Here is a 72,089-nt window from a genome sequence, read left to right on the forward strand (position 1 = left end):
CTGAATTTTTATTAATTTAAAGAGAGAAATTACACAGCACTATTTGGACTGAGGCGTGGCACACGCTCTCTTTAAGGAGATTCAAGCCCTTGGTTGGCTAAACTTTGTAACCGGTGCAGACCGTCTCTGACTTGTCTCCCCCAGGATACAACAGCCCAACAAGTATCGTATGGCTAGAACAACCTCTGCACAAAGTGTTCAAGCCCAAAGCTCCACCAGAAAGAACACCCTTCCTTGCCAAGAATCTCTCTATTTTTTAGTGTATATTGCAATCTCATGGATTGTGTCTGAATGGGTCTATTTATAGGCTCAATGGGCCTCACGAAATTATTACCCAAATTAATCTGATTAATTAGGTCTATTATTCTGATATAGTGGGTGTTACAAGATTAATTGTTGGATATTATTCTGATGGGCTAGAGTTACACAATTAATGGTGAGATAAGGAGTTTTCTGAATAATGAAAAGGCCCAAACGGATAGTCCATAAATTTGACACCTCCACTCTTCACCTCCCTCTTGCGCACGTATCTGGCCCAATATTTGAGACAATTCATGTTAGCCCATTAATCACCACAATTAAAAAGAACAAAATAGTCTCTCTCCTTTTCAATGTGGGATTAAACATTTTCACTAACTCCTCATCTTCCACATTCACTCCCACATCTTTACATTTATTTTATCACATTTAATCATTTTAATTATTTAATATTAAAATGCTCCAACAGAATGTTTCTATAAATATATCCTTCAGTGAACCCTGTATTGGACCTACTGGTGGAGGAAGTTTTGTATGCTCGTTTGTGAATGAATGCAATGTGAGTATAGGTGGCTAACAAACACATAAAAAAGACTTTAAATTGATTTATGTTCTCTCTTTGATTCTTGCATTAGTATTGTTAGGGGGTGTTCACCAAACCGCACAAATTGTAAAAACTGCCTGCAAAATGGCATAACTGCACCACAATGCATTAACATGCGGTGCAGTGCAGTTTGCGGTTTTATAGTAAGAAAACCGTACAAACTGTACCACATCGCACCCTCTCTCTATATGTTAATATATTTAAATTTTTTAATATTAAATATATTATTAATAGTTTAATAACCCCAGTTTACTATATAAAAAAAAAAACTCTAGTAAGTGTTGACTAGGAAAGCCAACCCAAAATAAAGAAAAACTAGCTCAATAGTTTAAAACTTGACCCAAAACAAAAGAAAAAATTTGTTTTGGGTTGAGCAGGAAAAACCAAAAATTTGAAAAATATACTGGTTTCAAACCGTTTAAACCGCATCATATACACTGCACCGTACATGTGACTATAAAAATGAGGTGCGGTACATGGTTTTAACTAAACTCTAAACCGCACCGCACCGCACATGTGACCGCAAAAATAAAGTGCAGTGTGGTTATAATTTTGGCTTAACTGCACCACAAAGTGCGGTATTAAACATGGTCCAAAACTGCACCGCACCGCGAACACCCTAATTATAATGTTTCAGAATTGTGGTTTTTGGGTTGATTTGTTCTCAACCTTTCTATTTATTGAAGAATGGCTTTGGTTGATTTGAGAAAGATGAAATGGAGTTCTCTCTAGTGTAATGGAGTCCACATACAACAAGCAATAATGGTGGATTATCTCCCTAGTCAAGGATTTATTATCAGATCTTTTCCATAAGGATATTTTATAATAACACTGCTTGAAACACTTATCAATATATGATATAATAATCTTTTTAAAATGTTTGAATCACTGACAAATGGCTTGAAATTCCTCATATGGAACTGTCCACCTTGATAATTGAGTAGATGTGTAAATTGAATTCCATAATCTAGGTTCTCTGAGTAGTTATGCTGTCTAGACTAAATAATAAACCGAATTCTAATATTTTCATCACTTTTGGAAAGCTCTTTACAGCTTTTGGTCTATGGTGCTGGCCAAGTTATACCAAACTCGCTCAAAATTCTACAGCCAAACCTCCAATATTCTGTCCTTGTGGGTTTATCATCCACTGCTCAGTATGGGCTAGTGATTTTGGTAATGAGTAAGAATTTTTGTACTGACAGTGCAGGGAACAGATTTGAAAGAAACAAGAATTCTAATTTCTCTATGCTTTTCGGTGAGTCTAGTTTTTATTTCCGTAGGATTTTTTTTCCCAATAGACTATGTATCATTATTTTCAGGAAGAGTTATGAGTGACATGTCCTTTCATAGCTATTCTTGTTTATGTAACTGACCTTGTCTAATTTGATTTTTTGATTGATTGTTGTTGTCAATTTGTTCATTAATTCTACAGATAGACGAAGTATCAACTTAACTACTCACGTTCCTGAATGGCAACTTAAACTTAATGGTGAAACTAGACTGGTGCGAGCAACTAATAAGTGTATTAAACTAAGGATCTGTTTAACCTTTCCAGCACCTGTTCTGAACTCATCTTAGAAATTTTAAATTCTATCAAACCAAAAATTTTATATTCTTTTCCAATGAGTCAGGGCACACTTTTTCCTCTGGCTTTCCGTAAAGAAGATCCTTGGCATCACAGATTTGAATTCAAGGTCAGATGCTTCTCACAACCTTGTTTTATTTTTTCAGCAATGAGAATAGGTTAGAAGTTGGTTTATAGGTTAGGAGCCTCTTTAGTTGTCCTATGAATTTGGAATGGCTCATTTATATTTTGTATAACTAGCTGCAGACTCAGGCAAGGAATATAAATATTATATAATGAGGTGTAATATATAAAAAATAATCATTATTTCAAGTATTGTTTATTTAAAAAAAAAGATTTCTACAAGTATTTTTTTTTATATTTTTTATCTCTACAAATATATCATTTTATTATTATTATTATTATTTTTTTTTTTAAGTTGAACAATTTTCTTCTAACTTATATTGTAGTGTATTATATTTGCTTAATATACAACTAAACTTTATAAGTTTAAAATTTATTATTCAAATTTCTCATTTATTAAGGAATAAATAAATTATCATAATAATTAAAACTCATTACAAAATTACAATGTCATCTTAGCCAAAATTAAAATGAAACCAAATAAATAAATAACAGGCTTTATAATAATTTATTACTCAAATAATTGGTAGGTATATTCAAATTCTTGTTTCTAAAAAAATTAAGTATTAACCCAAACTAAAATTCAACCAAAGCTATAAAAGAGAAAGAGAAGACTTTCTGATATGATATTAAAAAAAAAAAAAAACAATACCAAAACACATACAAAAAAAAAACCATCAACCTTAATTAGAGTTATAAGAAAAAACAAAAATGCACCGAAAGAAAGTAGAGAGAGAGAGAGAGTACTTATAGTTTTGTGTGGAAAAAATATAGATTGAATGAGAAAACGATATCAAATTTCTATAAAATAAAATGGGAAGAAGAAGAGTCAAAATATAAAAAAGAGGATGGAAGTATAAAGAGGCAAAAAGGAAAGATAAAAGTTAGAAGAAGTGTAACAGTAGGTAAGTGAACTAATTAGAAAAAAAAGAGTTTTTTTTTTTTTTTTTTTTTGAAAATAGGGAGAAGAAAAGTTTAAATAGAGAAAAGAAAAGATAAAAAATAAATGAATGACATGGTTGCTGAAGCAACAATAAATGCTACATTTTAGTTTTTAGTAATATATAGATATAGATATGTAATACACATCATCATCTTGAATGGGGTCACTTAGAAACATTGGAGCCATTAATTGTATTGGGAAAGTAAAATCATTTAATTTTTTTTTACATGATTGCACATCTTGAACTTCCCCCTAATATAAAATGCAAACGGGTATTGATTATCACAGTGTCATTATTGTACATCATCTTTACATGCTACCAGCTTCACGTTTTAAATGTGGACATCCTTAAAAAATATGGATATTGCATGTGAAATTGTGGAGATAGTGTGTACAGAGTATACATTAATGTGTGTGTGAGAACATTTATTGATATTTATTTCTCTAGGACCTATTTTTATCATACCTTTTCTTGCTTACTGATTTTTGCTCTCTCCTTTCAGGTTAATGAATGTATATTTGGCATGGCTATAGTCACAATAAGAATTGATGAAAACTCTATAATAAGCAGACAAGGGACTCCATTTTCCCAAGTTGAACTAATTACTTTCCCATTTGGTACGATTGACAATAGTTTACAAGCCTTACAAAGAGAAAATAAATCATCTGTTTGTGGAATCAAAATTTTGTTTCAATATTTTGTAGAGTTTGTTTTCTACAGTTATATACAATTAGGAGTATGGAAAAAATGAAAAAGAAATTATATGCAATTAGGAAAGCTTTATATTTAAATGTCTATTTGTAAGTTGTTTCCTCCTGATAAATATAAATGTGACCTTCAAATTCTCTGAGGCCTACTGTAGAGTTGATTACACAACCTTCAAATTCTTTGGGGCCTGACCTAAGGTTAAGTATACCACCTTTAGATTCTCTGTCGCCTGATGTATATATGAGGACAAGAGAACCCTACATTTCTATAACGATAAGATTCATGGAGCCTGTATATGGCTTCATCAACTCTTCTAAAATGTTAATCGACGGAGGGATATTACTGAGGCAAGTCATTTCTGGTTACCTTTGTGTTTGTATCTATGCAATTTAACTAGTACATGAACACATACGTATCACATACATAATGCACCCACACACAAATGAGAAAACATGATGATGACCATTTTACGCACCATTTGGGTTCTTGATGGAAAATAATATTTTAATTAGTATGGCATATTTACTCAACATATTTTCATTTTTGTTCCTTTCCAATGATAATCATTACCATTTTCAGCGTTCAAGAAAAAAATGAAAGAGAATATGCTGTGGTGATAGAAGCAAAAAATGATAGTGTATCTGTCATTGTTCCCGAAAACGTAGCTAGGGATGTTGCTGGAAACAAAAATTCACGTTCCAATTTTCTACTAGTAAGGCACTGTAAGTATTCTCACTCTTGTCTCTTGTTGTCAGCTCAATTGTAGTCCAACAACTCAGCCCTAGATGACATTTTTAAGCTCTTTTCTTATTTATTTACTGATGTAAGGTTAAAAAAATATACACATATTCTGTGCCCATAATATCTACTGTAATTTCTACGCTTGCAACTGCTTCATTTGTGGCGACATCTATTGCTGCCGGGCTGCTTACAGTTTCAATTGCAAGCCTTTCCTCCATCAGGACATTTTCAACATCATTTTCTTCTTTTTCTGATCCTGCGAGTAATCTTTTTGTATGATATCTAACTCATTTGAACAGTTGGCTCTTTAATTAAATATTTAGTTATACCATGATAATATTCTACACAAGGGCTTTTACATCTCGTTAGAAACACAAAAAGTAAATAAATTGACATTAATTCTGAGGTTTAATGTTATGAAAGGGGTAGATTAAAATCTTACAACTCTTTGGGGTTGAAACAAATTTCTTTAAATGACATTCTTGACAAACAATCATGGCCCCAAAAAACGTTCTGATAGCATGTTGATGTGCACCAATTTTTTTTTTTGGGATCACCTTGAATAAGAACGCCACACACATTACTGGTGATCTCTTCATTCTAAAGTATGTTTATTGTCTATGCAAAGCATTTCACTTATGGCAAAACAAAATCGTTCTGATGTACAGAACATATTTGCTTTTTATTTTTTTTCCTGGCTGATCCAGTATTTTCCAAGGTTTGACTAGAGAAGTTAATCAAACTGTACCTAGCAGGTTATTGCACTATGATCATATGTAACCTCTTGACAATCAGGTGAAATAATTAGAAATACTGTGGATCAAATTAAGCCTTTTCCTCCTGTAAATATAATACACTCCCAGAATAATTTTCCTTGATTTTTATACATAAACTTTAATATATAATTGATCTCTTTAAATATTTTCATTGGTTTAGAGACTTTTGAACATATTGTATGACTTATTGCGCCCAACTAAAGTCTGTGGAGCCTATTGGTACTTCTTCCAAAGATGGAAAGCTAGGATTGACCACTTTAGAGTGGGATTTTGTGGGCTGGGTGTTATTCTAATATTGGCAATTTGGCATAAAGATAAGAGAGAGAGAGAGAGAGAGAGAGAGAGAGAGAGAGAGAGAGAGAGAGGGGGGGGGGGGGGGAGGGGGTGAGGAACAAATAACAGCAGACCCTCAAGAACTGCATCATTCTTGTAGACATATCAAACATTATATATGGTTTTTGGTGGGTAGATTAGTGTAACTGTTATTTAAAGTATCTGATAAAAAAAAACTTATCAAACCTTATGAATTGCATCATTCTTCTAGAACTAAGTAGCATTTTTCCCTTTTCTCTTTCATACAGAGAATGGCAGGCCATATTCAGGTTTTTGCATTATCTAGATGGTTGGCAGTGACATTGCCAGTGGAGTACTATGAATTTGCAAGGGCTTTGCGGTGGAGCATTCCCTACTTCAATCTTCCATGGAAAACTGGGCGCACTCACTCAGGTGCTCCTGCCAACTCAAATTCCTACGGGTCGAAAATTCATGATTCAGGAATTTTTCCGAGTGTGCAGCATGGGACTACTTCTACATTCAAGAAGTTGCTGCCAGAAGAATATAAAAATAACTTTGAGGTCGGAAAATTCTACTTTTTCTGTGATTTGCTTTTGGCTTCTTTAATGATACAAGGAATAAAATTTGCGATAGAATGCATTGTACAGTACTTGCAGAACAATAGCGGACCAGACCCTGTTTCGGATGGGTAAGTTATGAGCTATGAAGCACGGGTGCGTTTCGGGATTCGGGTGCGGGTGCGGGAGCGGGTGCGGGACTCGGCAATTTTTGAAAAAGTAGGGTGCGGGTGCGGCGGGGTGCGGCGATTAAAAAATTATTAAAAATATTTTTATTTATATTTTTAATATATTGCTAAACATACTTTTTTCACATTATATAAATATATACCAAATTTAAGAGCAATAGTAAATAATAACTAGAATACAAAGAATAGGAGAGAGCCTAGCTGAAGAGTGAAGGTAGAGAGTGGGAGAGAGGCTCAAGAAAAATGAAGAGGGAGAGGGTTGGGTCTTGGTTTTTTTCCAAACGGTGCGTTTGCACCTTTTTTTTTTTTTTTCAGCCATACGCACCTGTTGTTGTTGTTGTTGTTTTTTTTTTTTTTGAATTTCGGCCGGTATCGGCCGATTTCGGCATATTTCGGCCGATATCGGAAGATTTCGGCCGGTATCGGCCGATTTCGGCCGGACCGATTTCACCCGATTCGGGCCGAATCGGCGCGATTTCGCGCGCGTCGGCCCGAATCGGCGCGAATCGCGCCGAATCGCGCCGAAAAATTTGATTTTTTATTGCCGGACGCGGCACGGACGCGCAGGCAGCGGCGTCGCCGCGTCCGGCCGCGTCCGACGCGGGTGCGGCGGCCCAAACGCCGCACCCGTGCTTCATAGGTTATGAGGCCTCTTATTTCTATCTATTACATGCACTTGCATATGGATTTTAGAGACAAAAAAATGAAAATAATCAATTAAGATTTTTTTTTCCCTAAAAAAATATTCAACATAAATAAGTAAAACTATGAAAGCGATAAAGGAATCTTTCGTCAATTTTATTTATTATTATTTTTAAAAGAACTGTTGGAACGGAAATAGAAGAGTTCTGGGAATGGACCATTGGGTATGCTAGTTATTTAGATGTAGAATTTGTTGTAGATTCTATGAAAAATTAAAACTATTCATGCTTTGAATTATTTCAAATTATTGATCAAACCAAAAGGACAAACTTGATACTTAATTCCCTATTATTCATTTCTGTTTAATTTTGTGAATTCATCATTTGGATTTTGAAGTACCAGATAGACTCGTTTTATTTATCAGTGTAATATCTAACTAGATTTTGTCTTGTGTAGGTGGGAGGATTTTAGTAGAAGCATGTTCTGGTTAGCCATAATTGGTGGCAGTTTAATACTGCTGCATGCTTTAATCCTTGCCATCCTAAAATCCAGGAAGCAAAAGCAGAGGGGTTATGGAGTACTTGCATTCCCACAATTTGAAATATTCCTCGTAAATCTTGCAATGCCTAATATTTGTGAGGCCTCTGTTGCTCTAATTAGAGGTAACTTGACAACTTATTTCCTCCCCCACATATGAATCCTTATATATGCATTTATCATGCAAAATCTGAGTTTTAGAAGATAATTATGCTGCTTGCCTTTTTTTTCATTAGCATCTTTAAACTCTCTACTTATATTGAATTCTTTAATCAAGGAATTGCCTATTTCTCATTATGATATGCCATAGAATGAGCAAGGTTTTTTAATTTTTTGTTTGTTTATCAAGTAATCTTCTATACACTATTTTCCAAATATGTGATGGACTTGTGGCCATGTTCCTGTCTTGTTCATATAAGTCTTATGGACTTAATAATTATCATTTTGGTTGGCACCAAAACTGGTCTAGGGAATCTCCTCACATATTTAAGAATTGCAATGCAGCTGATGTTTCACACTTTTTGGACATTAACTCAAATCACTTCTCTGTGCATGACAACCATCATAGCATAGTTATCTGATAGCATCATATCAGAGTTACGCAAATGTGTATCTAGAACACCAAGATTCACATTTTTTGCACATTTACATGCTCTTTTTCATTGGTTAATGCTAAGAACTCCAAGTTCTACATAACTATGTGGCTTAAGCTTTTCTCACTTTTGTGAATTAAGGAGGAACAACATCAGCGATTGTAGTTGGCACTCTAATTCTGGTTGCTGTGTCTTTTCTGCTGCTGGACTTGCTTTGGTTCCTTACTACCAGTATTACATTTTCAAAGCTAGTTCGATACAATGAAGATAATCAAGTGATTCAAGTAGGTCGGAGAAATCCCAGAATAGCCCGAGTAACTTTGGGTCCTGGTAATAAAGGCCAATGGACATGGAATAACGAAAAGAACTCTGATTGCTTAACCATTTTAGGGCCTCTATTTGAAGATTTAAGAGGCCCTATTTTTTGGGGCAGCGTTGATACACATGCTGATGCCCCTTATGACGAAGCTGAAGAGGTTTCTGGTGGCTCTGAAGTGGCTCCACCGAGTTCAGCACAAAGTATGTCCCGTTCAACTAGGCCGAGTCGTATTCCCCTGACAAGATCAAGTACCGTAGCAACTCCAACAGTCCCATTGACGTCCAACACAAGTGCTGGGACACATGGTGATTATCAGATCATTGCCCCTGATGACAAAACTGAAGAGGTAGAGGTTTCTGGGGGCAGTGTTCATACACATGCAGAAGCACCTTCTATCCAAAATTTGTTTATGAAACTCAGAGTATACTACACATTGCTTGAGTCTGTGAGACGCGTTTTGGTAGGGGCTATGGGTGGTGCCTATGTGGTGCCTATAAGAATACCTGGTCTTCTAAGATTCCCGTTATAATCTTGTTATGCATCACTTCTTTGCAACTCTTCTTCCTTGTTCTCGAGAAGCCATTTATTAAGAAAAGAGTTCAGTTGGTTGAGATCATCTCAGTTTCCAGTGAAGTATGTTTATTTGCTCTCTTTTTGGTTCTCTTGGACAAGGTATTGTCACCCAAGCAAGCGACTATATTTGGAGTGTCCATGCTTATACTTTTCCTGATGGGATTTTTACCACAGATTGTGAATGAATGGTATGCTTTGCGTAGACAGATAAAGCAACTGGACGCTGCTGAGAAGTGTTTTCGAACCGGTTTGAGGATAGCTTTATCTGGAATTCTTCTGCTTATCTCACAGGAACTCTCGGAAAACTGTTTCCCAGAATCTTTTGGGGATAATAACACTGGTGACCAAGAGGATGAAGAGCCTAATGACACTGGTAACCAAGGGAATGAAGAGACTAATGCAAATGAATGGGACAAAAACTCTGGGAGTAGGGACAAGAACTCTAGGAACAGCAACAGGAACGGGAAAAGGAACAGAAAATTGGAAACTACTGTGCCATAAAAATCATGGCTGTTACGAATTGCATGGGGATTTCCTGAGATAGTTTGAAGATGGCATCCAGCAACGGGACTGACCTATTACAATTGTTATTTGATTTATTAGGTGCTATCTTAGTTGCTTAGTTGTTATTTGATAAGCATGTAAGGCTTTTATAAAAGCCTATGATCATAATATATATTGGATTGTATCAGAATGATTGTGAGAATAATCAAACTTATTATATACATGTGCTTGAATTGTTAGGAGGTCCCGGTAACCCCTCAACGCATAGACATAAAATTTCTTTGACATTTACTTTCTATATTTCTCTCTTCTGTCACCATAACCCCACAATCTATATTTCTCTCTTCTGTCACCATAACCCCACAATCAAGGCCGGCTCAACACATTTGGGGGTCTTAGGCAAAAAGTTTAGGCGATGCATTTTTAAATTATTTAAATATTAATTAAATAATATTTATTTAACTTTTGAATTTTTTATTATTTAGAATCTATTTATCATCCTCTTTGAGATACAAAATTATTAATTAAATTTTTACATTCAAGTTTCATTAACATATCCTTTTACTATCACTTAATCTTTTAGTAAACATTTATAATTAAAATAAAACATGATCTTTAATAGAAAAATTATAAATTATCTAGAATAAAACAAAAATTAAAGTATAGAACAATAGAACCCCATGATGGGAAAAGAAAAGGTGCAGCTCACGGCCGAGGGGGCCGTAGCAAAGGAGCCAAAAATATGACCAGCCTCTCCCCTTTTGGTTCAAGGACGTTTGATCGCTCTACTTTTCCGGGTTTCCATTTTTACTCTAAGAAATGAAAAACTCAAAATGTATTAAATTGAAAATGCATGTCATGAAACTCAAAAAAGTGCCAAACATCTCAATGTTTTGCTAATTCCATTCCACTTCCTATAAGCTATGAAATGCATGAGTAGAGATACCAAACATGAGTCAACTGACCTTAAATAGAAAAGAGAATTTGTATATTTAATGTAGAATCTTAAATATAGTTAGATTTCTTATATGCCCAGTGTCATATCTCTTACATTAACATTATTTCTCTCCTTTTCTCCCTAAGCTTTGCACGTATATCCAATTGTTTTGTATCTAGGGCTCGTCCTTTACAATTTGTTTGAAAGTTTGGAGATAGATGAGACTTAAGGGTATGAAAACTAAAAGAAGGAGAGCGGAGTGAAATAGTAATCCCTTCAACTTATTTGGATGTTTTTAAATTTAAGTAGGACAAGAGGAATAGATTACTCCTTCATTAAGTTTGGTTGTTTTAGAAAATTAAATGGTAATGGGAGAAAATGATAAAACATCATATAAATTGACAATTATAATTTTTTGTTCAATTTAAAGAAATATATAAATTGACATCAACAAAATAAATTTGACAATTTATTTTTATCTCCAGGTCTCATTTATCTCCAAACTTTCAAACAAATCATAAAAGATGAGCTCTGGACACTATTAGATAAACGTGCAAAAGTTAAGGAGAAAAAAGGGAATAATTCTAATGTAAGACATATTGCTCTAGGCATATAAGAAATCTGAATGTGATGCCCTGTATTTGATTAGATATTGACCAAGTTTGTGTTGTGTGGGTGTGTGATGAGTCCCGCATCAGGCATATACTGGGTTGATATGAGATTTTATTAACAACCATAAGAAATCTCAATTGTAACTAGTCATTTTAAGGTATAGCATAAATGTGACTAGCGTAGACTTATGTTTGGCATCTCTACTAAAAATGCATTTCATAGATTATTAGGAAGTGAAATGCAGTTTGCAAAAGATTAAGATGTTTGGCACTTTTTTCGAGTTCAATGACATGCATTTTCAATTCTCATTTTTCATTCACATCTTATTCTTATCTTCTATTAACAGATCAACTCTCTCTCTCTCTCTCTCTCTCTCTCTCTCTCTCTCTCTCTTTGAGTTCCTATGCAAAATTTTGTTTGTCATTAGGCAACGAGTTTATAGAATGTGGCATTATCAACAAGCTCAGATCAATGTCAATTGAGAGTTAAGCTTAGAGAAGGCAAAATAGAGCGATCAATGTACCTGTTGTTAGGTTCTAAGACCTTAGGGACTAATGTATTAGAACTTCAATATGTAATGTGTTGGCAAACCATGATGAAAACATTTAGTCTAGGTTTAGACTTGCTCAAAGTTTGGTTTAATGTAATTTTGGAATCGAGTAATTGCAGGAAGTTACTGTTCCATTTCTGCAAGGCTCGATCGAGCCTATCTTTCGATCGAGCCTTGCAGAATTTTTAGTCGGCCTAAACAGTAGTTCAAGCCCATTAAGGATTAGGATTTCAGATTTACTTCTTCTAGTATATAAAGAAAACCCTAAGCACGTTTTTAAGAGAGAGAAGAGTGTGCCTCTTTTGTAGATCTAGGGTTTTGTACCCAAAAGCTCTCTAGAGTTTTTTTGTTTATGTTGTGTGTTGAATCTCTTGTGAGATCTACAGGTGTTTACCTTCATATACACTTAGGGTTATCAAGATCCAGATTTATGTTAAGAACTTGGTGATCATTTCAGTTGCTGCATAAAGAACATTTAGAAAAATCAAGATTCACAAGTAGGAGAACTTGTGGTTGTTGCAGATTAATGAAAGAAGTAGTTCGTGAACTCAGAGCTATCATGGGGTCGTGGTAGTAAGTTTTTTACTCGAGGTAGTAATAGAATGTTAGTAGTCTAAGTTCTATTGTACAAACTTCAATTCTTTCATAGTAGATTTGCTTTTTACCTTGAGGATAGCTAGGTTAAATCCTCCCCAGGTTTTTTACCAGTTTGGTTTTCCTGGGTCATCATATTATTGTGTTTTCTATTTTTCGCACTTTACAATGATATGATTTATATATGTTAACCTAGATTTTCATAATTTACCTAAGTCAATTATTTGACTAAATAACTAGGTTAATCTGGTTGTATTTAAAGGGTCTAAAAATGTACACCTATCACACCCAGAACCCAACTATAAAGATAGGCATGTGACAACTACCGCATGCTTATAAAGTAAGCACCTTACAAGTGTGTAATGCCTTCTTAGCAACTAAAATTTATCCTAAAAAATTAAATCAAATAAATTCAAAATACCTCAACAATTTCTTTATGAATAATTTAATAGGAACAAAATAATGCCAATTGGCCAATAAATACCTCAAATAAATCCAATAATTTAATAGGAATAAAATCCAAACCTCATGTACATAATGCCAATTGGCCAACAAATATAAAAACTATTAGAAGACCATCTAATTCCAAAATCACTAAGCTTCTTTTCCCGCTCACAACACAACATCAAAGCTCTCAAAACTTGCTATTCTTCACAATTTGAAACTGGAGGGGAAAAATGGGTGAGCTGACAACTCAATAAGTAACCAAAATCCTAATAAGTTCTATCAAGTAATAGATTTGTAAAGTAATAAGATGTAATATGAGTCTTCAAAAGTTATGATATACTATGGGCTTTCAAAAATAATTAAAGAAGTTTCATAGTCTTAAAATAATAAATTGCAAATAGATCACATACTTTAATCTTACAAATATATCATAAATGGTTTAGAAAGTAGTCAGTTTTCCATATATCAAAGCCATAACTTACAATATGTTCCAAAAAATACATAAGCAGTTTTAATGACTCAAAATAGTTCAAATACTCAAATATTTCCAAAATCACATATATAGTTTTAAGGACTCAAAATAGTTCAAATATTCAAACATTTCCAAAATCACATATGTAGTTTTAAGGGCTCAAAATAGTTCAAATAGATCACATAATTTAATCTTACAAATATATCATAGATAATTTAGAAAGTAGTCAGTTTTTCATATATCAAAGCTATAACTTACAATATGTTTCAAAAAATACATAAGTAGTTTTTATTACTCCAATTAGTTCAAATACTCAAAAGTAATTCATATTCTTAACAATCTTATGACTATAGTCATGCTATAACCCCGTGACTAGGTATCAGAGTACTAATAAATAACCCCCATTGGCTGGGTATCAGAGTACCAATGAATAATGCCCATTAGTTTGGGTATCAGAGTACCAATGAATAAACTCCATTAGTTTGGGTATCAGAATCAATTCATAGTCAAATTGTCCATAATCATATATATGAAATCATAGTTTCTAACAAAAATATATCTTATTCAAGCATGTATATAAAAATCATATACTCAATATTAAAATATATATGTAATAATCCTTTACTTGAAATCAGTGATACTATAGAAATAAAAATTCTAACAATTATAAAACAATTTCCAGTAGTTTGAAAATACATTAATATAAGCAAAATAAAACTCAATTAGGATAAGGTTACTTACCTCCAAAAGCCATATTAAAAGGAACTTCTCCCTAACACTTATTCTAAAATCCTTAGATATCACTTTAATTGTGCAGTCAAACATTCTCTACTTGAGTATCCTTGGTAGTTTCCTCCCTCAAAACATTTGTCATTATACGCTGACTTAAATTAGACTACATATAACTAAGGTTTCAACCTTATTTTCTAAAAACCCCCTTAGTAAAATTAATTATAAAATTGACCCTATAAACAAATTTACTTAAATACCCCTTTCTTTTTTTCAAGTATTACAGTACCAAAGGTGGAGAGGTCATGACAGAGCAGACTAGTCCAATGCTTAGGAAGCCGCAAAAGGGCTGTATGATGATTTTGGGTTATGCTGCAATTACAGTGGGAGGGGGGGGGGGGAGGGGTTGCGATTGGGTCTTGAGATTGCAATTGAAGCTCAAAACATTTCTTTCCTATTGTTATGAGAATTTGTTGTTGTTGTTGTTGTTGTTGTTGTTTAAGAATGAGAGATTTGTGGCGTCATTGCAATAGAGTGGTCAATAAGTCATTTTAGAAGGTGAATTAGGTCTTGAGATTGCAATTGAAACTCAAAACATTTCTTTCCTATTGTTATGGGAATTTGTTGTTGTTGTTGTTGTTTAAGAATGAGAGATTTGTGGCGTCATTGCAATAGAGTGGACAATAAGTCATTTTAGAAGGTGAATTATTCTTTTTCTTTTTTTTATAATAAATTTATTTGTGCATAGATTTGGAAATTGTAGAAACTGTGGATAATTGTAGAGAATTACAAGGAACTTGTCAAATTTTTGTATAGAAATTGTTACTCGAACATGTTTTTTCGTTTTTGTTTATATAGAATTATTTGATTAAAAAATAAGAATTTGGGCTCCTTTTGGATAGCCATGAAAGTAAGAATTCACACTCCCTTCAGTGTTTTGCATTAATTAACTAGTTTTAAAGACTTCACTAGTTTCCCTTAGTGCAGTCACTAGCTTCCCTTTGTTGTCACTGTATCTAGTCTAATATTTGCTAACATGTCAGCACACTAACCATACAAGGCAAGGGACATGGAGCTTGATCCCTTATTGCAACTTAACTACTTACGTTAGTTGAAAGCTTCACCAACGGTATTTCATTTTTCTGTACCACATACTAACATTTACAATATCTGCATCAATTCGTGCAAAAATTTCTATTTATTTTAGCATAAAATTTACTTTTTCTATTTTATATACTCGTTTTTCAAAATACCTCATATTAGATTATCTATTTTACACTACATTTTAATAAAATATCAATTTTTCTAACATTTTTTTCTTTCTTCACACACGACAATCACCATTCACTCTCTTCTTTCAACCTTAAGATATGTAAAGAAAGAATAAACAACTAAATACAAAATGAATAGTGTCAATGTAAATTTACACAATTACTATAGTAAACTTGTAAATTTACACAATTCTACACAAACTATTGTGGGTCATTTTTAGGAAAAATTTTGTAAATTCTACACATTTTTCTATTATGCAAAGACTGATGTAAATGCTTTTAGGCGTTGAATTTATATTTTAGATGGCAAACGTTCTTTTGTATCCACTTTGAATGGTAGAAGCAAATCTAAAAAGAGCAAATAAAAAATATGCTAGGTCATCAAAGGGGCATTGATTATTGTCTTCCCTGAAAAGGAAAAAGAAAAAGTAATAACTCTACCAAAGTCTCAATTGTGCCATCTATCTTAGTACTCTCCCAAGATGTATGAATCTTTTATGTTAGGTTAAGATAGATAGACTCCAGTTAATTAATTCATTTACCCAAATTGATTAATTAGGTCAAATTACATGCAAATCATGGAGGCACCAATAAATCACCAAATAAACTAAGTGCAGTGGAAATTAAATTGACATGGTGATTTATTGACAAATGGGGAAAACCTCTCGCAAGGCAAAAACTCTACCGGGTGAATTTAAGATCATCACTCCCAAGAATCCACTAATCTATAATCAAGCGGTTACAAGTATAAAGAATCTTATCACTACTTTAGTCTATCCCAAAATACCAACCTACAGTTGAACCTTCGCTTTAATACCCAGTGGGACTTGATCTTGTAGTAGACTTCTTTCCTTTGTTGCATAAATCTCCGATTTGTGACTAACTCCTTTGCACAAATCTCAATACGTAACTAACTCCAGTAGCTTGAACGATTGTTATTGGCTGCAAAGTTCTTCACTTCATCAATAATGAAGATCAAGAATCAATTGGTTATAAAACCCTAAGGCGCACAAACACAGTTGCTTCACACAGAGTATATGAGTTTTGGGCCTCTGTATCTGTATATAACGGTTTTTAAAATATTCCTTATATATGACTAGGGTTGTGAGAAAAGAAGTCCTAATAAAATAAGACAGCATGGGCCGAGTTTCAGATCTAGAAATTCTGAAATTGTAATTCTCGATAGATTGAGCTTGTGTCAAGCTTCTTCCTTTAACCTCGATAGCGGTATCTGTCGAGCTTTTGTCGAGCTTTTGTCGAGACTTACTGAATTAGCTTTTCTTCACTTGTTTCTTAGATTAATCTTCATGTCTTTAAAGATACCACTTGATATGTTTGAGTAACATACTTCTTGATACATTATACTCAACTTAGATCTACCTAATTACGAGTAAATTGTGTTTTGTTAAAGGATTAACCAATTACATATAAAATATGACCCTAACATTTTCGGTCTAGTCTTTGGATAAAAATTACTACACATACTTTGTTGCACACACAATTTTAAAATTGAAATTGTGTTTTTAACTCTGCAGTTTAAAAAATGGGTGTGTAACCGTGTGTAACATGGTGTATAACAAACACTACCCTTTATTTTTTAGTGGTATTTATTATACACATTCTAATCCACAAAGTTTTGCATACACACCTCAAAACAACAAAACTTATGACTTAAAATCACGAATAATTCACACGGATTTGCACACACACCTCAAAACAACAGAACTTGTGACCTGAAATCACAAGTCACAAGTTCTGTTGCTTTGAGGTGTGTGTGCAAATCTGTGTGAATTAAGTTGTGTGCAATAATATTTATCTTTTATCTTTTTCTCACTGAGTGCATGCATGCGCATGATCAATGATCAGGAAGCCACCTTACATCGCCATACAAAACCAACATACACATTCACTCACCCAAGCCAATCTCTCCAAAAGCAACAAGCTATGGGTTACAGGGCTTTAGAACTTGTAATTTCGTCAGCCAATGGATTGACGGATGTAAATAGTATAACAACAATGAAGCCTTATGCCCGAAGTTTCAATTTGTGATAGCCAGAATAGGGCCCTTACCCCCGTGAAAAAATTATAACACCCAGAACGTGGTTCAAACTCCACATGCAACTACTATTAGTACATACATTTATGCTGTTATATCCACTCTCGTCTTCTTGTTTATGTATTCTTTTCATTGTTTCTAGAAAGTGAATTATTAGTCCATTACACATCTGAGAGAGACTGAGTGAGCAAGGAAAGGAAAGTGTTATTGATGTTGTCAAAATGCCGGTTTTTCTCCCCTTTTTCTTGGAAGGAGGGTGTTAATGAAATGAGGAGGTATTCAAATTTGACTTGTAGAGCTTTTGGAAGAAGTACCTGACTGGGGTGCACAAGTGGTAGACTATAAATACAAATTCTCTATACCACTTTTGTGTATCACTTTATATAAGGTACACTTTTTTTTGTAAGATGTAGGGTGCACTTTTTTTGGACACAAGATGAAAATAAATTAAGATAATAGTATATAGAAGCATATGTATATTGCGACTTCATTATATAAAGAGTTTTATTTTTATTTTTTTGCTTCTTTATTATTATTATTATTATTATTATTATTATTTAGAATAGTTTGCTACATTAAGTAAGGGTGAGGGGGATCAAACTATAAACTTTCTTGTTAGTGTTAGGAGTGCTATAAGCATATGGATAATAATTGTTATATTGAAATTTAGTTAGTTAGTTAGTTACAATTCCAAGCATGTTAATCACATTTAGCATGTATTGGAATTATTAATACACATGGGGAATAATAGAACCAATGTTAATCACATTTAGCACATGTTGGAATTATTAATGCACATGGGGAATAATAGAACTAATAGGATGAGGCCATATGGGCCAATGGGATTAGAGCTAATCTCCTATAAATACATGGTTGTAATCCAATATGAGATATCAATAGAAGTATAAGCCAATTTCTTAGTGCATTAATACATTTCTCTTTCTCTCTTTCTCTCTTTCTCTCTCAATATTTCTCTATGGGGCGTGACTACCTTGAATTAAGTTAATTTCCCTACAATTCCTATCAATCCCCATATAATTCCTATCCAATTCCATTAAAAACCACTAGGTTCCTAACAGTTAGAGAGATCAAGAGATGTCAATTGACTCAAAGGCCATTGACAAAGAGAAAAGAGGAGAAAATATCTGGTTGCGCCTTCAGTGTATACAAAAAATTAACTATCAATTATTGAGATAAATACAAAATTTACCAAAAGAAAGGGTATCAAAGAATTAGGTCAAGTCAATTATAACATCCTAAAAATGAAAGAAATATACAAATCATGGTATTTACAAAACATGTAACAAATTATGGAAATTTGAGATTTCAATAAAAGGGAAATTAAATTGGAAGAAAGGGTTAGATAGATTGGTGGATTTTATTATATTATCTAATTAAGTTATGTTTTGTTTTTTGTTTTTTAAATAAGTGGATAGTGTGGGAGGGTGAGGGGAAAGTCAATGTGGGGTTGAATCCACTGTCTTATTATGGTGCCTATTTACCAAATTTAATTGGCTACAGAGGGTAGCATTGGTGTTTGTATCATTCCTAATTTTTTTATAAATATTTCTATGAGGACCCGAGGACCCGAATACTTAAAGACCCGAAGACATACTGTGAAGCATAAGGAATAGAGGAGAGTAAAAGTCAAGAGCCCGAGGATGAAGTGGTATGGTCCGGAAAAGTACGAAAGGTAGATTGGTGATGTATTGGATATATTGCAAATATCTGGGTTGAGATAGGTAACTATGAACGTTGCATTGAATGTTCTGCACCAAGCTTTCTGGCTGCATTAAATAGGGAATACCAGCTTTATCTGTTGCATTAATGTGAAAATGACCCAAACAGTACAAGGCACAGAGCAAGAGCTTTTCTCCATTACCGACTACAAGGGAATGGACAAGTGTCCGTAAATGAGGTTGATTAGGTGAGAGATGTAGGGCTGAGATAACAAGGGCAAGGAGTATAAATAAGAGAGGAAGGGCAGGAGAATGGTCATGTAAAGTGAGGTGACTAAGGCATATAATCAGAACGCCATGAACTTTGTTGTTGATACCTTCTCTACAAATTTATTATTTTGGGCCTTGAATTATTAAATGTTAATATTGTTGGGCTTGTGCATGATTTTTGGTCCTTACGATTGGCGCTATCTGTGGGAACAATAAAGTGTGACGTTCTGGTTTGAAGGTGAATGGTGGAGGCGAATCAAGAAATGGAAGAATCAGTAGGTTCACAAAGGGGGAACCAAACTATAAACATGCAACGCAGAGATGGAAAGCAACACACCCCAAGTGTGGTGGTAGAATCGTATCATAGTGATCGAGTGGCTGGACGATGATCACAGATTGAGGGACAAATGTCTCGCGATGATGTGTTGCAGCAAATGCAATCAAAAATAGACTATCTACGCAAACGCTTAGACCGTAGGAAGCGTGGTAGGAGGAGCCAGTGATAGCTCCGAGAAAAAACGAGGAGGAGATGATCATCAAGCATCTAAGTATCTTCCCAGTGAGTCCCGTTTGATTACTTCTTTTGGTGGCAGGGCAAAGAGGGGGGAGGAGACGCGAGGTGGGGATGGGTCATATCAAGGTGAGGGGAATGATGCAATGGGTAAAGCCTTGAGGCAAATCTCTAAATCCCCTTTCGTGGCTTGGATAAATAAGGCAAAGCTCCCCCATAGATTTTCTCAACGGATATTTACCATTTATAATGGCAGGATTGATCCTGTAGAACACGTCAGTCATTTTAATCAAAAGATGGCAGTTTATTCGAATAATGAAGCGTTGATGTGTGAAGTTTTTCCTTCTAGTTTGGGGCCAGTGGCCATGCGATGGTTTGATGCTTTAGAGGAAGGTTCCCTAAAGTCCTTTGAAAAGTTGATGAGGGCATTCGAGGCTCGGTTCATAACATGTAGTAGGGTCCCAAAGCCCTTGGATGCATTACTATCTATGGCAATGAGGGAAGGAGAAACGCTCAAAACTTATTCCAATCGGTATTGGGAAACGTATAATGAAATTGATGGAGATGTTGAAGATGTGGCAATAAGAACTTTTAAGGTGGGGCTCCTTATGGAGCACGGATTGAGGAAGTCATTGACAATGAAAGCAGCTGTAGATATGCGCCAGCTTATGGATCGTATAGACAAGTATAAGCGGGTTGAGGAGGACCAAATTCAAAGTAAAGGAAAAGAAAAGCTATTTCCAGAGAAGAAAGATCTTCGGAGAATGGGGTATCAAGGCAGTCGTCCTAGGCGAGATTTTCCAAGTCATCCATTGCCAGCTGGAACTCCTTTGGTTTATTCACTGTCAAGGAACCCATACATCAAATATTGGAGAAAATACAAGATGAACCATATTTTAGATAGCCTAACAAAATGAGTGGAGATGCATCCTTGAGGAATCAAAGTCTTCATTGTCATTATCATCAAGACAAGGGACATACCATAGAAGAGTGTCGGACATTGCATGACCATTTGAACCAATTGGTCAGGGTGGGAAAGCTCAATCATTTCTTGTCTAGGCCAGACGGGCAAGTTGGACATCAAGGTACGAGAATGTATCGTGGAAATACTCCTCGGCCAGCATTAGGCACCATTAACTTCATTTTGGCGCAACCGAGAAAAGGAGCCAAGGATCCTTCTCAGATCATATCCATGCATAGTAGTTTTGGGAATGAAGTCATGGAGGGAAGCAATCAATTGGCTAAAAGGATGAGGTTCTCGGCAACGCCAGTGTTGGGTTTTTCTGAGGAAGATAAGGAAGGAACATGTCAACCCCATGATGATGCATTGGTAGTAACTATTCGGATTGGGGGATATGACGTGAAACGAGTCTTGGTGGATGATGGAAGTGGAGCGGAAATTATGTATCCAGACTTGTTTAATGGTTTAAAATTGAAAGATGATAATTTGGAGAAGTATGATTCACCGTTAGTAGGCTTTGATGGGAACCGGTGATTCCGCAGGGGATGATTAGGCTGCATGTACAGGTTGAGGACGTAGAGGTCCAACTTAACTTCATAGTAGTCAGGGTGTATTCACCTTACACGGCTATATTGGCTAGGCCCTGGCTCCATGCAATGGGGGCAGTTTCTTCAACTTTGCACGTAAAGGTGAAGTATCCTATTTGAGGAAGGGAGGGAGTATTACATGGCAGTCAATCGGTAGCCAAGCAGTGTCTGATGTCTGCAAGTGTTAGAACAGGTGAAAATTCAACAACGGGGGTAACTCAGAAAACTTTATAGCAATTAAATAAATCTGCTTGGGGGATGGGTATCGATATGGATGGAGATTCCGCTGAAGAGCTAGACAAGGTATTTATAAGGGAGAATAAGGAGATATATTTTCAGGTGGGATCACAATTGCCAGTATTGGAAAAGGGGGAATTAGTTAAGTTCTTAAAGGATAACATTGATGTTTTTGCCTGGACGACATATGATGTCCCGGGGATTGATCTAGAGTTCATTTGTCATCATTTGAATGTTAGTCCCGTCGTAGTGCCCCGCAAGTAGCCTCCTCGGCGTGCGTCCCAAGAGCATGCCGAGGCAGTAAAAGAAGAGGTTAATAAGTTAAAACAAGCTGGGGCAATTAAGGAAATTTTTTATCCTGAATGGCTTGCTAACACTGTTGTGGTTAAAAAGAAGAATAGAAAGTGGAGAGCTTGTGTCGATTTCACTGATCTGAATAAGGTATGTCCAAAGGACCCTTTCTCTATTCCGAGAATTGATCAATTGGTGGATGCAACTGTTGGGCATCCTCGGATGAGTTTCCTAGATGCTTTTCAGGGTTACCATCAGATACCTTTGTCATTGAGTGATCAGGAGAAGACAGCTTTTCGTGCTCCTAATGGCAATTACCACTATCTAGTAATGCCTTTTGGTCTCAAGAATGAAGGCTCCACTTATCAAAGAATGGTGACTAGAATGTTTGAATTGCAGTTGGGGCGTAATATGGAAGCATATATTGATGACATGGTAATTAAAAGTAAGAGAATAGGGGACCATTTGAGGGACTTGGAAGAAACCTTCTCAGTCCTTAAGAGGTATAAATTGCGTTTGAATGCTTCCAAGTGTTTTTTCAGAGTAAGTTCAAGAAATTTTCTTGGGTATATGATAACACATCGGGGGATTGAAGTTAATCCTAACCAGATTAAGGCTATCTTGGGGTTGCATCCTCCTCGGAATCCTAAGGAGGTATAGAAGCTGACTAGTATGTCTGCGGCATTGAATCGGTTTATTTCGCGATCTGCAGACAGGTGTCGACCTTTTTATCACCTTTTGCATAAATGGAGAGATTTTCAATGGACGGATGAGCGTGATTTGGCTTTTGAGGATTTGAAGCAATATTTGGCGAATCCGCCAATATTATCACGGCTGGAGAAGGAAGAGGTGTTATATGCCTATTTGGCAATTACAGATTATGCTATAAGTCTTGTCCTAGTACGGAATGATGATGGAATTCAAAAACCGGTGTATTACATTAGTAAATCTTTGCAAAAGGCCGAGAAGCAGTATTTACCTTTAAAAAATGCTATTCTAGCCATCGTACATGCAACAAGGAAGCTTCCCCATTATTTTCAAGCCCATACGGTAATGGTACTTACCCAATTGCCTTTGCAAGCTCTCATGAGGAAGTTAGATTACACTGGTCATGTGGCTAAGTGGGGAACAAGGCTTGGAGCTTATGATGTTAAGTATATGGCCCGAATAGCTATCAAAGGACAGGTTCTTGCCGATTTTGTGGCCGAATTTACGAAGGGTGGCATTAGGCAGGAAGATGTCATGCTAACCGTGATGTCTATTGGGCCCGGGAGTGTTCTCCTTTGGGAAGTTTATACAAATAGGGCATCTAACCGAAAGGGAGCAGGGATTGAAATTGTGTTGATCACCCCTGAGAAATTGGTCATGGAAAAGTCATTACAGCTAGGGTTTGTAGCCATTAATAATGAGGTCGAGTATGAAGCTCTCCTGGCAGGTGCTCAAATGGTTAGGCATTTAGAAGGAGAAATAATCGAACTCCATTGTGATTCCAGATTAATTGTTGGATAAGTTAATGGAGAATTTGATGCAAGAGATGAAAGGATGAAAAAATATCTCAATAGAGTTAAAAGGGTGTTAGGCATGTTTAAAAGTTTCAAAGTAAGACAAATTCCAAGAGGGCAGAATGCTCATGTTGATTTGTTGGCCATGTTAGCCACATCCTTGGGATCGAAGTTACTGCGGACGGTGATGGTGGAGGATTTGATGAGTTCTAGTCTTACTGGCACCCCGGTAGTTGGGATTCACAGCATTCACATTGGCCCGAGTTGGATGAATCTGATTGTGACCTTCTTAAAACATGGTATGTTACCTGAGGATAAAGTGGAAGCAGAGAAGGTACGGAGAATTGCTCCCCGTTACTGGCTTTCTGAGGAGCATAAGTTGTACAAACGTTCTTACTTGGGGCCATATCTGCTCTGCGTGCATCCTGAAGCTGTTGAGCCTTTATTAGAAGAGTTGCATGAGGGAATATGTGGAAGTCATACTAGGGGAAGATCATTAGCCCATAAGGCCATGACTCAAGAGTATTGATGGCCAAATATGCAGAAAGCCTCCTAGGAGTATGCAAGGAAGTGTGATCAATGTCAAAGGTTTGCACCAAACATTCATCAACCAGGGGGAGTCTTAAATCCATTATCTAGTCCATGGCCGTTTGCTAAGTGGGGCTTGGATATCGTCGAACCTTTTTCTCGGGCAACTGGTAATAGAAGATGGCTCCTCGTCGGCACGGATTATTTTACTAAGTGGGTAGAAGCTGAACCACTAGCTAATATCAGGGACGTAGATTCTAAGAAGTTTATTTGGAAGAATATTGTAACTCGCTTTGGAGTCTCGCATACTCTGATTTCTAACAATAGACTTCAGTTTGACAGCAAGGCTTTTCGTAGGTATTGTGGGGATCTGGGAATAAGGAATGTATACTCAACACCAGCTTACCCTTAAGGAAATGGTCAAGCTGAGGCTACAAACAAGGTCATTTTGGCGGGGTTAAAGAAGCGATTAGATGATGCTAAAGGAAGATGGGTAGAGGAGTTGCCTCATGTGTTGTGGACTTATCGCACTACCCCCTGAAGATCAACGGGCGAGACACTCTTTTCAATGACATATGGAATGGAGGCAGTAATCCCGTTGGAGTCAGGCTTTCCCACCTTGAGATCTGACCAGTATAATGTTGAGAGCAATCATGACATGCTATGTGATAGATTAGATACTATTGAAGAAAGAAGAGAAGTAGCTAGTGTGAAGATGGGCAGTTACCAACAGAAACTCAAGCAAACATATGATAAAGGAGTGAAGCCGAGACCTTTAGTGCCAAGAGATTTGGTTTTGAGAAAAGTGGTAGGGACAGCAAAGAATCCTGCGTGGGGTAAGTTAGGGCCCAATTGGGAAGGACCATATAGAATCATGTCTATAGCCGGTGTGGGGACCTATCGTTTAGAAGATTTAAATGGAAAATTAGTCCATTGCCCCTAGAATGTAAGCAATTTACGACGTTATTACTATTAAAGGAAGAGCCTTCTTTTGTATAAGTTGTAGGCCTATTTTGTTTTATTAGTCTGTGCTTCTTTATTGGTATAACTTATTTCCAAGTGTTAAATTAACCTTAGTTCTTGTTTGGCTCCTCGGGCCACAAGTCTAAGAAAAATTAACACCCTAAGGAAAAGGCAAGTGTTAAACTGACCTTAGTTCTTGTTCGGCTCCTTGGGCCACAAGTCTAAGAAAAATTAACACCATAAAAAAAAATGTTGAACCAAGCTTAGTCCTTGTCCGGCTCCTTGGGCTGTAAGACTAGGAGAAATTAACACCATACATAAGGCATTCCACGTGTCAAGATAACAAAAATGTGTACCATAGGTATTACTCTAGCTTACGTTGCAAAGTTGGTGATTGTATTGTGTTTTATGTGTATATGAAAGTTATTATTTTTAGCATTGAAAGATTTGCTATCGACAATGAGCAGAAAATTTAATATTTGAATCTTGTGATACGTTGGCAGTAAACAATATGCACCATTTACGCTACTATTAATTCCTTGAAATCAGTTTAAAAAAAAAAACAGTACTAAACTCTAAACAACTTTTAACAAACTCTTGAGCTCATATGTCAAGTATTTGTTTGTTTCTATTTTGTATTCCTTTTCTCTGGTTCCTTCTATTTCTTTTTCTTTTTTGTCTGCCCCACCTCCATCGTTTCAGCTTCATTTTCTACGTTTACCAATTCGGTGCTGGGGGAAGGGTTCTTAGCTATTTCTTTGTCCTTGGAGTGAACAAAGGAAGGATTTGGATCCGGAGTGGTTGTAGATGAGGGAGGAATGGAACTGGAGTCACTAGTTGGTTTGGGAGGAGCAGGTGCTAGCTATAGAGCAGAGGGGTAATACACGCTATCTGGAGTTTGGAGCTCAGATTCGGCAGATACTCCTGCAGCGTCTAAGGCCTGACCCCAAACTTCCAAACAAAATGCACGGGCGACACCCTTGAGTTAAGCTGTAAGCTTGTCAGCAGCTTTCTTCATGCCGGCGTCATATGCTGCTTGCTCAGCATCAATTTTTTCTTGCTCCTTAGATGCTAATTTCTTTTGCACCTGCTTGAGCTCCACCACAATGAGGGCTAGTCGGTTTTGGGCTTGCTTCTGGGCTTTAAGGGCAATATTTGCCTGTGTTTCATAACTTTGCAAGGCAGATTCTGCATTCTTGTGAGCTTTTTCCACTTCGGCCAGTTGGATGAGGGTCTCCTTCAGATTCTATCCAGCTTCATTTTAAGCCCTCACAGCGACTTCTACGTTGTTTTTAGCTTTTCTGGCTAATTCTAAGGAATGATCCACCCATTCTTCAGCCATGAAAGAAGCCTGGACAGCCTATAATGTACATCAATTACAAAAGCCATATGAGTAACGCTTTTAATAGTAATAAAGATAAGATGATATAGAATTGTGAAAGATACCGTAGCTAAGTCTTGTTTCAAAGATAGGAAGACTTCTCTTTTGCGAAAAGACCGCAGCTCAGCCATGTCCTCGGGGAGGCATAGGGCCTTCTCTAAACACTCAGCCACCAAACTTGAGCTCCCCTTCTTCGGATCTCTTAGGTTGGCATCATCAAGTATGGGGCTGCCTGAACTTAAAGTAAAGCTAGGGCGCCAAACGGAGACTTTCCTTGGTTGATCACCACTGGTCTCCTTGGAAGACCCAGTATGAACAGACTTCTTAGAGTGGCTTTTTCCCGCCCGAGTATCCTTAGAAGGAGGGTCGGGGTTCTCTCCCTCCTCGATCTTAATGATATTCTTACCACCTTGACCCCTTTTCCTTTTTTTGTCCACGGCCTCAAGGGGTGGGGTACGTGTCATTACTGGGGTGATGGGACGAGGAGGTACGGTTACAGCAGGGGAAGAACTTCCGGCATGGGCTTGTAGCAAAGCCAGGAGATCGGGTTATTTCTCTTGGAAGCCCATGTTACTTGTTGAAGGAAGTTGTGAATTGTGAGGGGCGTCTTCATGATAAAAGACTTCAAAGTCCTTATTCGTTACCTCGGGACAACTCGGCTCGAAAGCTGAATTTTTTCCCTCGTCCGCAGGATCAATGGATTGCTCTTGGGAGTAAAGTAATCTGGCTGCGAGAGGGGCTGGGAGTTGTGCGTCCTGTGTTCCTTTTGGAAGGGGCGTAAGTAGTAAAAAGTCAAGCACCGCTACGTCAATACAAGCTAAACGAAGATCCCTGGCCTGGATTACGGTTTTCGGACTTTGAAAACGTTTGGTGGAGTAGGTGTAGCCGAGAATGACGTGGGCCGCTCTAAGCTGCCTGTCCCTGTGCAAAAATATTTCCAACCTGAGAATTCTGTTTAGGTCCTGAAGGTTTACAAAGGGGTTTGTTTGGAGCGGTGTGGTAGTCGTCTGCAGTAAGGGATAAATACTGTTAGGAAGAGTTAATCAATATAAGATTATAAAAGAAGATAATTGATATTCCTAAGTATCACGTCGGTCCTCGGGAACCCTACTTGGCACCCCATCTTGGGTAGGGCAGTGTAATATGTCGTATCATTTCCCCGAGACGATGAGGTAATCCTCGTCCATGCCTTTGCTTGAGTCAGGCAAGCAGGAGATCAGCCTAACGGCTGGGACCCTACACTTTATATAGTACTTGGTTTTTTCCCCTTTTTGGCAATTGTACACCCAATTTACATCATGCCAAGTTAAGTTAGTCCCCATTTTTTGATTTAGGGCATTTACACATCCTAGGATCCTAAGGACATTGGGGGAACATTGGGTTGGGGTAAGTCTATAGTTTATAAGAAAATCCCAGGTCACCCTACCCATGGGAATTTCCATTCTCCCTTCAATAAAAGTGATCATGGGAATTATAACTAACTCGGGTGGCCGGGGTAAAACTAATCATTCTCCTTACTCACAATGTTGAATATCAACATCGTTAGGAATCCTATATCGGGCCTTAAAAGTGGCCTTTGCCTCATTAGTTTTCACTAATTTAGCATATCTACCCATTAAACTTTATGATAAGAAGAAGAAAAAATAAACAATGAAGGAGAAGCAATAGGAGAACTAACACACCTCTGAAGAATGCTTAAAGTTGCTCCTCGGGACGTCCTTTTCCTTTAATCCTTCAAAACGCCAAAATGAACCTTAGCTAGTCCCAAGTCTTGCTTTTATAAGGGTAAAAAAGGAGCGGTAATTTTCCCGCTCATAAATGAGAGAGCAATCTGAGTCGTACGAGTTGATCCAGCCGTAGAACGTGCGGAGATAGGGAGCTGCCTGACACCATAAATGATCCATCGTGGACTCCGGCGTCAGGAGCGTGTCACAGGCAGCGAAAAGACATTTGTACTTATGAAAGCAAAATGCACGTAGGAAGTTTATCCAAAGAGTTAAAACTTGGCTATTAATTTGTGGTTAATAGCCTAAGTTTTAAGGGGCTATTATGAGGACCTGAGGACTCAAAGACTTAAAGACTCGAAGACATACTGTGAAGCATAAGAAATAGAGGAGAGTAAAAGTCAAGAGCCCGAGGATGAAGTGGGATGGTCCGGAAAAGTATGAAAGGTAGATTGGTGATGTATTGGATATATTGCAAATATCTGGGTTGAGATAGGTAACTATGAACGTTGCATTGAATGTTCTGCATCAAGCTTTCTGGCTGCATTAAATAGGGAATACCAGCTTTATCCATTGCATTAATGTGGAAATGACCTGAATAGTACAAGGCATAGAGCAAGAGCTTTTCTCCATTACCAACTACAAGGGAATGGACAAGTGTCAGTAAATGAGGTTGATTAGGTGAGAGATGTATGGCTGAGATAACAAGGGCAAGGAGTATAAATAAGAGAAGAGGGGCAGGAGAATGGTCATGTAAAGTGAGGTGACTAAGGCATATAATTAGAACGCCATGAACTTTGTTGTTGATACCCTCTCTACAAATTTATTATTTTGGGCCTTGAATTATTAAACGGTAATATTGTTAGGCTTGTGCATGATTTTTGGTCCTTACAATTTCAATAATTGGAAGAGAGTCGATATTGGTGCTGGATGTTTCTATTAGAAAAATCAATAAATGGTAGTTAAATTACAAGAGTCTTGACATTTTTAATTTGAAAACAAAATCATTATGCGGCATTTACAAAAAGTATATGTTACGTAGGGGTGGCCATTCGTGTTGTGCTGAGCCATAAGTATTCAGCTATATAGGTTGACCCGAACCCGACCTATTTAGTAAACGTGTCAGGAATTCTCAATTCGAACACGACCTATTTATTAAACCAATCAACCCAACTTGACACGTTTAACTCGTTTAATTAACAAGTCATGTAAAGGTCAATACAAGTAACCCATTTAATAATCTATTTGATTAATAGGTTATACCAAACCTATATAATTTTTATTAATTCTCATATATCTAAAATTAAAATACAATTACAACTATAAATATATTAATAAACATATAAAAACAACCATTAATTAAGCAAAAATATCAAAATAATTAATAATTTTATAAGCTAAATGAGTCAAACAGGTCAAACGTGTTCGCATGTTGAACTTGAACACAACCCGTTTATTAAACGAGTTAGCCGTCAACCCAAATATAACTCGAACCCATTTAGCCTCAACTCATAACCTGTTTATAAATGAGTTAATTGTATTTGGTTCGCAAATCGTGTTAGATTTTGCTACCCCTAATGTTACGTAATCAAAGGAACTAGATTAATATTATTAATTCCTCAATACTAACTTTTTCTCATTGTATGCATTGAACATGTCATTCCAGGACCATTTTTACTTTTACTTTTACTTTCACTTACACCTACTACTGAATGTGAGACTCATATTATACGTGTATACAAGTATACTTCCAATTTAAGCGTGCAAAGTCTTGTCCCATGACTTATCCATATATATATATATATATATATATATATATATATATATATATATATATATATATATATTGGTATATTACCCTATTTTAGGTAATCATGTTCTAACCCATATAATCAATAATCAATAGATAAGGTCATGCATAATTAAACCATGGTTTTGAAATTCGGATTAGATCATATGGTCCAACCCGATAACCGTGAACCATTCACTAAAGAAGTTTTTTAATCTCACAAACCGGTTTAAGTAAAAAAAATCAGTGAACTGTACGCACCAAGGTCGAACTACCTAGGTTTGAGAACTGTGGATGGTTCTAATGGTTCAGATCAGAGCTTAAAAAAAAAAAAAAAAAGTGCTTGACTTAGAGTTATAGCACCTTTTGGCCATTGTTGAAACTTCAACCACTTCTTAGTCTCTGTCTCCCTCTGTCGTTATTTCTGCTGTTTCTTCTTTTCTCTCTTTCTCTTTCTGCTTTCTGTTGTTTCTTACTTTCTTCGTATTTTTCTTCTCTCTCTGGTTTACTCAATGCATGTCTACTGTCAAATAGTTAACATTTTCTTGAGTTTTGATTTTGTACTGTTAAATTCAAATGAGCGGTCACCAATGCTCCCAGTTGCCTCCCACTCTTCTAGTTTTTGCTATATAGTTATTTAAAAAAAAAAAATCATTGGAAATGTGGAATTGTCAGGATCTCTCTTGAAGTTTTATTGGGGCTCATAAAAAAGTTGAGTGGCCCATGGGCGGACAAACCAATGTCCGCCACTGTTGAGGCTTGAAGCTTAAATTTTTTTTTTTTTTTTTTCATACGAAAAATACTTTGACCATTTATTGTCTCTATTAACCTTTTTTTATTGGGTCTCATAAAAACAGATTATGAAATTATTAAATGAGCTTAGGTATGGCTTAAGATAATTTAGACATAAGCTTGCATAAAAAAATTATTGAGTTCTAACAAAATATATATATATAATTTTGAAATGGTACGTCAATATTAATTTATATCGAAATATTTCATATCTCTCACTAAAAAAACTCAAAAACAATTATATTTGCTTAAGAATTATTATTTCTTATTTGTCTTAAGAAAGTTATGATATGAAAAATATATTTGAAAGATAGATCTTTATATTTATTTGGACTAGTTTAGTCAATTTTTATATTTTTACTAATTTAATATGTATATATATTTATATTTATATTTTAAATAATTATTAAATTAATTATAACATCATTACGGTTCAATCTTGATTTGATCTTAAAAACTTTGAACCTCTATATTTTACAGTTCTTTGAACAGTTTGAGTTTGAAAACTATGAACTAAACATGACCTTGACCTTAATTATAATATACCGATATATACCAATATTTGCTTTAGAATTATTATTTCTTATTTGTCATAAGAAAGTTATGATATGAAAAATATATTTGAAAGATAGATCTTTATATTTATTTGGACTAGTTTAGTCAATTTTTATATTTTTACTAATTTAATATGTATATATATTTATATTTATATTTCAAATAATTATTAAATTAATTATAACATCATTACGGTTCAATCTTGATTTGATCTTAAAAACCTTGAACCTCTATATTTTACAGTTCTTTGAACGGTTTGAGTTTGAAAACCATGAACTAAACATGACCTTGACCTTAATTATAATATACCGATATATACCAATATTTGCTTTAGAATTATTATTTCTTATTTGTCTTAAGAAAGTTATGATATGAAAAATATATTTGAAAGATAGATCTTTATATTTATTTGGACTAGTTTAGTCAATTTTTATATTTTTACTAATTTAATATGTATATATATTTATATTTATATTTATATTTTAAATAATTATTAAATTAATTATAGCATCATTACAGTTCATTCTTGATTTGATCTCAAAAACCTTGAACTTCTATATTTTACGGTTCTTTGAACGGTTTGAGTTTGAAAACCATGAACTAAACATGACCTTGACCTTAATTATAATATACCAATATATACCAATATTACAAACAATGAGTTGATATGTGAAATAGAGCTGGAAGATTTTTTTTTTTTTTTCTTTTCCATTTGACCCCTCAAGCGATATGAGTGAACATTTTATGTTTGGGAACAACTTACCTAATTTTTTTGTTGAAAGTACTATAGATAAAAAATAAAAACTAAATAAAATAAGCTGACTATTTATTTTAATTTTTTGCTAAAAGTACTTAGCAAAAAAAAAAAAAGTAAAGCGGGGCTTGTAGTAAGAAAAAATGTGAGGAAAAACATAAAGTGAGATCCGCAAACAATAGCTTTTTGACTAAAAATATAATTGACCCTAGCTTTTTGACACCCAAAATATATATATATATATATATATATATATATATATATATATATATATATATATATATAGTATTTGGTCATGTGAAGGATAAGGTACAAATAAGATTATATGTTGCACGACCAATGTGAGACTTATAAACACTAAAATATTTAAGGAAAAAACCATTTGATCATCGGAACCCAAACACACACTAGCTCCAATGGTTTAGTTGAGTCACAAAGCGAGTCAAATTGGTTGAGTCAGGAAAGTTCTTGAATTCACAAAATAATTTTTCCATTTACAGATATTTGTACAATCTTGATAAGAATTTGACTATTCAAAATGCCTAGGATGAAGATGTGGAACCAATTCGCATATTACAGCTCTGCTTCATGCTTTTGAAAACTTTAGAAAGATAACAACAAACAAAACAAACAATGGGTTGATATGTGAAATAGAGCTGGAAGATTTTTTGTTTTTTTTGTTTTTTTTTTTTTTTCCATTTGACCCCTCAAGTGATATGAGTAAACATTTTATGTTTGGGAACAACTTACCTAATTTTTTTGTCGAAATTACTATAGATAAAAGCTAAAAACTAAATAAAATAAGCTGACAATTTGTTTTTACTTTTTTGCTAAAAGTACTTAGCAAAAAAAGAAAAATAGTAAAGCGGGACTTGTAGTAAGAAAAAATGTGAGGAAAAATATAAAGTGAGACCTGCAAACAATAGCTTTTTGACTAAAAGTAGAAATTGACCATAGATTTTTGACCCAAAAAAAAAAAGTATTTGGTCATGTGAAGGATAAGGTGCAAATAAGATTCTTTGTTGCAGGATCAATGTGAGACCTATAAATAGTAAAATATTTAAGGAAAAAACCATTTGATCATTGGAACCCAAACACACGCTAACTCCCATGGTTTAGTTGAGTCACAAAATGAGTCAAATCGGTTGAGTCAGGAAAGTTCTTGAATTCACAGAGTAATTTTCCCATTTACGGATATTTGTACAATCTTGATAAGAATTTGACTATTCATAATCCAAAATCTTTTGACTCTTTTATTTTGTAGCACTAGTTTGGCTACATGTACAAGCCACGTGGTTGGTATTACATAATTTAGCAATTACGATTAGATTTAGAATTGATTTGTAACACAAACAAAAAATATAATCATTTGATTTTTGAAGTGCTTAAAAATTATACCATTAAAAGAGACATTATAATTTGACTACATAAGAAAGAAGCACAAAAAATATTAGAAGCACAAAAAATATTAGAAGAACAAAAAAAAAAAATCTCAATAGCTGGCACATAGTAGATTAACAAAAGAGGCCATTTGCTTGCCAATATTGAATAACAAAGAAATACACAATATAGTAACAATGTATCAATTTGTCTTGTTTGCTAGGCTGCTACATTAACTGAGATGTTACTAGACTTTTTGAAGACCTTGGATTGAGATCCTCTCTCTTCCCAGCTCCCTCTCGTAACATTTTTTCACATTTTCACTTTTTAATCTTTACATTTTTTTTACTCTTTGTTAACTTTTTTTTCTTCAATAATTAAGATTAAAAGTTAAAAAAAATTTTCAACTCTCAATTTCAACCATCGAAAGGTATCTAAATTTAATCCGAAAAACTTGACTTCCTGTTATTGCTTATATGGACAGTTTAAATGATGTCATTGTTTTTATCTAACTTGTCGTTGTCTTTCAATTGTTTTGGACTGATCTAATGATGTCTATAATTTAAATGATGTCAGTTTTCTGACATTGTAGCCCAGACCTAATAATTTTCCAATGAAAAAGGAAAACATGGCTCTACTATGATTGGAAACTGTCCATGGCATGCAAGTGGAAATGTTTCTTCTATCAAATATTAGAAAAAGAGGTCTTTTTATAATCAGTACTGAGGATAACGGTTCATCTAGATAAAAGTAGCTTTCTCATCCCAGCTCGCCAAATTCTTATTGATTGGATAGTGGAGGCAAAATTATTGAGTTTAAAAATTATCAACGACGATCACATGCTCCCTCTCTTGATAAACTTATTGACAAGGTGGCTATAGCTGCGTTTGTAGCTGCGTTTTACAAACACGCGGCTAAAAAACGTGGCCCAAAAACACATTTTTTGTAGTGCTAGAGTATGAAAAATGTGGAACCAATTATAATGCCGCGCGACTAGGATGAAAATGAGCCGATGTTCTGAAATTGCAAATTTCAACTCTGCTACATGGTTTTGAAAACTTGAGAAATTAATTGGAAATGTAAATAACAACAAACAAAGCAAACAATGGATCGATATGTGAAATAGAGCTGGAAGATTTTTTTTTTTTTTTTCCCTTTTTGACTCCTCAAGTGATATGTGTAAGCATTTTTTGTTTGGGAACATCTTATCTAGTCTTTTTTTTTAATTATTATTATTGAAATATTACAGATAAAAGGTAAAAGATAAATAGAATAATAAACTGTAGACAAGTTGATAAGAGTGACCTGTTGGACTCTATCCTTGAGCACGTCACAACTTGCATAGGAAAAAAAATATCTTCTTTAATTATCTGCCACGTCCATTTTGTGGCCTAGCATGCATCTTGTTGGCGCGAATTCATCTTCACAGCACTTTGATTAGAGCTTAAGTACTTCTACCCAATTACAAATATTCCCTAAAGAAATCAAACATAAATTACAAGAAAATTTGGCAAGGAATTAAGCCAATAAAAAACAATAACTGAACAATATGTTATTTACTTATTTTGTTCCTTTTTTTTTTTTTTGAGATTGGAAAGGGCATTAATTGATTTACTCTCTTTACATGAATGAGACAATATTGTGTCTGTCTCTACGTACAAGATCCTCCTTATTATAGGTCAACTTCTAGATGAAAAGTCTTCCAATAACATTCTTAAGATTTTCAAAGTATAACGAGCCCAAGACACCTAAGGATATGTTTGGAACAAAGGAAATTTTGAGAAGAAGAGAGTAGAAGGAAATGTGACCAAAATGTACTTAATTACAGTTCAAGTGATTTTCTTTTATCCTTTTTTTTTTTGGTTTATTTTTTTTATTTTTTTTTTATTTAAATTTCTGAGAAGTAAAGTTTTTGTGCTCTTTGGAATTATTTTGCATATCAATATACAATCATTTGCGCAAAGCTCAAAGCTACAATATAATAGTTAGGACTTCAAGATTTAGGTCATATTAAAAACCAAAATTGAAGGAATGATTGATGCTAGCTAGCCATAATATGAAATTAACTAAATCATTATGTGTTGAGGACTCTTTTTTTGGCCAACATGAAGTAATGCAATCCATGCCACATCAACATATTATTGATTTTTTGGGTAAATCTCTTTAAAGCCCAAAATAAGCTCATATCTCATTCAATTACATGGATTGGGCTTGCATGGCCCATGAGATCCTTACTTCAAGAGGCGGATTCATGGTCCATATTTCCTCTTCATCAATTGGGATCACAACCCCACGACATTATCAACATCAGCATATGGATCGGGCTTAAGCATTGAATCAAAACTCACGGCCCATATTACCTCTCTTACACTCATGGCAAGCGGCTTCTTCAACAAGAGCCCATATTTACACAAAATGACAACAAAATCTGAGGTACGTCATCTCATCTTCGGCTTATGATCCAAGCTTATAAGTCTCTTTGGGGAAATTTGAGAGTCGTGGTTTGGAGGGCCAAGAGGTATGTTCAGTAAATCGGTTTAAAGTTGATAAAAGAAACATATTGCTTAGCGTGTCTTCTTCAACTCCCTGAACTCTGATGAGTCCATGTGTAACAGGTAACATATGGTAAGCATCTCTTATCACATAGCACTTTAGATGATAAATTCCCCATTGCTATTTTCTTAAAACTTAATAGTCATCATGTGACAAATACTCAATATCCCCAGCCATATAACTGCTGAGAAAATAACTGTTTATTCAATCCCCAGTTTTTCCTATACAAATTTGGAAACTTCATTATATTATTCTACATAAATCTTATTACTACTTTCAGCTAAAATCCAATTCAAACACATGGTATAATCTGGTTGGCTATCTTTAATCTCCAACTATATATAAAATATTCATGATATCTCTAATACCCAGCTGATGTCTGTCACAATCAGACCATATATTTCTCTGTCAGCTGCTAGAACAGAGCATTAAATACTCTTCTTGCTTACCAAGATTATGTCACAACACTCTCTAGACCCTCTCCCTCTCACCTCACTCTTGCCACTGCCAATTACCATAGCTCTTGACAGAAGAAGAAGAAGAAGAAGCAACCACCAACCCAGCAACACCCCATGGAAAACCAAAATCATACCAAACCCACAGAAAAAACCATCCCAAACTCGATATTGCTACTGCCAAGACCAACAAACAACTGTAATATACACCAAGGTGAAGTTAAGAACTCTACACTAGTAAAGGTCAGCATCGATCAACATCGATCAACACCAAGGTGAAGTTAAGAACTCGATCTGGCATCGATTAGAGCTGGGTATTTGGTTGAATGGGAGGCGTTGATTTTGTTGCACACTGGCTGGGTTGAATGGGTATTTGGGTGGGTTGATGTTGATGATGTGTGGGTTGAGAAGAAGAAAGAAGAGGAAGAAAAGAAAGAGGAAACAGTAGAGAGAAAAGGAAAAGGAAAGAAGAAGAAGAATAGGCTAATGTTTATTGGGAGATAAAATAATATTAAAAAAATAATATAAAAAAATATTATTTATATAAAATATAGTGTATAATAGATGGACTGATGTGGGTGTTTTGGAAAAATTGACTTGTATAATAGAAAAAAGTAGATTTTTTTGTGCAAAATAGATGATAAATTTACATCCACTAATGTGGATGCTCTATAGATGACCAACTAAATTAATATTTGCAGATTTTTTTAGAAGGAAATATATAAAGTTAAATATATAATTATAAATTATTAAATTACTAAATAACTATTATAATGTCATCTATTCGATCATCGGTTTGATCCATTTAAACTAAAAAACCAGGAATCACTCATTTTTTTCCAATTTTTTGATTGACTAATCTAATTTTCAAAACCATTGATAGAAGTACAAAAAGACTAAAGAGAAAATAATGAGGTATCTTTTAAAAATTTTGATTAGATAATAAGTTTAATATATATTAAAACGGTGTACTAGTATAAACAATTACCTGAATATTCCGTTCCATTAGTCAACTTCACTGGAACGAAATTCAAAACCTTGTGGTTAATATAATTACAAAGATCAATAAATTGTCAAAATTGACCCTCCTAAAAAAAATTGGACAAATTTTAGTTACAAAATTGGTTGTTGAGGCTACAACCTTACTCTGTGCAAAACAATTTCTGAACCGGCCACTGGCCAGAACAAGGCCCTTTCCTCAGTGCAAAAATCACCACACTCAGAACCTGGCTCAAACCCCAAATGCAAAAATCCACATTAAGCTCTACATCAAAGTTGCCAAAGCCAAGGAGAACTCTCTTGCTCTTGTTGTTAAGCTCATGTCGCACCAGATATCTAACGGAAAACCCAACAAAGAAATAGGTGTAGTTCGTTTGCCCATTGTGGAACTGCTAGATGGTTTTGGTGAGGCTGAGGTTGAAGCTAACGCAGTAGTTGAAAAGCATGTGACTAAAGGTGGTTTGAGCTTAGATGGGAAGACCTAAGGAACACTAAAAGTTTCTTATAAGGTCGGGAGGACTAAAGAATACCCACCTGCTGGTTATGCTCAAGGGCGGCCCAACAAACTTTGAGGCCTAAGGTGATATATTTAAATGGGGCATTTTTGTTATTAATTAAATAATATTTAACTAGTTTTCAATATCATAATTTTTATATAATAAAAATGCATTTTTTTATCTTGTAATATGTTTTTTTTTTTTTTTGAAAAAATGTTACTATAACAAATTTTACTAAAAAATACGTACAAATATTGTAGTAATAAATGTGATTAATGACACTTCAAGAAGATAATAAACAAGTATTTGAATGAATGATGTTGGAGATATTATAAATTTTACAACATGATGCTTATAAAGATGTATCACTAAGTAATTTAAAAATGCATTTAATAGGTTGTTGATGTCTACAAATCATATTAATTGTCACATCAATTTATATAAAGGTTTTAAAGTAACAGAGGAAAACCTTCCTTCTTCCTGGTTTTCCATCCTTCCTTTATTTTCTCTCCAAACGAACAGAGAAAAATGTCTATTTTCCTCCCTTTGTTTTTCATCCTCCCTATTTTCTCTCCAAATGGACGGGGCCTAAGGACAACGTGGGCTCCTGTGTACTGTGTAGTGGATCTTAAGATAAGATTCAATTTGAAAATGTGTGGATGAGAATTAAAAAGAAATGAGATAGTGATAAAAAGTAAGTAAATAAACAAAAAGATAAAGTTTTTTTTTGATAATCAACAAAAAGATAAAGTTGGCTAGATAGGACGTTGGAGGAAAAATAAAATAGAAAGAAAAAAAAGTACTGGAAAAAGGGACTGGGCTTTTATTTTTTGAAGACAAAGGGATTGGACTTTTATTTTTTAATAATAAAAAGTGATTGGGATTGAGTTAATGAAGATATTTATGGTAATGACCAGCACTTTTGCTTTACAATTATTGTTCTTTTGCTTTTTGAAAATTCTAACCTTATAACGTGGGTCTGTTCCCTTTTCAATTGTTAAGTGGCAAATGCCAAACGGTGATATGGGAACTTCAGGAGGAGGACTAGATAAAAAAATGGCTACCAAATATAGTTTAATTTAAAAAATGGGTACCATATATAAAGATAACTAGATAAGAGCCACTTTTAACTGTTTTTTTGCCACTTTGTTTCTCGCAAAATTGGATAGTGGAGGCATAATTATTGATTTAAGTGACCTTACAGGTCCCTCTCTTGATAAACTTATCAACAAGATGGCTGGAGCCTGAAAAACGTGGAACCAATTAGGGTCTGTTTGGTGAGTAATCTCAAACTTACATTTTTACATTTTAAACAATATTATACACATTTTTACATACTTTTTCACTCACACGTATTTCAAAAAATTACAAAAATTTCATTTCAAATTACTCTATCAAACACCTTCTTAAAATGCCTATTAGGATGAAAAGGAGCCTATCTTCTTTGCATATTACAACTCTGCTACATGGTTTTCAAAATTTAGAAATTAATTGGAAACAAACAAATTAAACTTTAGAAATCAAAAAACAAAACAAACAATGGATCGATACGTGAAATAGTGGTGGAAGTTTTTTTTCTTTTGACCCCTCAAGCGATGTGTGTAAGCATTATTTATTTTTTTTGGGAATATTTTATTTAGCTTTTTTTTGTTGAAAGTACTATAAATAAATAAAAAACTAAATAAAATAAGTTAATTTTTTTTAATTATTGCTGAAAATACATAGCAAAAAATTTTTTAGATAAAAAAAAGTAAAGTAGGACTCGCAATAAGAAAAAATGTGAAAAAAAAAAAAAACAGAGTAAGACATGCAAACAATAGTTTTTTGACCAAAAACAATACTAGGCCCTAGCTTTTAAAAAAAAAAACAAAAAAACCAAAAAAAAAACCAAAAACAGTATCCAGTCCCGTGAAGAATAAGGTAAAAATAAGGTTCTTTGATGTGGGTTGACAATGACATGCATCTTGCAGGTGCAACTTTATCTTCACAGCACTTTGAGTAAGGCTCAAGTACTTCTACCCAATTACAGGTAATCTCCAAAATTATATGAAAATTGAATATAAATTTCAAGCAAATTTGCATCGAATTAAGCCAACAAAAAAACAACAATCGAACAACATGTTATTTTGTTCTCATATTTGTTGAGATTGGAAAGTACATTGGTTTACTCTCTTTACATGACTGAGACAGTGCCTCATGTTTCGACGTATAAGACCCTCTTTATAGGCCAGCTTCTGGATGAAAAGTCTTCCAACAACACACTTTAAGAATTTCGAAGCACAACAAACCCTGAAGTATAACAAACCCAAGAAACTTAATGGTCCGTTTGGATTAAGGAGGAGGAAAGAGGAGTAGAGTAGAATTTGCCCAAATTTTTTTTTTTATAGTCAATTCTGCTCTACTTCCCTCCGTTCTCCCCCTCTTCTCTCCTTAATCCAAACAGACCCTAAGGATATATTTGGATTGGAAGGAAGTGTGAGAAGAGAACTGAAAAGAAGGTCATGTAACCAAAATTTATTTAATTAGAGCTCAGATAATTTTCTTATATCTTTTGTTTGTTATTTATATTTTTGAGAATGAAGTAAATTTGTTCTCTTTGGAATTATTGACTTGTTGCCAAGTAGTTATGTATTAACTTTCTATACTTAAATTTCCAAACAATGGTTTTAGAGTCGAACATAATTCAAATTCGTTTTTGCATGAGAAGCCTAAGAAATCCTGCACCATTACAGATTTATCAATATATGAACTCCATTTACGTAAGGCTCCAAGCTCCAATACAAATAGTTGGACTTCAAGATTTAGGTTATATTAAAAATCGAAATTGAATGGAAGACTAATTAATCATAATGATACTAAATCATTATGTGAACAAGATTTTTTTTTTTCACTAGAGCTTTTTATTTGGGAAATTAGTAAGAATCACACCAGAGCAGTAGCTGGTATTTTTTCTAGCAGCTTTCTCTCTTTTTTCTTTTTTCTTTTTTCTCTTTTTTTTTTTTCTTTTTTTTTTCTTTATTAAGGGAACCTTAAAGTTAAAGCTTACATTTTTCATATTTGAGAACAACTGGCTAGGCTGCTACTTTTTGGATTGAGATCCTCTCTTTTTTCTCACATCATTTTTCTTTTCACGTTTTCAAATTTTAATCTTTATTTTATTTTTATACTTTTAAAAAAAAGTTTATTCAATGATTGAGATTGAGATTTGCTTTTTTTTTTTTTTTTTTTTTTTTTTTTCAACTCTTAATCTCAACGATTGAACGGTATAGGCATCAATTGCAATACCCCTTATCTCAATTAGGGGTTATTGCTGACTTGATCAGTCTGTATTTTTATCTAACTTCTTGTTGTCGTTCTATTATTTTGGACTGATATCTAATGACGTTAGCATGATGATGTCAGCAAGCTGATGTTGTAGTCCAGACATTTTTTGGCGTAAATGCACTTTTAGTCTCTACATTTTATCGTTTTTTCATTTTAGTCCCTACCTTTTAATTTTACCACTTTTAGTTCTTAATCCAATTAACGCGTTCCATTTTGGTCATTTCCGTCAGTCAACCGACGAAAATAGCTGAAGTGGCAGCCGGAGGAATTAAAATATTATAAAAAATGTCACGTCACTCTGACACATCAACATATAAATTTAAAAAATTAATTTATTAATTTTAACTAAATAAAAAAAAACAGAATTAAAAAATAAAATTCACATTAATTAAGATTGGTCTTCATGTTTTTCAGATTGTTCTTCATTTTACAACATGTTGTTCATATTCTTCCTGAATCAAACCCAACAACCATAAACTCAAACCCATCACAAGAACACAAACCCAGCAACCCAAGAACTCAAACCCAGATCACGAGGACATAAATGAAAACAAGAAGAAAAAGCCCAAATTCAACACCTCAGAGATCATCCAACCCAACACCATCAGATCTACCACAAACCAAGATCATCGAATTCTCCATGTTCTTTCCCAAATTCTAACACAATTAACACCGAATTCTTAGCAAATCAAACCCATAAACCCAGTTAACAAATCAACCCAGATTAAACCTAGATCAAGAAACCAATCACAACAAACCCAGATCAACACAATCAAGCCGCCACCACAAACCCAAATCCCACCACCAATGACTGACACAATCAAGCCGCCACCACCGCCCCACCGATCAGTCAACAAACCCATGCCAAGACGGTGGCCGAGATCGGCGAGCTCCATTGTGGCCAAAACCGGGACGAAGGCGGAGATCGGCGAGCTCCATTGTGGCCGAGACCAGGACGGAGGCCAAGATCGAGACCAGAACAGAGGCTAGAGCCGAGATGGAGGTTGAGATCGAGTTCCATTCTCTCTAAACCACCGTCGGCCCCCTTCCTTTAGATCTGCTCCAAACCACCGGCCACCTTCCTCAGATCTGCTCTAAACTACTGGCCCCTTTCCTTAGATCTGCTCCAAACCGTCGGACCCCTTCCTCTAGATCTGCTTTGAACCTCATCTCATCTCTCTCTCTCTCTCTCTCTCTCTCTCTAAACTCTTTTTTTTTTTTGGTAGAGCTCTCTCTAAAATTAGATCATGATTTTAGAGAGAGCTCACTTAAAGAAAAGTAGATACAAAGTCAAAATGATCTAATGATAAATTTTTGTTTGGGTTGGCTGTGATGAGAGAATAAAGTTTGAGTTTGAGTTTGAGAAGATTTTTTAAATTCTGTTTTAATTCTATGAATTTTAGTTTTTAATTTTTATTATTTAGTTAAAATTAATAAATTAATTTTTTTAATTTATATGCTGATGTGTCAGGGTGACGAGGCATTTTTTATAATATTTTAATTCCTCTAGCTGTCACCTCAGCTATTTTTGTCAGTTGACTGACAGAAAGGACTAAAATGGACGCGTTAATTGAATTAGGGACCAAAAGTGGTAAAATTAAAATGTAGGGACTAAAATGAAAAAATGCCAAAATGTAAGGACTAAAAGTGCATTTACGCCTAATTTTTCAAATGAATAAAGAAGACAGGGCTTTACTATGATTGGATGCTGTCAATGGCATGCATGTGGAAATTTTTCTTCTATCATATGAAAAAAAGAGGTGTAAAAAAAAAACACTCAGAGCTTTATTATTAATTTTCTGTGCCATAAACATGCAGAATAAAAGGGATAGTGACGCTAACAGCATTCATGTATTAGTATATGTATAATACATATCAATCAGTGTATAATTGTCAAAATTTACAAGTTTATTATAATAACCATGTAAATTTACACATATACTATTTATTTTGCATTTAGTTGTTTATTTTTTTTCTTTACTTTTGTTAGGTTCTAAGTACTTAGGAACTAATATACTAGAACTCTAATATGTATTATTGGCAAACTATGATCAAAACAGGTGTTAAGTCTTGTTTTAGACTTGCTCAAAGTATGTTATTCATGTAAAGTTGGAATCGAGTTAATTGCAGAAGTTACTGGTGTAAATCTACCTGGCTCGATCGATCGAGAATTAGACTCGACTGATCGAAAGTCGTGCGGATTGTTTTTTCTGCAAAATTTTCAACTCAGCCCTAAGCTCATATGACGTGTAGAGTTTTATGTTTTGCCCTAGGTATAAAAGGCAAACCCTAGCCATGTTTTTGTTGGTTGCTCATATTGTTGTTTGTGTGAATCTCTTGTGAGATCTAAGAGGTGCTTGCCTTCACACAATCTTAGGATCATCAAGAAGGAGATTTATTCAAGAGCTTGATGATTATTCAGTTGTTACCATAAGAGCTTAAAGATACACAAGCGGGAGTACTTGTACTTGCTGGAGAATCCAAGAAAGAAGGAGTCCGTGGTCTCAGAGCTTGCACGTGGTCATGTCAGTAAGTTTTCCACTGGTGGGTAGCAATAGGATGCTAGTGGTCTAAGTAACTATTGTACAAACTTTGATTCTTTCATAGTGGATTCAGTTTTACCTTGAGGATAGCTAGGTTAAATCCTCCCCAGGTTTTTTACCGGTTTGGTTTCCCTGGGTCATCATATCATTGTGTTCTTTATATTTCTTCTGCCTTGCATGATATAATTATATAATTGTGTTAGCCTAGATCTGAAATTTGGACTAAGTAATAACTTGGCTGATTAACTAGGTTAATCCAATTGTGCTTTTAAAGGTCTAAAAAACGTTACAACTTTTATCTCGATGATGAAAGAAAAGAGCAGATTCTAGTTGTTATGTGTGAAAAAGAAAAACGATTAAAAAAAAATTGATATTTTAATGAAATGTAGTATAAAATAGATAATTTGATATGAGGTGTTTTGAAAAGTGAGTATGTAAACTAGAAAAAGTAGATTTTTATACTAAAATAGATTGAATTTTTCACACGAATTAATGCGAATGCTCTAACAACCAAGGAAAACTTAAAAATCAAAAAGCAAAGAAAGTTTCTTATATGCCCTACCCGAGTTGGAATTGTGTCCAATGCATCAGCTACACCGAACACATTAAGATACAGACACATGTCCAAAATCCGTATCCCATCATTTTCACTGCACTGCCCTTTATCTATATCACTTTTTGATTCTTATTTAATATTATCATTTAATATGTGTAGCTAGAGAATAATATGATGCTAAAAAGTAAAAACACTAGCATGGAAGAAGTAATGAAACTATGGACCATTAATATGTCTTTGGCAATTAAAAACATAATAAAGATATCATTTTATTTATTTTTATTTCTTCCCTTATACCAATAATCTAAGTGGATAGTACTTAAGTGTTGTTCCTTAGATTCCTCTCTTAAAATTTAGTCATGTGACTTTTTTCTCATAGGATGAAAGTGTATTTTTAGTTAAGTACTACCAGGGTAAGGCCCTACCACAAAAACAAAATACAAAAAAACACCCTTAGAGAAAAAGGCTCCTCCTGCATTGTCAAAGGCCCAAAATTATATATATATATATTAATGCTTGTGCATTTAAAATAGATAGTAATGCAAAGAATACCACAAATTTTACTATAAGCTTACAAATTGGCATGTTACGGATCACAAAAAAAGTAAGTTAAACATAGTCATTGTCGCATCATATTGTGAACATTTTGATACTTTTATTGAATTTCTTCTTTTCATTTTTATCAAGACTCCCAAAATATGAGGCCAATAGAAACCTAACTCAATTGAAAGCCTAAATTGTTTCAAGAAAATGCTGCAAATGTGTTAAATCATCAATTATATATTAATATCCCATATTAGGTTGAGACTTTAATTTTTGTGAACTTATCCTACAAAGACACATACCAAATAACATCTATCTCTCTCTTAAAAACAAGATATAAAATTAAAAATTAGATTACAACTTTACTTAACTATGCATTGTCATATATCCAAAATAAAATATCTTTTTTAATCATAATATTTTTTTTATTAAAATTTATGGTTCAACTATGATATTCAATTCTCTATATGAAATTAACATTAGTTTAACTGGTATTATTCATCAATATGTATTGAATTAACCTTGATTTAATTAGTATTAAACATTTTTGTTTAATTAATAATTACATATAATATGCCCCACATAAATTTTTCGCCTTAAGTCCCAAATTATGTTGGGCTGCCCCTAAGTTTATTTATTTATTTTGAGAAAGAATTGCTAATCCAAATTCCAAATGCACCATTCATATTGGCATATACCTTATGCTTTTGAAAATTGTTGAAAATGTTTTTTGTTCTTTACTTTTTGTCTCAACTTTTGTTTGCCAATAAATTTTTATTTTTATCTTTAAATAAACTATTTTGTTCTAACATGTTTAACATACCGTATTATGCTTACTTCTTTTGGCAATATAAAATTAACTCAGTAAGTGAACTAAGCAGGCACACGTTTTTTGGAGCTCAATTATACATTTGCAATCGCGCCGACTATTCAACAGGACGTACCTAGTGGAAATTATATAAGCTTGATCAAATTTTAAAATCCCAAGAAAAGTTTTTGATAATCACAATCCCAAGAAATTTAATTGAACTTCTAGTGATTTGTTTTATATTTAAATGTTCTAAGAGCATCCATATCAGTAGGTGCAAATTCTCCTTCTATTTTGTACAAAAAAACTTACTTTTTTCTATTTTACACATCCAATTTTACAAAACACCTACATCAGTTTATCTATTCTATACATTTATTCAATAAAATATTTATTTTTTTACAATTTTTTATTATTCTCTCCCTCACTGCCCTCTCTCTCATAGACCTAACTCTCCCTCTGTAACGACCCAAGAAAAAATGTTAGTCACATCTGCACTATACCTCAAAAGGCTGGTCACAATTGAGACTCCTTACAGTTGTTAATAAAGCCCAGGCTAACCCAGTAAATAGCCGACGTGGGACTCATCACACACCCACACATATCACACAATCAATCAAATTGAGGCATCACAATCTCCCTCACTTAAATCCCTAACGTCCTCGTTAGGGCCCACTTTGTGGAGTAGTGTCTCCGAGCCCACATGGGGTTACTGAGCCGGCTCTGATACCATATGTAACGATTCAAAGAAAAACGCTAGTCACATATGCGCTATACCTTAAAAGGACTAGTCAAAATTGAGGCTCATTGTAATTGTTAATAAAGCCTAATTCAACCCAGTAAATACCCGATGTGGGATTCATCACACATCCACACACATCACACAATTAATCAAATTGGGGCAGCAAACCCTCACCGCCTGTCTCTCTAATAGACCTAACACGCAAAGGAAAGTAGCAGTTGTTTTTGTCGAAGTGCGAGCTCCGTTGTTTTCATTGGCATTCGGTTCCCGCGGTCCGGTGATCGAAACGGAGAGAAAACTGGATCGGCCTTCTTATACTCCTCTTAGCACTGAAGATCTAGGTGCTTCAAGCCTTTTTGTTGTTAATTTTCTTTATTTCTTGTTTGGTTGGTGAGAAAGTGGTGGAAAAGAGTAGAAATAGAAGGAAAGATGATTGGTAACCAAAAATCTGTTGATTTTCTATGTTTGATTATTTTTCTTTATTTCTTGTTTTCTCTGTGTTTTTCTCGGCAACCAAACAAATCCTGTGTAATACTAATTTCTTATTTTACTTGATTTTAGAAGAAACTTTTTGATGTGGTGTTCTCTGTTGATGCATGGTGTGGCGTTCTCTGATGATCAGCGGGAGTGAGAGTGAGGTGAGAATGAGAGCAACTAGAGAGACAGAGAGAAGGAGAGAGAAAAAAACTAATAAAATAATAAATGCACAATTTTATACCTACTAATGTGGGTGTTTTTTTGCTCAAAATGTGTAAAATGAGCACCTTTTTCCATTTTGCACAACTTGACATCAACTGATGCAGTTGCTCTAAGCATGTTATGTCATGTAGAGTTAATCCACTAATCAGTCTTATCTCATTTTCTTTTTCTTTTTTTGCCCAAAAAATAAAAAAAGGGTCTTATCTCATTTTCAAGTTTCAACACCATGTTGGTGGGAATACGAATTAAGCTAGATACTGCCTTGAGCCCACTTAAGTAATGGGAAGTGTTTGTTGCACACGTGTGTACTAATTGTCTTTAGCCAAGAACACCACTAAATGTTTCTTTCCTATCTTTTACATGTCTGTTTAGAAAAATTTGCTAAATAGCACATGGTCAAACTTGTTTAGTTATGTAGCATGTTTTTTGAAACTTGAGTTTGTCAAACTCGAGTTCCAATGAAACTCAAGTTTACCAAACTCAAGTTCTAAGTATTATATTTGATCAAATTGCCATAATGCTTGGAACTTGAGTTTGATAAACCCGAGTTTCATTGGTGTTGGTTACACGTGTGAGTGAAGTCACACATTGAATCAAGATAAGAAGAATAAGTGGTTAATATAACATAATTGAGCACACACCCATTGGGCTTAATGCTTTTAGGTTAAAGTGTGTCTCTATATGTCATATTAATTATTCAAGAAAACTCCCCAAATGTTTTTATCTTCCCAACAATTGGAACTCGAGTTCCAAAAAACATGTTAACATAACTAAATAAGTTTGACCTAGTGCCTTTTTCTAATTTTTTCATGAAGTTATACTATTTGGCAAAAAATGCCTGTCTGTCTTCCCTCTTCATTTTATATTGAGTCTACTGGTAAATCATCTCTCTCTCTCTCTCTCTCTCTCTCTCTCTCTCTCTCTCTCTCTCTCTCTCTCTCTCTCTCTCTCTCTCTCTCTCTCTCTCTGAAAGCCTTTAACTTGTAGTTGTATTAGCTCGTACAAAAATTGTATTAGCTTGTACAAAAATTAATGCCTAATTTAGTACAATAACCTATTTTTTCTTATTTTTTATATTTACTTTTCAAAATACCTTACATTATATTACATATTTACACTATATTTCATTGCAACATCAATTTTCTAATTTTTTTTAAATGATTTCTCTTTTTTCACATGCAACAACAACCATCCACTCATATCCTTCATTCTTAGAATATGTAAAGAAAGAATTAAAAACTAAATACAAAATGAGTAGTATCAATGAAAATTTATTAGCAATTATGTATTTTTCCTCAACTTTGCATGGCCAAAAGTGGGTGAATTAGTTGGCTTAAATATGATCATTTTTATATTATATAAGTGTTGATGCAATTGCAGTTAGTCTCATATGCACTATCCTTAAGTCATCTTCTTATATCACTCTCTTACCTCATCAACCACTAAGTCAATCCTTAACTCTACTGGTCATTGTATAATCTATTTTCTATCCAACTAATCTCATTTACAACACTCTTTCCATAAAGTGCCTGTTTGTTTCAACGTTTTGAGCCCAAAAAACACGTTTTGAAAAAAGCCAGCCCTTTATGTGCGTTTGGTTCAGCACAAAACGCAACTTTTTGGAAAAAGTTGCATTTTATATTTGTGAAGAAATGTGCATTTGCAAAATGGAGCTCAGAGCTCCAGTTGCAAAACGCGCACAATCACGTTTTCTTGGGTTTCTTTTTTTCCTAAATTGCCCATAGGTTCTTTGTACTCAAAAATCACAACGGTAACAACAAATTCCTGATCTTTTCTCTCAAACATCTCTAAACTCAGTCTCAATCAAACATTCACAGTAGCTACATTCACAACAATCATTTCTCTTAAACATCTCTAAACTCAAGCATAATCAAAATACAAACTCAAAAACACAATTTTAAAATTAATCAAATCATAACAATAAAAGCCAAAAAAAAAAAAGAGATAGTAGCCATCTGACCCATGGTGGAGCAATCAAGCAACCCACGGTGGAGCAAAAAAGAGACAACACCTGCCTGTGTCCTTCGATCAACGGTGGAGCATGCAATTGCTTGTTCTTAATTTCTCTGTTTCTTATCATTGCTAGAGTCTTCAAGTAGAAATAGAAAAAGTAAAAGAAAGAGAGAGCAAGAGAAAGAAAGAGAGAGCTGGAGAAAGGGAAAGTGCGTCTGGAATGCACTAGAAAAAGAAAAAGAAGAGTAATAGATAAAGATGGGAGTGGGGTAGGTGTGTGGTGGAGAAAAAACCAAGAGAAAAAAAAAATATGGATGTAATAAAGGATAAGTGGGTACTATTTGTGACATTTAATAAAAGATAGGTGTGTAATATTTAATAACTGTGATGTTATAGAGTATGCGGTAGTGCAAAAATTGTGAGTACTAGAACAACTCATTTAAAAGATAAGTGTTAATAAAATTTTATTTTACAAAGATTAATTCTAAATTAGTATTGTGAAAATATTGTTGCATTTTATTATATTTCTAAAATTTTTAAGTTAGTACTATTTTTTTTTAGAAAAAAATAGTACTATTGACAGAATATTTTTATAACAATTTCATAATAAACTTTAAATAGTAAGTTGTTATTAGTTCTCATCTAGACTTACTAGTGACATTTTTTTTCCTACCATTAACAACTTGTTATACAGACTTTATTGTGAAATTTTTGTAAAAATATTGTGTCCATAACTTGCATTAAAAGAAGTAATTAAAACAAAGAATTCTCTTTATATAGATATTGTCTTTTTTAGTAATTTACTCCTCAAATTGCAACTTTTATAAGTGCTAGCCAAACACTCAACTTTTTCAAAAAGCACTTTTTAACAGCTTTTACCAAACACTCAACTTTTTGAAAAAACACTTTTTCATTATGCACTTTTTGAAAACTCCACTTTTTCATTATGCACTTTTTCAAAAAGCCCAACCAAACTCACCCAGTGTCCTGCTCTCACTGTTCAAATTTGTTTTCACAAGCCCCACAAATGTGTTTCTTTTGGTTATAAATTGTTGGCCTTTGCATGTCTCAGACTTCAATTATGGTTTACTCCCAAATGGGCTTGCTCAAGCTTCCATTGGTGATTTTACTTTGCTCAGTTTTTTCTCTTTTGAGTTTCATAGCACTCTGTGATACCTCAGAGCTTACTGTGAAGTTCTTGGAGACTCCCCATGCACTCTCAAATCTCAGCTCAACCAAATTCGTCTTTGAAGTTCTTGTGGGTGGGAGTGGCGCTTGCACCAATTGCAATATCACTTGCAAGGTACGTTAAACTCTGGTAATAATTTGAGCTAGTTTACTAGGCTTTTGTTTTGGGTACTCTGCTCTCTCTCTTTCTCCCTCATGAGTTTATATGTTTCATGGATCTTAAGTTAATGTAAGGGAGTTGGTTGATCTAAAAAAGTACTTAGCACGTCTTTCCATTCTATAAGGATGTAATGAGCTTGAATTTTCTTTTAGAGTTTAGACTAATCAAGAAAACCATTTGGAATTCAGTTTATTCATATGTACATACTTTTGTATTTTTCTTTAGTTGATAAGATTATTATAATGAATTATTACTCATATTCATCCTGGTGCCAAGCTAAATTATTGGAATTTCTTTTTGCTTTGTGTATGTGTTTTGCTTTCCAACTCAATGGTAAGTGGGAAGTGAAGAAGCTGCATCATGGTTTGATTTGTTGGGAAAACTTTAGCTTGTTCCACAAAATAATATGTTAATAAACTTGTTGGTACAGTTGGACGATGGCCTTGGCCGCATTAATGGTTCTCAATGTGAAAATGGGACAGTTTTGTGTGAAGGCTTGCACGATGGAAATCATAAATTTGAGGTTTGCCCCAACGGGACTCAAGGAGTTGGCTGCAATAGCTATAGCTGGACTGTTGGTTAGGAACCTTCCTTTTATTCTTTTTCTAATTGCTATTATATTTTCTTCAATTACCACTCAACTTCAAATAAGACCTTCTTGCTTGAAAGTCTTCAACAGCTATGTATATGAGGAAATGTTTTGCCTCCCATGAGCTTATATTGTGTTCTTTAGTACCCAATTTCTAATGTGTTCATAATTCTAAAAATGGCTCTACAAAATCCATCTACTCAATTTTCAAATTTCAATGAATGCATAAATTTTATCTTACTATTCTTATTCTTGAAGACTTAAACACACCCCACATTGAAGGTTAGTTTGACACTTTATCAAGCTTGCTGAAACCAAACCGAGTCTATGATGTTAACAATCCAATTTAGATTTTTTGGCAATCATGTTGACTTATATTTTGTCTATACCCATAGCTGATTCATATTATATACCTTAATTTTGCAGATACTGTCCCGCCAACGGCAAATATCTCAGCCTCTACACCTTTCACAAATGCTCTGAATGTTTCTATAAATATATCTTTCAGTGAACCCTGTACTGGTGGAGGAGGCTTTGCATGTTCGTCTGTGAATGCCTGCAATGTGAGTAGGAGGCTAACAAACACGTAAAAAGCCTCTAAATTGATTTTATGCTCTCTCCTTGGTTCTTGCATTATTATAGTGTTTCAGAATTGTGGTTTTTTGGTTAATTGGCTCTCAACCTTGCGATTATTGAAGAATGGCTTTAGTTGAATAACTGAAAAATGTCTTGGAATTCCTCATATGGAATTGTCCACCATGTTAATTAAGTAGATGTGTAAATTGAATTCCATAATCTAGTTTCTCTGACTACTTATGCTGTCTAGACTGAATAATAAACCGAATTCTAACATTTTCATCTCTTTTGGAAAACTCTTTACAGCTTTTGGTCTATGATGCTGGCCAAGTTATACCAACCTCGCTCAAAACTCTACAGCCAAACCTCCAATATTCTGTCCTTGTGGATTTATCGTCCCCTGCTCAGTATGGGCGAGTGACTTTGGTAATGGATAAGAATTTTTGTACTGACAGTGCAGGGAACAAATTTGAAAGAAACAAGAATTCTAATTTCACTCTGCATTTCGGTGAGTCTAGTTTTTATTGCCATAGGATTTTTTTTTTTCCCAATAGGAAATATGTATCATTATTTTCAGAATGAGTTGTAAGTGCAATGTCCTTTCATTGCTATTCTTGTTTTTATCTAACTAATGCCTTGAGCTTTACTTATTGGCAATTTGTATCATATTTAAATTGAATAATCTGGACTGTTTATGTAACTGTCCTTGTCTGGTTTGATTGATTAGTTGATTGTTGTTGTCAATGTGTTATTTACATGCTCTGTTCATTAATTCTACAGATAGACGAAGTCTCAACTTAACTACTCACGTTCCTAAAAGGCAACTTCAACTTAATGGTGATACTATACTGGTGCGAGCAACCAATAACTATAAGAAACTAAGGGTCTGTTTAACCTTTCCAGAGCCTGTTCTCAACACATCTGAAGAAATTAAAAATTCTCTCAAAGCGGAAATTTTATATTCTCTCCGACTGAGTCAGGGCTCACTTCTTCCTCTCGTTGACACTAAAAAATATGAAGGGCCTAGCAGATTTGAATTTAAGGTCAGATGGTTCTCACAATCTAATTTTATTTTTTTCAGCCATGAGAGTAGAAGTTGGTTCATAGGTTAGGAGCCTGTTTAGTTGTCCTATGAATTTGGAATGGCTCATTTATATTTTGTCCTATGTAATGCACAACATCTTGAATTGGGTCACTTAGAAACATTGGAGCCATTAATTGTACTGACAAAATAAATCATCTTCAAAAAAATTTCATGGTTGCACATTTTGAACTTCCCCCTAATATAAAATGCAAAAGTGTATTGATTATCACACAATCATTATTGTACATCATCCATACATACTACCGGTTTCACGTTTTAAATGTGGACATCCTTAACAAATATGCTATCGCATGTGAAATTATGGATGTAGTGTATACAGAGTGTACATTAATGTGTGTGTGAGTATATTTATTGCTATTTATATCTATAGGACCTATGTTTCTCATATACCTTTTACTTCTTACTCATTTATACTCTCTCCTTTCAGGTTGCTACATATATAAATGACACGATTGTAGTCAATGTAAGCGTTGATACAAACTCTATAATAAATAGACAGGGGACTTCAATTTCACCAGTTGAACCATTTGCTTTCATATATGGTACGATTGACAATAGTTTACAAGCATTACAAAGAGAGAATAAATAATTTGTTTGTGGAATCAAAATTCCGTTTCAATATTCTGTTACTCAACTCTTTGAATATAGAAACTCTTCAGATAGAATTTTTTTTTCTACATTTATATATATATATATATATATATATATATATATGAAATTAGGAGTATTAAAAAAAGATTATATGCAATTAGGAAAGCTTTATATTTAAATATCTATTTGTTGGGTGTTTCCTCCTGATAGTTATAAATGTGACTTTCAGATTTTGTGAAGCCTGCTGTAACGTTGAGTATGCTACCTTCCAAATCTTTGAGGCCTGCTATAACGTTGAGTACACTATCTTCCGAATCTTTGAGGCCTGTTGTAAATACATCATCCCATAATTGGACAAGAGAAGGCAACATCTTTGTGTTGATAAAATTTGTGAAGCCTGTATTTGGCTTTAGCTATTCTAATATATCAATCACAGGAGGGAAATTACAGAGGCAAGTCATTTCTGGTTATCTTTCTGTTTGTATCTATACATATTAACCCTTACATGAACAAGACATCACATAAATAATTCACCCACACACAAATAAGAAACCATGACGATGACCTTTCTACTCACCATTTGGGTTCTTGATGGAAATAATATTTCAATTAGTATGTCATATTTACTCTTTAACAATTTTCATTTTTGTTCCTTTCCAATGATAATCATTAACATTTTCAGATTTATAAAAGAACGTAATCACAGATATATTGGAGTGATAAAAGCAAACCAAGAAATTGTATCTGTCAATGTTCCCGCAAACGTAACTGGGGATGCTGCTGGAAACAAAAATCAGCCTTCCAATGTTCTACAAGTAATGCACCGTAAGGATTCTTACTCTTTTCTCTTGTTGTCAGCTCAATTGTAGTCTAACATCTAAGCTCTAAATGACATTTCTTATCCCTTTGATTTTCTCATTTATTTAATGATGTAAGGTTTAAAAAATATACAGGTTCTGTGCCGAAAATATCTCCTGTGTTTTATGGATCTACAACTGGCTCATTTGTGGTGATAGTTACTGCTGCTGGGCTGCTTACGGTTTCGATAGCAAGCCTTAACTCCATTGGGGAATTTTCAAGGCCATCTCCTTCTCTATCTCAGTCTCAGAGTAATCTTTTTGTATGATATCTATTTCATTTTCTCATTAATTGATTATTTAGTTATAGCATGATAATAATCTATACGGACACTTTTACACCGTGTTAGAAACACAACAGTAAATAAACTGACTTTTTTTTTAATAATCATAAATTGACATTAATTCTGTGGCTGGATGTTATAAAAAGGGTAGAGAAAAATCTTACAACTTTGAAGTTGAAGCATGTAAAGTGGTGATTTTCAATTCATGTCCGTTGGCTTTAATTTTGTGTCAAATTTGATTGTAATTTATTCAATCATTTACCTTTATTTTTTGGGATTAAATGTAATGGCTCCGCGTGGAAATTGGTGAAGAACTATGAAACAGGAGATTTCTCGATTGACTCATGATTGGTGTGCAAAAGGCCACGTAAGAAGCATATGTTGGAGGTTCAAATGACTCTAGTGTCAAAGGCATTTTGCGAGTGGCTTGTGACTTGGTTAACTTGCGACCTAACTCACGAGATGCACGAACAGCTGTTTATGTTTGTTTCCATCATTTCTTTATCCACACTTATGAAATTGTAAGAAGAGTTTCAGAGGGAAAAAAAACCCTAAAATCCATTTGAGAGTTAGAGATTGTAACCCAACAATCATTTACACATTTCTCTTAGTTTTCTTCAATCTCTTCTCTCTCTAATTCTATATCCCTTGAGAGGTTCTTAGCCAAAACACAGACCACACCTATTCAGAGTGTTGTGAGTTGATTTGGAGCAATTGGGAAGCATTGGGTTTATGCCAATCTTTACTCCAACTAATTTACTAACGGATCAATTTAGCTTGTAGGGCCGCAGAGGTTTTTGTGCCGGGTTCTCTGGCTTTCTTCTTTGATAGTAAATCATGGTGTTATCTTGTGTTTGCTTCTCTCTTCTCTTACTACTTACGCTTTTTACTTAATTGGTAATTATGTATGCCCATGCACTATTAGTAGTCCCAGTTGATTGCACATTTATTACTCTTATTTTGCATTGTTTAGAGTAGATTAAAAGCAATTTGGCTGTAATTTAAAAATTGGGGTCTAAACTACCTCTAGTATTTAAATTGGTGAGCTTTCAAAACAAAATTTTTGAATGATGAAAAACAATCGTGACCTCTAAAAAAGTTCTGATAGCATGTCGATGTGCGGCTTTCTTAACTTTCTTGGGACACCTTATTGTCTCTGCAAAGCATTTCATTTATGGTCAAACAAGATCTTTCTTATGTACAATTTAATTTGCTTATTTTTTCTTTGTGGCTGATCCAATGTTTTCCAAGGTTTGAACCAGAAGTCAATCAAACTATACGTAGCAGGTCATTTATATATAGCCTCTTGACTATCAGTCAAATAATTAAAAAATAATTAATACACCTAGAATAATTCTCCTTGATTTTTATACATATAATTTAATATATAACTGAACTCTCTAAGGGTCGTTAGGTAATGTTGTTCTAGTAACATTGTTTGTATTTTTTTGAAATATGTGTGAGTAAAAAAATGTGTAAAAATACATCTAATATTGTTTACAAACTGAAAATTATTGTTTAAGTTGTGTCACTAAGTACCTCTTAAATATTTTAGATGATTTTGAGCCTTTTGAGTTTTGACCATGTTGTCTGACTTCTTGAACCAATGGCCCAACTCTAAAGCCTGTGGAGCCTATTGGCACTTCTTCCAAAGATGGAAAACTAGGATTGACCTCTTCAGAGTGGGATTTTGTGGGCTGGGGTTTTATTACATTATTGGCATAAAGAGTAGAACTTATCAAACCTTATGAACTGCATCATTCTAGTAGAACTAACTAGCATTTTTCCTTTTCTCTTTCATACAGAGAATTGCATGCCATCTTCAGGTTATTGCATTATCTGGATGGTTGGCAGTGAGACTACCAGTGGAGTATTATGAATTGACAAGGGGTTTGCGATGGAGCATTCCCTACTTAAGTCTTCCATGGGAAAGGGAAACTGGCCACACCCGTCTGGTAATGGGGAACTCGAGCCTCCCTGTCAACATACACGCGTCTAAACCTCAAATATCGGATTTCTTTAAGCCCTTGTTAGGGCTGGTTGGAAAGGATCATGAATCACCAGCTGAGGTCTGAAACCTCTACTTTTTCTATGACTTGTTTTTGAATTCTTTAATCTTATAATGAGTAAATTTTTTGATAGAATGCATTGTACACCTGCAGACAGAACATCTTGAATCTGCTCTTGATCCAAGTGGGTAAGTTACGAGGACTCTTACTTCTATTTATTACATGAACTTGGATATGGATTTTAGAGACAAAACAAATGGAGAAAATATTCAATACAGATTTATTTTATTTTATTTTTGGGCTTGAAAATATTCAATATAAAGCGGAAAAACTATGAAAGCCACAATTTTTGTATAATAATAAAAAAAAAACTGTTGAATTTAATTTAAATATTTGCAAGTTATCAGTGAAATATCTTACTAGATTTTGTCTCATGTAGGTGGAGTGCTTTTGGTAGAAACATGTTCTGGTTAGCCATAATTGGTGGCGGTTTCATAAACGTGCATGCTTTACTCCTCCTCATCCTATATTTGAAGAAGAAAAATCCTAAAGAGCAGAGGGATGATGGAGTGCTGAAGAAAAATTCTGAAGAGCAGAGGGATGGTGGAGTACTGAAGAAAAATTCTGAAGAGCAGAGGGATGATGGAGTACTGGAGAAAAATTCTGAAGAGCAGAGTGATGATGGAGTACTCACATCCCCAAGATTTGAAATAATCATTGTAAATCTTGGGATAACTAGTATTTGTCAGGCCTCTGCTGCTATAATTAGAGGTAACTTGACAGTTTGTTTCCTTCCCCACAAATGATTCCATATCTATGCGTTTATCATGCCAAATCTGTTTTTCAAAAGATAATTATGCTGCTTTCCCTTTCTTTTCTTTTTTAATTGCAAACCCTATATTAGTATCTTTCAGCTCTCTATTTATATTGAATTCTTTAATCAACGCATTTTCTAATTCTCTCTCTCTCTCTTTTTTTTTTTTCTTTTTACAAAAAAGAAAGATAATTCTCATTATGATAGGCCATAGAATGAGCTAGTTTTCTTCCTTTCTTTTTTTTTTTTTTTTCTTTTTTTTTAATGAAATCTTTTCTACTCTACTTTCCAAATATGTAATGGAATTGTGACTATGTTCCTGTCTTGTTCATAGATGTCTTATGGACTTAATAATTATCATATAGCTTGGCACCAGAACTGGTCTACGGTCCCATCTCTTCACATATTTGAGAACTGCAATGAAGTTGATGTTTCACACTGTTTGGACGTTTAACTCAATTCACTTCTCTGTGCATGACAACCATCATTGCATAGTTATCTGACTGCATCATATCAGAGTTACGCGACTGTGTATCTAGAACCAAGATTCACAATTTTTTGCACATTTACATGCTCTTTGTCATTGGTTATAATGCTAAGAACTTCAAGCACAGAACTATGTGGCTTAATCATTTCTCACTTTTGTGAATTAAGGAGAAACGGCATTGGGGATTGCTGTTGGCGTTCTGCTTCTGGGTGTTGTGTCTTTTCTACTGCTGGCCTGGCTCTTGTTCCTCTATAAAGGTATTACACGTGCACATTTACTTGAATACGAGGAAGTTCATCAAGAGGATCAGGGTTCTCACTGCTATACAAAAATAGTCCGAGCATTTTTGGTTTTGGTTAAGGAACACAAGTGGAAATCGACAGACCAACAGAAGTCTAATTATCTACCCATTTTAGGGTCTCTATATGAAGAATTTAGAGGCCCTCCAACGTCCAAGCCCTCACAGAATTCTGGGGGCAGTTCCCATACACAAGCGGAAGCGCCTTTGTCTGTTATCCAAAAGCTATGTGGACAACTCAGAATATACTACCCATTGCTTGAGTCCGTGAGACGTGTTTTGCTAGCGACTATGGCTGGTTTCTATAAGGACAACTCGTCTTCTAAGATTCCTCCCACATTCTCTTTATGCATCAATTGTTTTCATCTCTTCTTCCTTGTTCTCGAGAAGCCATTTACTAAGAAAAACATTCAGTTGCTTGAGATCACAGCAGTTTCCAGTGAAGCATGTATATCGGCTATTATATTTGTTCTTGCAAAGAAGGAATTGTCAGACAAGGATGAGAAAAAATTTGGAATTCTCATGCTTATACTTGTCCTAGTGGGAATTTTTCCACAGATAATGAATGAATTGTATGATTTGTACAAACAGATAAAGCAGCTGGACTTTGAGAACAATTTCTTACCCGGTTTGAAAAGAGCTTTAACTGGATTAACTTGGTTTTTCAGCAGGCGCAGGCCCCTACCTCTACCTCTACCCCTACCTCTAATCAAGTCAAATCTCCAAATCAAGCAGGCCCCTACCTCTACCTCTACCTCTAAAGGATAATACAGCTGCCTCTACCTCTACCTCTAATCAAGTCAAATCTCCAAATCAAGATTGAACAAAAATTCACCAGTCCTTCGGCTGAAAGTAACAGGAACTCTAGGAGTAGGAACAGGAACAAGAATTCATGGAGTAGGAACTCGAGAACAATTGTTCCAGAAAAATCATGGTTGAACCAACACCACTCTTTGATTTAGGTGCTATATTTAGTTGCTTAGTTGTTACATGTTGGGATAGACTTCATCCTTTTATCCTTAGCATTGTCTTTGCTTATCATTTGTTTTAGTTCACCTCAACTTTATCTCATTGTTGAGTTACGTTTTCAAGCATATAAGGCATCTGTAAAAGCCTATGAACAATTATAATAGATTATTATCAGAATGTATATGAGAAAAATCAAGCTTATGGAATTTCTTCTTTGACGTTTACTTGCTTTCCATATTTCTCTCTTTTGTCACCATCTCCCCACGTGGGAAAAACAGTGCAGCTTGCGGCAGAGGGGGTTGTAACAAATGCTAGCTTTGTAGCTTTAGCAAGGATGAAAGTGGGAGCCCTGTTTTAAGTACATCTTCTGATTCCAAGTCAAAACTAAATGGCTTGTCCAAAGATTTAGAAGCCATTTATGCCTTCAAGCGAAAGTTAATGATTCACAGAATATGTTATTTAGATTACTGGTTTCATTACAGTTACTTTATTTATCTTCCAACAGCTGATGCAGTGCTAGCTCCACTACTTTTTGAGAAGTAATGAGACATGGGTGATTGCTTAGGACTCTGGAGATGGGGTTGTAATCCTTTTATTTCTAAGCTGTGACCCATTTCTAATTTGTTGGGCTCATAGTAGTAAAATTTTGTCTCTTTTGAATAGCCATGAAAGTTAGAATTAAAAAAAAAAATATTTGAAGTAAAATTTGGAACTTGTTTGTGTTTAGTTGTATGTGCATATGTGCAAGCATCAAATGTTTTTAGTTGTGAGAACTGCAAATTAACATGTATTATCTAGGGAAATCAACTTTGCTTCAAATCAGATCTAAAAGCTTTTTTTTTTTTTTTTTTGGATTGACCAATTGTAGCTTGATTATCATTCTTGTTTTTTCTGGTTAGATCTAGTTGGAAATTTTCTTTACTTTTCTTTTTTTTTTTTGGAAGAATTTGAAGGGGAGGGGAGAAGAGGGTTTCTACTTATTATTATTATTATTATTATTATTATTATAATAATAATAATAATAATAATAAATTTTCAAATTTGTTCTTATGAATTATGATGTCAAATTATATATTTATTTAAATTAAACAAAAACTTATAATTTGTCAATTTATATTGTGTCTTATCATTATCCTATTACCATTTTATTTTCTAAAAAAACTAAACTTAATGAAGGGATGCATATTCCCCTTATCCTACTTAAATTTTAAAATGATGTAGAACAGACATGTCACACGCCAAACCCAAAAGGCTTCAAAGTATGAAAAATCGAGCCTTCAAGAGAGACAGTAGGAGATTTTTTTTTTCTTTCCATTTGATAAAGTAAATAAATATATTGATCTCTCCACAATATTAGTTAGAGCTCTATGACACATTTACAAACAATTCAAACTACAAATCAAGTGTCTCCAAATATACATAAAAATCCAAAGCTCCAAATAAATAAACACAAAGTCATAATCCTCTCTATAAGATACGTAACCTCAATAGAAAATCTAGGCCTACCACGCCCAAGACTAATAAACCTCAAGAGCCCAACCTCTAGTAGAATTAGCTATGACCTCGATAAATTTAGTAAGTTGAGTCACCAATAATTTATAGCACAAATCTCCTACTTAGCATAGTACTCCAATCACCACCGATAAACTAAGCTCCATGTCCAACGTATAGTTAATTTATCTGTAAAACTGTTAGAGAGTGGGATGACCTAAAACCTAGTAAGTAGCATAATTAATGAGGATGAGGGTAATGCAAGTCTCATGATAATTAGCACATCTAGCTAATCAAGTGGAAATTCCCAAAGTAATCACCGGCTAATTATCATGAGACTTGCATTTCCCTCACTCTCATTAATTATGCTACTTACTAGACTTTAGGTTATCCCACATCATGGCACAATGGTAAAACATAAAAAGCTTATAGATTACATGAAATCAAAACATAGTTTATTTCCAAGTAGTTTCACAAAACCTTTTAATATCAAAAGATATTCACAAGCTTCTCAAAGCCTTCAAAATCATTTCTTGTTAAGAAGATTTTGTATCAATTTTCCCAATTGTCAAAGCATCTTTAAATTTTACAAATAGTGCAATAAATCCATTCTCAAGAATTTAATCAAAGATGTTAGTCTTTTCCATGCTAACAAATCATGCATTTCTCCATATGCAATAAAAAATATGATTCACTTTTAAATGCTTCATGCGTTTTCCATAAATGATTAACAATAATAGTACACATAGTACGTTTTAGGAAAACCATGAATAATGTTCCAAAATGGGTTTAACCATAAAATACTTTAGTGCAATAATGATTCTTTTTTAAAAGTCCCATTAAGAAACCACTTACCTTAGCAGTCCAATCCAAATTTACCTCAACTGGGCACCGCATTCAATCAATCAAGTTACTAGGTCCATCACCAAGTACCTTGGAACCTAGAAACACAAGTATCAAGCCTATTAATAACAAGGCCTACTGCAAATTACACTATCATATTTGTCTCCGTAATATAGGAAAGGATTCCCTCAAAAATCAAACTTAAGGCCCTAAAGCCTAACTTGACCATCCTAAGACAAGTACCCCTACCCAAACGGGAACCAAGCAAGCATACAAGAAACTCATAAGGCTATAACACAACCAAAACCTTTTATTTCCCTACCACAACCACAAGTCAAGCAAATGCAACCTCATAACTCATTGAGGTCATTCGTCAAACACTTGACATGCCTACGTCATTTAAACAATTCTATAGCTACATTTTCATCTACTATCCACATAGCTACAATCATTTTTGCATGTCACAAAACCACTCAAAGAAGAAAAGAAACCCACTTTTAAAATCAACTAAATTTTTAAATTTAAGTTTATCAAAAAATAATAATAATTTAAAAAATTTAGAATCACAAGAACAACAAAAACCATATGGTCTTTCAAGAAAACCCACCCGTCAAATTTAGTTTTCAAAACCTCCTTATCAGTCATCAAAATAAATGGGTAAGCATCAAACTAATGTTATGAAAATATCACACAAAACCCAAACCCATAGATGCCATGAATTAAAACTCACAACACATAACTTGAGATTTTTGGCCATCCATCCAAGACCACCTTCCATGTTAAATTAAACAAAACTCCAAGTAGTACTATTAACTAAAAATTACTTGGATCCACCATTAATAACAAACATGCATATTTAAACTAAACTATCAAAAGAACAAGAAAACTACCGTTGTTTTTATGATGGCCAAGTAAACAGGGGAAAATATAGAGCCTTCATATGAGATTGCAAGGAGGAAACCACCAAGAGAGAAAGGTGGAGATGACTATTTTGCCGCCTAATTACATAATTAGCACAAGTTAGGATTTTTTTGGGTGTTTTCCTAACTGCCCTAGGTTTTCATCTACTACTTAAACACATTGTAGCCTCCAAGATAATTCAATTTTCAGATTAATAAAAATTCAAACTTCGTCTATTGTTTCTCTTTGGTGGATTCCAGGACCCTATCACCTCATGGATTCAAGAAAACACTCGTGAATTCAAGATTTTCATTCAGAAATTAACATGTTTAGTTCCTTTTCCATCCAAAAATAAACGTGTTTGTTTTCTTGTAGCTACAACAATACCATAAAACATCCAAAAAAGGGAAAGGGATTACCATTTGCTCCACTCTAATTCCTTTTGTTCTCATTCCCCCTCATACCCTCAAGTCTCATTATCTCCAAACTTTCAAGCACACCATAAAGGATGAGCTATGGGTATAAGACTATGGAATATACATGCAATGCTTAAGGAGAAAAAAAAAAAGGGAATAATCCTAATGTAAGACATACGAAAATAGAAATCTAACCATATTTAAGATTCCACATTAAATATACAAATTCTCTTCCCATTTAAAGTCTATTGACTCATGTTTAGCATCTCTCAAAATGCATTTCATAGCTTATTAGGAATTGAAATGCAATTTTGCATTATTCATTTCCTTGAGTCAAAATGGAAATCCCTAAAACCAATGATTCTCATTTTTCATTCACATATTATTCCTATCCTCTATTAACATATGAATTCTCTCTGTCTCTCTTCCCTATTTCTTATAGTCTCTATCTCTTTGAGTTCCTACGCAACTTTTGGTTTGTCATTAGGCAACGAATTTGGAAGATGTGGCATTGTCCACAAAGCTCAAACCAATGTCATTCGAGAGCTCAAGCTTAGAGAAGCCAAAGTAAAGTGATAAACATGCTTGACCCAAAGGCGGAGAGTTCATGGCAGAGCAAGTTAGTCCGATGCATAGGAAGGCGCAAAAGGCTAGGATGACAATTAGGACATGCGTTGTGATTACAATGGGTTGGAGGGTTGTGATTGGGGCTTGAAATTGCAATTGGAACTCAAACCATTGCTTTCCTATTGTTATGAAAATTTGTTGTTGTTGTTTAAGAATGAGACTTTTTTTGTGCCATCATTGCAATAGAATGGTCAAATAAGTCACTTCAGAAAGTGAATTCTTTATTCGTGCATAGATTTTCAAATGGTAGAAACTGTGGATAATTGTAGAGAATTACAAAAAACTAGTCAAATTTTTGTATAGAAAGTCGAGGAAATTTTTTTTTTAAGGGTAAATTATAACTTATTCTCCTGCGGTTTGACTGAAATTTAAGTTGCTTGCCTGTAGTTTGAAATTTAACACTTTACCAACTTGAGGTTAGCTTAGTTAGAGTTCCGTAACCCACTTCTATTAAAAACAGAGTTAAATATGTAATTTTTCTCCATTTTTATGTCTCTCTCCTACAAAAACACAAAATATAAAAATACAAAATCAAATAAGATAAAAAAAATTTTAAAAAAAAATAAAAAACTATCTAGCAAAACACTTGCATTATGGGATTTCAAACTATAAATAAACAACTTAAATTTCAGTCCAATCTTAAATGGATAAAGTGTCAAATTTCAAACCATAGGTAGGCAACTTAAATTTTGGCCAAACCACAGATGGGTAAGTTGTAACTTGCCATTTAAAAAAAAAAAAAAACAAAATTAGATACTCTTGTTAACATAAGAGGAAATTGTTACTAGTATATTCTTTCTTTTTCTTTTTTACATAGAATTATTTGATTAAAAAATAAGAATTTTTGCTCATTTTGAATAGCCATGAAAGTTAGAATTCACACTACCTTCAGTGTTTTGCATTCATTAGTTTTAAAGACTTCAGTAGTTTCCCAGTTTCCCTTAGTGTAGGAGGGAATTTGCAGAGTAGGAGTGTGAAGGAGTTGTATATAGTAAGGTAGCCAACGTTTAGAAGGATTAAGTAAAATAGCATCTCAAGTTTTAGAAACTTGAGATCCATATAAAACTCGAGTTTTAGAAACTCGCTTTGTACTTGTTGTGCACTTGCTGACTTGGATTAAAACATGCCACATAGATCTCGCGTCTTAAAGACTTGATTTCTACAAAATAAAAACCGAGTCTTTAAGACTCGATTTGCTACGGGAAAACATTTTATACTCATAGATATCGAGTATTAGAAACTCGATATTTAATTAAAATTTGCATAGAACTCGAGTCTTATAGACCCAAGTTCTGCTAGGAAAAATTTTATAAACACAAATACATGCATCATCAAACACATTTCCAATTTTCACTCAACATCCACTCTCTCACCGATACACGCAGGCTTATTAACTCACTGCCTCACTCACCCATAACTCTCACACCACATTACCTCTCACTCTAACTCACCACATTGCCTCTCTCACTGCTCTTCCCTCTCAACAAATTCATATCTCAAGTAAGGGTTTTTTAATTTGATTGTCACTGTAGTTGGGTATTAGTTGTTGTTGGCTATGGGTTAAAGAATTTGACTATTTATTTTGAAGATAGTGAACATAACTTAGTTAAGATTGGTAATATTGTGAATTATAGAACTTTTTTTAGTTAGTGTTAATTTTTTGAGTATTTATTTGCATGGTTTTTGTTATCAAAATTTTATTTATCATTTCTAGGCTCTTATTTTTATTATGATCTTATAAGTTTTTTGACTTTATTCATCATTGTTTTGGGTACGAAATGGGTAGTGAATGAATTTTAATGAATGGGTATGTAATCATGCCCTTTGAATGGGTATGAAATGGGTATGTAATGAAATGAGTGACTTACTCATGCCCTTCAAATGAATTTTAATTTATGCCCTTTGAATGTAATGAAATGGCTTTTTTTGTATTGGGTAGTCTTAGCATGACAGAAAAATGATTTGGCTATAAAATGTGTGACGAATGTGTAATGAAATTCATGCTCTTTGAATGAATTGGAATTTGTACTTCGTGTAATTTGACAAGTTAAAATTTTTTTTAACCAACATAGTAACTTAACTCTGTTAGGGACATATTTTATATAGTTGGCTAATCCTTTGACAAAACACACTTTACTTGTATTTGGGTAGATCTAGGATGTGTTTAATACTTCAAAGAACATATTGTTCAAGTCTAGTATTAGAGCCATGAAGATTAGACCAAGAAACAAGTGAAGAAAAGGTGTTCACTAAAGCTGGACAGATATCTCAACAACTGCTCCACAAATAGCTATTTATCAAGGTTTAATGAGGCTCGACAGATACTATCTATCGAGGTATCTATCGAGGTTACAGAAATTCAGATTTCCAAATCTGATTTTCAACTCATGCTTTTGTATTTGTGTAAGGTTTATTTTCTCACAACCTTAGATATATATAAAGCTTATTTTAGAGGCCGTCACATAAGAGAATACAAGGAGAACATATGCAAAAGGTGACTGAAGCCTTATTCTCTCTAAAAGAAGTTATTGCATCTTTGCGCCTTTGCGCCTTAAGGTTTTGTAACCAAGTCCTTCTTAATATTCATTGTTGATAAAATGAAGAACTTTGCAGCCAATATTCTTCTTCCTCAAGTTGGTGAGTGAGTCACATACTGGGATTCATGCAAAGGAGTTAGTCACGTATTGGGATCCGTGCATCAAAGGGTGGCGTTCATATATTGAAGAGTTCAGAGGTTCTGAAGCGGTAGAAGGTTTTTGCTGTAAGTTCATCTATGGGGATTGTAGAGTCTAGGGACAAAGGTTTTGTACTAGATCTAAAACTTCTCTTTACTATAGTGGATTACTTTTCGGGAAGATTTCCCCCCAGGCTTTTTACAGTGAAACTGGTTGGTTTCATTGGTTTTCTTGGGTCATCATATCCTGTCTTATTTACTTTTTCGCTGCATTTATATTTGACATGATATTGATGTTTGTTTGTTTTAACAAGTTTTATGCATAATAAATCTAATTAACAACTTCGGTTTAAAACTTGTTAATTGTATCAACTGGGGTCTAAATTTTCCAACAGACTTGAACAGGTTCACAATGACTGTAATTGATATAATCCTATACCATGGTGGTCCGCTTAAGAATGCCAATGCAGACAAGGGATTGCCATTTGAAGGGCTGGGTATAAACATGGAGTTACCCCAAATTGATCGTAGGTTGAAGACCCTTGATGAATTGAAGAAGACAGTTATGGAAGAATTGCATATGAATCCCTACTGTGCACGACGTACAAATTACTTATCGTATGCTACATGAAGGCTTCAAGAACAAGATTAATTACAAGTATATGGCGATAAAAGAAGACAAACATGTAAAGATGATGTTTAACAAGTTGGAGAGAATACCCGAAGTAAATGGTATTCAGTTGTACATACAGTTGGAGCTGCGTGCAGAAGTTGGTATCAAGGAATTCCAATAAACAACCACAAGTTTACAAGTTATAGTTCCGGATGCTCAATATGAGTATTCTACACATGTAGAGGATAATGTTCGTGATGACGATGATGAAGATGATGATGACGACGATGATGATGACGACTATGTTGATGAGACTACTACCATTAACGGTGAAGATTTTGTCGATAGAGATGAGTTTGAAGAGATGATTGAACGAGGGGACTTTAGAGACCTTGAGAGGGACATTGATGACGATGAGACATTGGACGGTAGTGAACCTAATGCAGACAATGTTATTAGTGTCCAAAACATTACGAACACAATCCCTACCTATGCACCTCCTACCTTGTCATTTTCTGCAAATACTTGGAAAAATATGGTTAATCCTTCACATATTGAGATATCATTTGTGTCTACTTGGAGACAGGGGATGAATTTGTGCAAATGGTTGACTTTTGCCAATAAAGTGTAGGTGCAGCGTGCATTAACAATTTGTGCCCTCAAGAAAAACAAACATTTTATGATTAGTAGGTCGACAAAGAAAAAACTTTGTGCGAAATGCGTGGATAAGTCATGCAAGTGGTATGTCTGCACAGTCATGAAGTCCGATCTCCACGGACTATGGATGGTCACTGTGTATGGGGGTCCTCACACGTGTATACCAATTGGGGTGCGAAATGATGGTAGAATGATGGCTTGTAATTTTATTGCATCAGACATCCTTAAGAAGTTATGTGAGGATCACACTACCCCAATTAAGCATCTCATATCTATGATAGAGAAAAAATATGAGGGTCATAAACCTTCTGACTACAAGGTATAGGATGTGAAACAAAAGGCGATTGTGAAGATGTTTGGGAATTGGGAAGAGTCTTACCAAAAGTTGCTAATGGCATATATTGATCAGGATCCAACTACAAAGGTGTTCTTTCGTACCACAGACACCGGTGAAGATGACACCGTATTGTTGCATTATGTGTTTTGGTCTTTCGGTCCGTGCATTGATGGATTCAAATATTGCAAACTGGTGATCAGTATTGATGGGACCTATCTGTATGGTAAATATCAGGGAAAGTTGTTGGTCGCAATGGCAACCGACACTAACAATAAGGTACTCCCTCTTGCCTTTGCTATTGTGGATTGTGAGTCAGGGTCCAAATTTGCTCCATGTGGAAAATTTGTCCACGTAAGGGTATGCACAAAAACAATGAAATCGAGCTTTAAAAGCTTGAGTTCTAATATAATCTCAAGTTTTTAAAACTCGAGATGTTAGTTTCCAATTTTCTTTTTAAATCTGACAACTAACGCAAATTTTAGATATTTAATGCTAAATGGAAAAAAAAAAAAAAAAAATTTCTTAATGCAATCACTAGCTTCCCTTTATTGGCACCGTAGACTATATTTGCTAACATGTCAGCACACCAACCATTAGTCAACAAGGGACCATGGAGCTTGATCCCTTATTGCAACTTAAGTTAGGCTGCATTTGGTTGAATGTAAAATATTTTCAAGTGAAAATATTTTCGGGAAAGGAAAATAATTTCTAGTGTTTGGCGGCATTTAAAAAAATATTTTCAAAAATATTTTTTAGTGTTTGGTTGTGTTGTTGAAAATACTATAGAAAACACATTTTCTATTGATTGCTCACATTTTCTCGCATATTCTCAGCTTCCAAACAAATATATAATATCATTTCTCAATGCATAAACACAATTTCTAAATACATAAACACAAAAGAAACAAAACCAGTAAAAAAAAAATTCATCAAATCCGATCAAAGAAGAACGAAGAGAAAGACAGAGAGAGAGAGAGGTGACTGGGTTCGACGTTGAGGCGAGATCGCACGGCGGAGGCGAAGGTGAGATCGGCGATGACGATGGCGAAGGCAAAGGCGTGATCGGCGATGGTGAAGGTGAGATCGGTGATGGCAAAGGCGAGATAGCGATTGGCGATGGCGAAGGCGAGATCGGCGGTGGCAAAGGCGAGATCGGCGATGGCGAAGGCGAAGGCGCAGCGGAGGCGAAGGCACAAATCAGATCGGTGAAGGTGAAGGCACGATCTCACCGGTGCTGGGGTGCGACGAGACCGGTGTGATCTGGGGTTGGGGCCAATGCTGGGGTGCGACTCGCCAGTGCTTTGTGTGATCTCTTCTTGTTGTTTCTCTCTCTCTTCTATTTTCCTGGGGTGGAATTCATTTGAAGGTAAAATAAGACCTGAAATGATTTTATGCCCGAAATGCCTTATTTTATAGTCAACGCGGAATACCAATTTTGTTTGACCCAATTTTCAGCACCTACCAAACACACACGCGGGTGTAAAAGCATTTCTAGAAATCCTTTGAAGCCAAAACAAACGCAACCTTAGTTGAAAGCTTCACCAACCATATTTCATCCCTTTACCACATACTAACATTTAGGCATCCAGGTTTATTGTTTTTATAAAACAAACTCATTCGAAACACAAACTTAATTAGTTGTTTTTTCACATCTGTTCTCAATTTAAACTTAGCTTGAGCCTAATGAAACCTCTTAAATGGGTTTTTCATCTCTGAAGCACCGTCGCGGCTAGGAGGGTGCCGCACTGGAGTCTAACGCGGCCCGACGCAGGGTGCGGTGTCCAACGCGGCTGCTCGCGTGTCTATGCCGTGTCTAAGCTTTTTTTTTTCTCAGATTTGTGCCCACTTGACTTGATTTGCACCGACTTGGCTTCAATTTGCGCCGAACAAGGCTGATTTGGCCAGAATCAAGCCATATCGACCGAATTAGGTCTTATCAGCCGGCGACTGAAACAGCCGAAATTGGCCTTGAATCATGCTAGAATAGCCAAAATCGGCTTTCAATGAGGCCCAAACATCCTAAATCTATCCTTCCTCAATCTTATTCTAAATATTTGTTGCTTCATTTGTGTTTTGTTTTGTGTTTTGTTTTGTGTTTCTTGCCTTCTTATTTCTATGTTTGTGAATCAAGGCCATAGTGATGTGTTTTTTAAGAATATTTTAATAGTAAAAATATATAGAAAATAAAAATAAAAATATTTTTAATAATTTCTTAATCGCCGCATCCTAATTTTTTAAAAATTGCCAAACCCCGCACCCATACCCGAATCTAGAAACACACCCACGCTTCATAGTTGTTCATAGCTCGCTTGTCATTTGCATGGGTATCTTCTGACATGAAATATTGTTCATAGCTCGCGTAGTCTGCTTGCTCAAGTCTTGCAATTATACTTGATCTTTGTTATAGTTCAACACAATCATACAAAAAGAAAAAGAAGATCTTTGTTACAGTGTAACCCAAAGAGAAATGCTTTAGAATCTTTTCCACAACTATTGATGCGGCAATGTGTGAATGCAGCAACCATTCTTTCATATGGACCCACGACAAAACATAAGGAATATAAATATGCGTGTGATTTCGGCAACAATTCATTCATTTGGCCCACACAACAAAAACCGATGGAATGTAAATTTGCTGAGCAACACCTTTCTTTTTAACACTTTTTTTTTTCAAATGTACCTAAGGAACATGTCATTCCCATCTTTTTGTTATTCAGTAATTGGGAAAAAAGAATTTGAGTACTGAATGTTTTTATTAAACCTTTTATAAATGTCAGTTAAGCTATAAAGATCTTTGAATTAAATAGGCTAGATTAATATTATATGGGTTCGGCTTACCTTTAGTAATATTTTAACTGGACATGTCTTTTTGTTTTATATATACAATGATAAGTGGTAGTGAATTTTAATCTCCACATTTTATTTAGTTAATAGGTGATGTAGCAGTCTCTCACTAAAATAAAAAGAAATTCTAGTTAAAAAAGTACTGGAAGAAAGCCAAACCCATATTATTAATTTCACAATACTAACTTTTTCTCATTGTGTGCATTGAACACATTATTCCAAGACCATTTTCACCTACTACCATCTGTGAGATTCATATCATGCGTGTGAAGAAGCGTTCTTCTAATTTAAGCATGGAAATCATCTTTTGGTTTTTAAAAAAAAAGTTTTGTGAAACTGGTGTATTTATGGAATAAAGGAAAATAGTACAATTTAAGCCATAACAGTCTCAATCAGGGGTGAAGCTACATGTTATGGTGGGGGTGCCAAATTTTTGAAAAAAAATTATACTATATAGAAATATTTAATATTTTAAAAATTAGCCTCCAAAAATAGGACTTGCCCCCCCCCCCCCTCCCATATATTTGAGTTAGTTCAAATAATTTTCTTAAGAAAAATTATCCAATTGGTCAGAGTGGTTATAGAGAATGTATTGTTTCTCAAATTCATTTTTTGTTGTAAAATGTGATCTTGTATCTCATAAAGTTTTGGGTCATTCATGTCTGAACACTTCATTAGTTCAACTGAATTTTTTTTTTACTCGCAATGGTAGACAATTTGGTAACTTATATTGAAAATGAAAATTTTAAGGATTTCACTATAGAAGATGATGAAAGATGAATTTAACTCTATAAAACATTTAATTTTAAGGATTTCACTATGAAAGATACTAAATTCTCTGTGTGTATGTGTGTGTGTGTATAGATGTATGTGTTTATGTGTATGGAAGTTTGTATAGACAAAAAATTAGTTACACAAATTGACCCCCAAACAAAAATTTGTAACTTCGCCCCTAGTCTCAATCATGCAAGGGAGTTCTTCTAAACCAAACTACATTTTTGCTGAATTCTAAACCAAATTACATAATCCGATAAGCCGAAGGCATAAGCATGGAAGTCTTGTCTCATCACCCATGAGTCCATGACCTTATCTGTTGATTATTGATTATATGGATCAATACAAAAGATTGTTTTCTCTTTTGGAAAATGCGATAATCAATACAAAATTTTCATTTTCTTTACAATTATTATTGTTTTGCTTTTCGAAAATTCTAGCTTTACAATGGGGGTCTTTTGAATTATTAGTGGAATGTCAAATGATGGAGACGAGACCATGGCTACCATACATATACATACATATATATATATATATATATATATTGAATCTAAAATAAATAAAAAATTATTATTGAAAGAAAAAAAAAAGATTCTATATTTCTCCTACTGCTGTCCTCCTTGCTTAGCCCTTCCTCTATAAATATTATGAATCTAAAATAAAATTTATTTCTGTGGGAGATTTATGATTCTTCTATTTTATTGGATGGAGTTTCAATGAATTCATTTATTTGAATCACCATTTTATAAAATATTTTAAATATTATTCAAATTCT

The 72,089-nt window shown here is 34.4% G+C and overlaps 5 protein-coding genes and 1 pseudogene across 5 annotated transcripts; all 6 read left to right on the top strand.

Moving 5' to 3' along the window:
* Positions 1-19,970: 19,970 nt before the first annotated feature.
* Positions 19,971-20,991, top strand: LOC142632961 (uncharacterized). The gene is made up of 2 exons (XM_075807272.1): positions 19,971-20,062; positions 20,157-20,991. The coding sequence occupies exons 1-2, from the start codon at positions 19,971-19,973 to the stop codon at positions 20,989-20,991; spliced, it is 927 nt and encodes a 308-aa protein (XP_075663387.1).
* LOC142632962 (uncharacterized) lies at positions 20,988-21,569 on the top strand. The gene has a single exon (XM_075807273.1). It carries the CDS (start codon positions 20,988-20,990, stop codon positions 21,567-21,569), a length of 582 nt encoding a protein of 193 aa, XP_075663388.1.
* A 2,162-nt stretch (positions 21,570-23,731) lies between these two features.
* On the top strand, positions 23,732-24,181 carry LOC142632964 (uncharacterized). The gene has a single exon (XM_075807274.1). It carries the CDS (start codon positions 23,732-23,734, stop codon positions 24,179-24,181), a length of 450 nt encoding a protein of 149 aa, XP_075663389.1.
* A 26,126-nt stretch (positions 24,182-50,307) lies between these two features.
* Positions 50,308-53,918, top strand: LOC142632965 (uncharacterized). The gene is made up of 7 exons (XM_075807275.1): positions 50,308-50,514; positions 50,990-51,137; positions 51,575-51,711; positions 52,031-52,232; positions 52,505-52,767; positions 53,257-53,371; positions 53,650-53,918. The coding sequence occupies exons 1-7, from the start codon at positions 50,308-50,310 to the stop codon at positions 53,916-53,918; spliced, it is 1,341 nt and encodes a 446-aa protein (XP_075663390.1).
* On the top strand, positions 53,870-58,937 carry LOC142632966 (uncharacterized). Its single transcript, XM_075807276.1, has 6 exons — positions 53,870-54,245; positions 54,374-54,540; positions 56,367-56,630; positions 56,724-56,758; positions 57,010-57,341; positions 58,039-58,937. The coding sequence occupies exons 1-6, from the start codon at positions 53,975-53,977 to the stop codon at positions 58,935-58,937; spliced, it is 1,968 nt and encodes a 655-aa protein (XP_075663391.1). The 5' UTR covers positions 53,870-53,974.
* A 9,011-nt stretch (positions 58,938-67,948) lies between these two features.
* LOC142632967 (uncharacterized) overlaps positions 67,949-72,089 on the top strand; it is a 17,962-nt pseudogene continuing 13,821 nt past the window's right edge.

This window comes from Castanea sativa, chromosome 4 (genome assembly GCF_040712315.1).
Source record: "Castanea sativa cultivar Marrone di Chiusa Pesio chromosome 4, ASM4071231v1".
Lineage (NCBI taxonomy): Eukaryota > Viridiplantae > Streptophyta > Magnoliopsida > Fagales > Fagaceae > Castanea > Castanea sativa.

Coding starts and splice junctions, on each gene's coding strand:
- LOC142632961 (XM_075807272.1), top strand. CDS start 19,971: ATGTCTCGCGATGATGTGTTGCAGCAAATGCAATCAAAAATAGACTAT. Junction 20,063..20,156: donor AAGCGTGGTAGGAGGAGCCA/GTGATAGCTCCG, acceptor TTTTGGTGGCAG/GGCAAAGAGGGGGGAGGAGA.
- LOC142632962 (XM_075807273.1), top strand. CDS start 20,988: ATGAGTGGAGATGCATCCTTGAGGAATCAAAGTCTTCATTGTCATTAT.
- LOC142632964 (XM_075807274.1), top strand. CDS start 23,732: ATGTTTAAAAGTTTCAAAGTAAGACAAATTCCAAGAGGGCAGAATGCT.
- LOC142632965 (XM_075807275.1), top strand. CDS start 50,308: ATGGGCTTGCTCAAGCTTCCATTGGTGATTTTACTTTGCTCAGTTTTT. Junction 50,515..50,989: donor ATTGCAATATCACTTGCAAG/GTACGTTAAACT, acceptor TTGTTGGTACAG/TTGGACGATGGCCTTGGCCG. Junction 52,768..53,256: donor CTAGCAGATTTGAATTTAAG/GTCAGATGGTTC, acceptor CTCTCCTTTCAG/GTTGCTACATATATAAATGA.
- LOC142632966 (XM_075807276.1), top strand. CDS start 53,975: ATGACGATGACCTTTCTACTCACCATTTGGGTTCTTGATGGAAATAAT. Junction 54,246..54,373: donor TGTTCTACAAGTAATGCACC/GTAAGGATTCTT, acceptor AAAAATATACAG/GTTCTGTGCCGAAAATATCT. Junction 56,631..56,723: donor ATCATGAATCACCAGCTGAG/GTCTGAAACCTC, acceptor GTACACCTGCAG/ACAGAACATCTTGAATCTGC.